Source organism: Amborella trichopoda, chromosome 5, assembly GCF_054954075.1.
Source record: "Amborella trichopoda isolate Santa Cruz 75 chromosome 5, AtrichopodaSantaCruz75HAP2 v2.0, whole genome shotgun sequence".
NCBI lineage: Eukaryota > Viridiplantae > Streptophyta > Magnoliopsida > Amborellales > Amborellaceae > Amborella > Amborella trichopoda.
The window spans coordinates 3,316,733-3,376,133 of NC_142340.1; the positions used below are offsets into that span (position 1 = coordinate 3,316,733).

General features: G+C 35.1%; 3 protein-coding genes and 1 pseudogene across 39 annotated transcripts; 2 read left to right on the forward strand and 2 right to left on the reverse strand.

Annotated features, from left to right (window-relative positions):
- Nucleotides 1-909: 909 nt before the first annotated feature.
- LOC18443384 (Leucine-rich repeat (LRR) family protein) lies at nt 910-12,110 on the reverse strand. 2 transcript variants are annotated; one of them, XM_006853574.4, is made up of 7 exons: nt 11,403-12,110; nt 5,834-6,064; nt 5,406-5,552; nt 1,991-2,133; nt 1,711-1,825; nt 1,242-1,439; nt 910-1,080 (listed from the first exon to the last, which is right to left on the reverse strand). In XM_006853574.4, the coding sequence occupies exons 1-6, from the start codon at nt 11,727-11,729 to the stop codon at nt 1,359-1,361; spliced, it is 1,044 nt and encodes a 347-aa protein (XP_006853636.1). In that variant the 5' UTR covers nt 11,730-12,110; the 3' UTR covers nt 910-1,080; nt 1,242-1,358. The 2 variants fall into 2 exon arrangements, with proteins under 2 accessions (XP_006853636.1, XP_088723032.1); XM_088866906.1 differs by having other exon boundaries at nt 1,991-2,302.
- A 1,567-nt stretch (nt 12,111-13,677) lies between these two features.
- LOC18443385 (mitotic phosphoprotein N' end (MPPN) family protein) lies at nt 13,678-20,445 on the reverse strand. The gene is made up of 3 exons (XM_006853575.4): nt 18,838-20,445; nt 16,666-16,777; nt 13,678-14,375 (listed from the first exon to the last, which is right to left on the reverse strand). Exons 1-3 carry the CDS (start codon nt 19,437-19,439, stop codon nt 14,070-14,072), a joined length of 1,020 nt encoding a protein of 339 aa, XP_006853637.1. The 5' UTR covers nt 19,440-20,445; the 3' UTR covers nt 13,678-14,069.
- A 3,293-nt stretch (nt 20,446-23,738) lies between these two features.
- On the forward strand, nt 23,739-29,794 carry LOC105421361 (pentatricopeptide repeat-containing protein At4g14850 pseudogene; annotated as a pseudogene). 10 transcript variants are annotated; one of them, XR_016055615.1, is made up of 4 exons: nt 23,739-27,224; nt 27,773-27,905; nt 28,895-28,960; nt 29,335-29,794. The product of XR_016055615.1 is annotated as a pentatricopeptide repeat-containing protein At4g14850 pseudogene, transcript variant X7 (transcript). The 10 variants fall into 10 exon arrangements; XR_016055616.1 differs by having other exon boundaries at nt 29,348-29,794; XR_016055617.1 differs by lacking the exon at nt 28,895-28,960 and having other exon boundaries at nt 29,335-29,456; nt 29,556-29,794.
- A 6,088-nt stretch (nt 29,795-35,882) lies between these two features.
- On the forward strand, nt 35,883-49,524 carry LOC18443386 (Peptidyl-tRNA hydrolase II (PTH2) family protein). Of its 26 annotated transcripts, none has more exons than XR_016055621.1 (11): nt 35,883-36,050; nt 36,187-36,384; nt 38,460-38,643; nt 41,010-41,070; nt 41,997-42,033; nt 43,354-43,431; nt 43,639-43,711; nt 46,132-46,171; nt 46,363-46,491; nt 48,897-49,015; nt 49,213-49,524. XR_016055621.1 is itself a non-coding variant. In XM_088866911.1 (11 exons), the coding sequence occupies exons 4-10, from the start codon at nt 41,037-41,039 to the stop codon at nt 48,944-48,946; spliced, it is 441 nt and encodes a 146-aa protein (XP_088723037.1). In that variant the 5' UTR covers nt 35,883-36,050; nt 36,187-36,384; nt 38,460-38,643; nt 41,010-41,036; the 3' UTR covers nt 48,947-48,950; nt 49,213-49,524. The 26 variants fall into 26 exon arrangements, 12 of the variants coding, with proteins under 12 accessions (XP_088723037.1, XP_088723039.1, XP_088723040.1 ...); XR_016055631.1 differs by lacking the exon at nt 46,363-46,491 and adding an exon at nt 38,087-38,145 and having other exon boundaries at nt 43,659-43,711; nt 48,897-48,979; nt 49,213-49,263; XR_016055632.1 differs by lacking the exon at nt 46,363-46,491 and adding an exon at nt 38,087-38,145 and having other exon boundaries at nt 43,659-43,711; nt 48,897-48,950; nt 49,213-49,263.
- The last annotated feature ends 9,877 nt before the right edge of the window (nt 49,525-59,401 follow it).

The following is a 59,401-nucleotide window of genomic DNA, read 5'->3' on the forward strand; positions in this document are numbered from 1 at the left end:
ACTTAATTTTTAGGGACATGTTATCTCTAACATGGAGATGAAAAAATAAAAAAACATTTTAAAAATTAGAAATAAAATTCTATTAATAAAACATTTGGACCATTAGTTTCAATTGTTTTTAGATGGACCACCTATTTGCATCTATCTTTAAAATAGATGCTTTATACCTCGGGATCGGGACCGCAAATGTAGAAATGCAGTCCCCGCAGCCTGAAACAATTTTCCAATAATGATTTATGTTTAAAACACATTGTACTTCCTCAAGTAAAGAGGTGCTAAAGAAATGGCCTACAATTTTGGCATCTATTTGATTAATCACCACATGAACATTTTTTAAATTGATAGACCTGAAGTTCCTAAACATTTACATCTAAATATCTAAAGAAAATTGAATGGTTCTCTGTTCAATCTTTTAGGACGTTATTTCTTCAAGCACATGTAATAACACATGTTTCTTTTTCTCTGTTCTTTTGTAAAAGTTGGTTGATAGGTTTGAGGATGTTACATCCTAGAAATGCTCCTAGGCATATTTGTACCCAAATGATGGACAATTTGCTCGGATCGGAGCATATAATCTTTTGGCAAAGAAAATTAACTCAGTTTCTAGATAAGGATCACATAAAACGCGCACCCTTAAGTTCCTAGAAGGCTTTAACATAGCTTCAGACGTCTGATATCTGCAGTGGACGACTGGGATGTCGTTCCAAATCTGCAGACTTTGAGAAGAGAAGCAATACACTTTTTCAGTTACTTATTGACATCCAACAGCTGGGTGAAGTTAAAGCACTACAGTAAATTTCAGTGTGCGTATAGAATACTTTTATCTAACAAATTAATCCTTAATCCTGTGTGTGTGTGTGTGAGAGAGAGAGAGAGAGAGAGAGATTCCTAAACTAACATCTCAACAAGTTAGAAGAAAAAATTCACTTTAAGAAAATATACATTATTTTTTGGGAACCAAATGAAAACTTATCAGAATCAGTTAAATTAACCAGTAAATCCTCTGAGACTCAAGAACAAGTTAACTGCACCACCATAGATTGGCCGGCAATCCAAACCTTTCACTGGCAAGCCTGAAATCTGACAATAAACAAAAAAACAAAGAAACACTTTCACTTTCATGTAAATAGAAGAGCTCTAATTAACACAACAAACAATGACAACATGAAAAAAATGAAACATATCAAATCTCATCCATCAAGAAAGAGAGAAGTGAAACAAAATTCAGAAAGCGATGTTACCATGAGCTATGGGGTGACCAAATGGCACTGATGTATCGTAAACTTTTATACATTCAATTGTGCGAAAAATTCAAGAACTTTCATCTTTGGGGTGAAGTGTTCAAGCAATGCCAAATTCTATGCGAACACTGTGGAGTCAATCTGTACAAGATTGGGAAAGATTTCTCGCAGATTAGCCATATAAGCTGGTGAGTCTGCCTGCATAATGCACAAAATGAAAGAACATAAGTAAAGACCAGAGAGTCCGAGCCTCGGACTTTGTTACAATGGGTTAAGTATAATCCCAAAAAGATCATGGACACCTCTCTCTCTCTCTCTCTCTCTCTCTCTCAGACACACACACACACACGAAAAGATCTTCGAGAGCTCTCCCTCCCTCCCTCCATGTTTGTGAGTGAGCTATTGTACTGAGCTCATTTGAAGTCTGAAACTTTCCAGATAAGAAAGTGAGAAAGGCAAAGAACCATACACATGGGTTGTGCTCAAGGTAAATTGTAGTCAGCGTCTCTGTGGAACCAGCAACTGCTTTACCAATCCCTTCTAATGAAGCTATTTTGTTGTCATTAAGCCATAGGTCCTCCAATCTGCAGAGCACAGTATTGCTATTACATGAACACAAAGGCATGCAAATCTTCAAAAAGGAATTAAAAGAAAATAAGAACACAACCCAATGTTTCATAGGGAAAAAAGAAAAAAAGCGATTCTCACTCCAACATTACATAGGGAAACAAGAAAAAAGTGATTCTCACTTTGTCAGGTTCTCGATATCATTCACAGCCGTAAGCTTATTTGATGAAACATCCAAAACCCTGAGATTTTCAAGGGTCGATAGGCCTTCCATTTTCTGAATACCATTATGGCTCAAATATAGTTCTTCCAAGGCAATACAGTGCTGAGAAATATGACAAAAACATCGTTACATTAAAGAAAAAGAAAAGCAACCATTACATACCTATAGAGGATTTCTATCTTGTACCACTCCCATAAGAAACATTTATGCTTGCTACACATTTTTCGCTAAATAATGCCCATAGACATCTGTAGTGAAACATCTTTTGCTCCTGTAACTTTCTGTAATTTAGTACGGCAGCAGTGAAAGAATCATACAAATAAATGGTAGACAATTAGCCATTGGAATGCACACCATATCTTTCAAAAAACCTACACCCATAGAAATAAAAAAAATGTTTCATAAAGTATTTTTATCATTGCATTTGGCAAATAATGGAAAATTCCCCAACCTAAAAATATTTTGGAACACAATGCTGGAGGGCATTCATTGTCAAAAAAATTTCAAACAAATTTGGCTAAGGAATTCCAATAATTTTACTCTGGGTCTAGCCTAGTTTACATCATGTGATACACATATATATTTCACTGGACACCATACTTAATATGCACTCATAAATATCCATATATTTACAGCAAACTACTGATAAAAAAATTTATTCTGTCAATTTTAGGTGTTATTTTTCATTATACTTCTTAAGTGTGATCTAGCTAACTGGGTCTACCCTAGTTTTCTTCATGTGATACACATATATATTTCGCTGGACACCATACTTAATATGCACTCATAAAATATCCATATATTTACAGCAAAATACTGATATAAAAATTTAATTTGTTCATTTTGGGTTTTATTTTTCATTATACTTCTAACTATAATCTAGCTAAATGTCAATATTAGGGAAATTGATAAGCTTCAGGAAATCCGATATGGTTAATCAAGCCTTAAATAGATTCTAGAACTGGAAATACACATGGAGCATCATGTAAGTTTAGAAGACACTCACAGCAATCTGCAGATCACATATATGAAACTTTAGTTATATCATATTCATTAAGTGGTCAGTCCGCTTGGGAATTCAGAACAAATATTTAAAAGTAGTCAATTAATTCAAGACATCTCATGAAGTTCTCGATTAATTAAGGATAATCAAATGAAGAGAGACAAAGAAGTATGGATAGATAATCGAAGAAAGCGAGGCATATATATATATATATATATATATATATATATATAGGAAAAATCTGGCACTAGCCCACTAGCTCATATAAACATATGAGCCCAACGGCCCAAATTCGATCTGAAGATCACGGATGTCCGGTAATGCTTGAATTTTATTTATTTTTTTACAAATCCAAATCACTTGAAATTTTAGATATGTGTTCTTCTCATCAAGGCGCACCTAATAAAAATATAAAAAAAACTTATTCGTGAAAAAAATGATCAAAATACCCCCAAAACTTTTTGGGGGTATTTTGGTCAATTTATTTATTGTAAAATATTTTTTTGATATTTTTCGAAGATTCCCCTATTTTTGATGAACACACGTCTAAAATTTCAAAGTGATTTGGATTTGTAGAAAATAAAATAAAATTCAAACACTACCGGACATCCTTGATCGTTAGATTGGCCTAGATTCAATCTGGGCCGTTGGGCTCATATGTTCATATGAGCTAGTAGGCTAATCCCAGCTTTTTCCATATATATATCCTGATCTTGATTAATTAAGGATAACCAAATGAAGAGAGACAAAGAAGTATGGATAGATAGATAATCGAAGAAAGAGAGGCATATATGTATATATATGTGTGCGTGTGTGTGTGTGTGTGTTGGCTCCTTTTTTTTTTTTAATTTAGTAGGTGTTGGAAAAGAAAGAAGTCACTAGAGATTAGATATGTACGAGGGAACATTAACTAGTGTGCGGATAATTAGTGGAGAGACAAATGAGTTCTCAGTGACAATGGGCCTATATCAGGGGTCAGCACTGAGCACATAGCTCTTTGTTTTGGTTATGAAAGAGTTAACTAAGCAAGATGATGTATTGTGGTGTATGTTGTTTGCGGATGATATAGTTTTAATCGATGAGATTAGAGGCGGTATCAACGCAATAAAACGTTGGAGGGATGCTATAAAATTTAAAGGTTTAAAACTAGCTTGACTAAAACTAAATATATTGGATGCAAATTTAATAATAATAGGAGTAGAAACGAGAAAATTAAGATTAATGGTTAAGAAATACCTAAAAGAGATTGTTTCCGATATCTAAGGACGATAATCTCGAAGAATGGAGAGATTGAAGACGATGTCGCACATAAAATTAGAACTAGGTGGGCAAAGTGGAGATGTGCATCTAGAGTTTTATGTGATTGCTGCATACGATTGATATTGAAGGGGAAGTTCTATAGGATGGTTATAAGACCAACTATGATTTATGGGATAGAATGTTGTGCGGTCAAGAAACGACATACCCATATGATGAGCATAGCTAAAATAAGGATGTTGAGAAAGATAAGTGGCAAAATAAGAAATGATATAATTCAGAATGAATACATATGAGGGAACTTAGATGTGGCTTCAATAGTCGATAAGATAAGGGAAAGTAGACTTACGTGGGCTGGCCATGTGCAGTATAGACCTGATACAACACCAGTTAGGAGGTGCGACTTGGTTCAAGTGGAAAGTTCTAAAAGAGTAAGGGGAAGGCCCAAAAGACACATAGATAGTAGTGAGAAAAGATATGGTCACTTTTGGTCTTAATGAGGGTATGGCTCTTAATAGAAAAGAATGGAGGAACAAGATTAATGTAGATGAACCCAAATAATAGGGATAAGGCTTGGATGATGTTGACGATATAGGGTTTTTCTATTGTTCACAACCCCTAATAATCATCATAGTCTTCTCCCATTAAACCCTACTAGGTTACATTTAAAAAGGGATGTGAATGGTAAACACTACTCAAAGTACCCTTTCTTTATTCCATGATTTATATAATAAGGGCATTTTTATCATTGGGAAGGGTGTTAGTAATATCTTTACTAAAAGGCAAAGTTGTTTGTCATCTCAAGAAGGGCATTCTTGAAATATTTACTAAAAGACAAGGGCAATTGTAATAATAAAGAACCTAGAGTATCACTCCATATTTACACTCGTCTTTTAATAAAACTATCAGCAATACCCTGTTTAATGACAAAAGTGCCTTTACTTGTTTTACAGTTTTGGAATAAAGAAATGAACTAAGGTAATTCCTAAATATAACCTATAGAATTTCATGGGGTGTGAATAATAGGAAAACCCATAAATATGTGTCTGTGTGCGTGTGCATGGGGGGAGAGATAGAGAGAGAGAGAGAGAAAGAGAGAGAGAGGTTTGCATACCTGAAATCCCAACATGGATGTTAAACGGTTGCTTTGCAAGCTAAATTTACGGATGCATTTCAGCCCACAAAGTTGCACTTCTCGGATACGGTTTCGTCCAAGCCAGAGTTCTTGCAAGTTTGTCAAATTCTGCAAGTTCTCCATGACCTGGAATTGGGAAGATTTTCCACAACAATTACCAAAAACAAGAAAGACAGTGAGCTCCAAGTTGCCCAAAAGAGGCACTATACATAGCTCAGTATAATAGGGCCTTTTCAAAAAGGAAAGCATATTAAGTCCAATGAATTATGGGAAGTCATAGTTCACTAGGATTATGAGCATTTGATGAATGATAAATGGTCAAGGAGAGAGAGGGGATCCACTAGAAAGGACACGACCCAATGGTGGGTCTTAGCATGCTTCCCTCATAAGAATAGTCAAGTGCTCACCCGCAATCTGTTTGAACCCAATTCAAGAATTCTTAGTTCATGTAAGTGATCAAGCTCCACCATCTTGGTCACTTCATTCTTGGAAACATAGAGCTCTTGAAGCATGCTTGAAACTTTGGATACACCCTCCAAGGACGAGATCTCATTGAATGATGCATCAAATACAAGAAGATTTCTGAAAATGCTCACATCTGGTATCTTGGTAAGCTTGTTATCTCTAAGCACAAGTTCCTATCAAGCACAAAAACAAGGGGAGAAAAGCCCATAAAAAAAATTGTCAATCAGAGTGAAGAAAAAAGGATAGAGCTTTATCAATAACATTAAAGATAAAACAATGAAAAACTACAAACAAAAATAGGTAGAAAATAAGAACAACTTAAGTGATAACTCAGGGTGGAGAAAAAAATATTAGGATGAGAAAGTAATTATGAACTATAAAAATAGTAATAAAGACTAACTTTGTCCAGAATTATAAGATATCCAGGGTAAAGCAAAGGTTACAAGATTAGTGATAAAGTTTACATGGTGTCTCTCAAACTCATCTTACGTGGTTATATGGCAGTGTAGAAGTGTCTCAAAAAGAACACATTTCAGCTCATTCAACATCGTCATCATTTCTTTCTTCAGCCCTCATCATTTTTATCGGGTTGTACGAATCACCACCCCCAAAACCAATAAAACATGAATAAGAGAAGAACTCCTCTAACATCCATTTTATTTCTTTCATTGGTTCTTTTCGTACTTAATATGATCACAAATAAACAAAACAAAGCTCTCAAAAGAAGATATTTATAGAGATGGGAAAGGTTTCTCTACTTCCCCTACAGCATAGAAGATCTATGCTTCCCCTAGCATCCAGCCGTCCAATTTTGATCAAGAGAGCCACTCACCGTTTGATCTTAGATCCGACGTCTCACAGTATTTTATTTTTAGTTTTTTTTATACGAATTGTATGAATATGAAATTCGTACGTGCCATCTTCTCATTGGGGTGCACCTATAAAAAGTATTAAAAATATTTTTTTGATAAAATATAATGACCAAAATACCCCTTGAAAATTTCAGGGGTATTTTGGTCATTTTATTTTATTGGAAATATTTTTTTAATATTTTTTGTTAGTGCGAGTTTAATAGACGATTGGACGTCCAAAATTTGATGTCAAAATAGATTATAGAAAAATTTAAAAATAAAATAGTGTAGAGACGTGACGTTGTGATTGGGGCAATCTTAGCCCTCCATTCAGAATGGACGGTTGGATAAGGGGAAGTATATAAGTTTTATGTTGTAGGGGAAGCATAGAAAGCTTGCCCCTCAATAGGCATCCACCATTCAATAAACGACTGCACCATAGTAATTAAAATAGATTATAGAAAAATTTAAAAATAAAATAGTGTAGAGACGTGACGTTGTGATTGGGGCAATCTTAGCCCTCCATTCAGAATGGACGGTTGGATAAGGGGAAGTATATAAGTTTTATGTTGTAGGGGAAGCATAGAAAGCTTGCCCCTCAATAGGCATCCGCCATTCAATAAACGACTGCACCATAGTAATTAAAATCCTAGATCAGTGAGCAGTATAACCATTTAAAGACTTAATTTCCTAAGACACCCAGTTAGACAAAATACCAACCCTTGATCGGGAGATGGTTTAACCATACGCAAAGCTTCAAAAGCAATGCGGGGAACAGTGATTGATAGGTTTCTAATAGAACTAGGCTTGTGGAAGCCTTCAATGGGAGGAAGGATTACCTTGATTAGGTCAGCATCTACCTGTTTATTGTATGTCAATCTTCTCAATTCAAGCCGCAGATGCAAATACAATTTAGAGGCTAAGGAAACAGTTTTTATGGATTGGGTCGATGAAAATTAAAGATTTCACCTAGTGAGTTGGCTTAGTGTATGCAAGCCAAAAGGTAAGGGTACGCTGATTCAGAAGTCTCAGGCTCTGTTAAAAAAGTGGTGGTGGAAACATGGGATGGAACCAGTCCACCTATGAAAGTGGGTAGTGTTGAGTAAACACAATGAGGATGATTATGGAAGGCTCGTAAAAGAACATCGTACAAAAGTCAAGCTATATAGGGCGTGGAATCGTATCAATAGCAGTTGGCCTACCTTCATAAGCAAATACAAACTTACAAAGAATGCAGGTGGCAATGGCAGGCTCAATCAGTTGGGTTAGAGAAATAGTTGGGGTCACATCCGCTTAGCAAAACGTACCCAGAGATGTATACTCTGGCCACAAGGCCGGAGTAACCAGACTTCAAAGATTTCCAAAATTGATGTACAAGAGACAAGTTCATGTACACCAGACGATATAAATATACTAAGACCGAAGAAGAAAAACAAGGTGAAAATTATAGTTTTGGAAACTCTCTCTCTAGATAAAGCGTCTGCTTCTTCGTCTATCTCTCTACATGACAAGTTACCTTCAACTTAGCCACACTCTCCAACATTTCTTCCATTATCTTTCATGGACAAGCCTCCTTGCCCCCCACTTGATGACATCGAGGCAGTCTCCCTCTACGAGGACTGCCTCCTGCCTTGTAGATACCATAATCCAATAAGAAGTGACCTTGCCTCCACCACATTTGAGCAACAGACATGCAGGGGCCCATAATAGGTCACTACATTCCTGCCTTGATGGTTCCTCAGCAAACCTCCTATCCCAGCTAGACATCGGTTGCCCTTCAAGCATCGATCAAAGTTTAGTTTAAGGTACCCCTTCGGTGGATGACTCCACCGCAATGACATTCCTGGCTTCTACAATTCTGCCCCACTGATTTCCTTCCAGTTTGTTTAGAAGTCCGTCAGACTATAACCCCAGGACCTCACCCATGAAAAGACTGCACATCTGACTTGTTCCCTATGATATCCACCCTCTATGTTTGTTACCGAAATGCCAAATGCCTATTGTTTCTTTCCAACCGAAGTTTCCACAGTGACTGCTAGTTATGTGAAGTCACCATAAAATGAGACCCACTTCCACTCTGAGCAAAGGAGCGGCAGACCAATGAGCTAAAAGAGCTTCAACAAAGACAGGTTGGACCCATGAGAATTCAAAAGGAATCAGAACAAAGGACCAAATATTTCCAGCGTAGTGGCAGTGCAAGAAGTGATTTACTCCTTCAACGCCACCCTTGCAGAAGATACAGGCATTGGGGATTCACAAGCCTCTTCTCATAAGATGACGAACAATAGTCCATACTCTGTCCAGAGCCACTAACCAGCCAAAAGCTTGGACTTTTGGATGTTCATGCATTGAAAATACTCTGGAAACAACTAAATTTTCCTCCGGACACCACTCTAAAATCCAGTGCTTAGATCTCATTGAGAAGACACCTTTGGGATCAGGGTCCAAATCAGCAGATTTTATTTGCTTGGCATGAAGAGCAAATTGGGGAGGTCCCTTTGCAGCTTGGTAAAGACCTCAGTGTCCTCCTCTTTGAGTGCTCTCCTAAGGCAGGGTGTCCAAGTCGTTTGATGCCCAGTTTCTTCAGATACTTCAGCTACTGTGATATCAGGTCTTGTAGCCAAAGTAAATAAGGCCAGGGATTCCATGCTAAGAGGGTTTGGAGTGAGCCAGTGATCGCGTGTTTGTCTGCCGTCTCCAAGCTCCCCTCTCACATAGAAGAGACTCTGGAAAGGCTCAGGTTTAGATGCCATATGGATTCCTGTCCTGCATCATGCTCTAAAGGACAATCAGATCACAGCTCATACAAAGAAAGACTAACAGTTGCAGAGTTTCTTTCACTTGCCAAGATGCAATGATGCTTTGATCAGGGAACCACAGAGTAAAGGAGTGCTTTAAGTGATGCCAATGTATAAAATCTTAAAAAGGTGTAGTGCTGGAAACTATGTGGTTCAAAGAGTTTGGTCAATCCTAGGCCCCCATAAGACTCAAGGTTTCTAATGGTTAGACGGGGTAGATAAGGTGCTGACAATCGATCATCTGGAAGAAAGATGCCTGCTCATCCCTACATATGCTTCCTGTTTAAAAAGAACAACAAAATTTAAGAAATTGTTATTATATTGGCCCTTTGCCGACTGCACGGTACATGGGTGACACTTGTCTCGATTAAGGATATGATGCCACAATGGTTTACACCACCATTGCCAAGGTTAGTCTGATTTTTGTGGCGACCAACCTTGCTGAAGGAGAACTTCTCCGCAGTTGGGAAATGCATCTCCCCACAAACATATTAAGGAAGTGATCATGGTCCAGTATCTATAATTGATTATTTTCTAATTGTTGTGCTTTCTCCCTGGAATTTCCTCCAATATACGTTCCTTGTATTCCATGCCCTTCCACCACATATCAATGACATTTTTCCAAGTTTCCCAAAGTGTTTCTAACAAGATTCCAAGCCACCATTTTCTTCTACTTTATGCTTTTTCCATATGATGCTCCAAACATTTTCATGCATGAGAATCCCCAATTTCTCATCCATGTCTCTGATGTTTCTATATTGTGTTCTTTCATACAATTTATTGTAGTCTTTCAAATGTTCCCATTTCCCTAATCTCTTTTTTGAATAATGAGTTCCATAGCGGCATAAAATGTCTCCAAGAGGCATCTACCATTCCGCCAATTGTGTACCCAAAACTAAACATCGGATTTGAGGTCATATGACAACGTCAAGTTCCAAAAAGTGAAGGAAAACCAAACAACAAAGCAAAAACCGTCACGCTTAGATATTCTTAGATATGGATAAAGGAAGTCCAACTATGTAGTAGATACCCAGAAACCTTTCAAGACAGAAGAGTATAAAGACAAAGAAAGATGAGAAACATTTATCAATATCATGTACCTAATATTATCACAAGGAAATGGAAAGATTCAAACAAACAAAGCAAATGAGATATGTTTCCTCAAACAATATCTTGACCATAACTATCCTGATTTGTATCAGTAGCAGCATTTTTATTCATAATACTACCACCAGACAATAACATCAAAATGACCATTAACATGAAAAATAATAGAAATAATTACAGCCCAATAGCTATTCTTGGCATCATTGGCAAGCTATAGTTGGCACTTTCTTTTCTTTTTTTTTGATATTTATAGCATTGAGGAAATACTGGACATATAGTAACCCGTTCAGATCAACTAAGAAACAGATGATGGAGAAAAAAAATGAATTAACAGAAATTAACAGAAGGAAACAAGTATTTTTTATCAAGATGGAACAGAATGGTGCTAGTTTTTTCTTTTCTCTTTTTCTTTCTTTTCTTCTTTTTTGAGAGAGAAAAGTTATAGTGATTAAAATGAACAAGTTACAAGCTAGTCAAACTAGTTATTCATCATAGATGAATTGATGAAATAATCAAATCAACTAAATTAATCGTTTTTCTTCAAAAAACAAACAAATTTAATCATAAGAATGTCAAGATAAAAAAGAAAAAATTTGGATTTTATGCTAGGAATCAAACCCAACAAACTGAATGAATCAATAAAAAAAAGTTCAAAATCAACAAAACAAAATGCGGGCTTTCATCAATAAATAAACTAACAGAGAAAGAAACCAAAATGAATCAATATGAGTTTGTGGGTTTTCATAAGAGCTCACCAGGAGGCCAGAAATTGCAGTCCAATGGCAAAGCGGCTCAACCCCTTCATCAGAGAAGAGATTTTGCCTGAGAAAAAGCTTCTTCAGCTGCCTTAGCTGCCCAATTCGGGGATCCAGTGAAGATAAACGATTTGCAGTCAAGTCAAGCTCTACAAGAGACGATGGGAGTTCGACTCCCTGTAAGTCATGGAGTTGAAAGCTTGTAAGATCAAGGTAGTTGGCCGAATCAATACTATCTTCGGGTGCTTCTTCCGTTTTTGCTCCATTGTTCAATACCTCCTCTGCTTTTGCCCCATTACTGGGAGCCTCTTCTGGGTTATCTGCCATTTGAAAGGAGACTAGAGAGATGGGAATTGGGGTTTGGATAGAAGAGAGAGAATGAAAGGAGAAGAGTGAAATATGGGGATTGAGAGAGAGAGGGAAAAAAGAATAGAGACTTCAGGAGTTGGAAAAGTATAAGTGCACAGAGAAAATCATCCAAAAAGGGCAATGAAAGAAAAGGGCGAGATTTGAAGAGAAGTTGGGTAAAAACCAACATGCGTTTGTGCTCTCTCCTTTGAGCAAGCTTTCTATGATTCCCCTAGAAAGTTATATCCTCCTTTATCCAACCGTCCATTTTGAATGGAGGGTTAAGATTGTTTCAATCACAATGACAATTCTCTACACTACTTTATTTTTAAATTTTTTTCTATAAACTATTTTGATACCAAATTTTGGACGTTCAATCTTCTATTAAACTCGAACTAGCCAAAAATATAAAAAAAAACATTTTCGATAGTCACTAAAATACCTTTAAAAGTTTTAAGTGGTATTTTGATCATTATATTTTATCAAAAAATTATTTTTAATAAGTGCATCCCAATGAAAAGATGGCACTTATCAAATTTCATATGCATACAATTTTTATAAAAAAAAACTAAAAAAAAAATACTTTGAGATATCGTATCTAATATCAAATGATAAGTGGCTCTCTTGATAAAAAATTGGACGGCTAGATGATAGGGGAAGGATAGAACTTCTATGATGTAGAAACCTTTCCCCTCTCCTTCTCTCCCTCCTTAGAGAAATTGGGCAAAAATTAAGAGAAGAGGTTTTTATAAAGCCTAGGCTTGAAAATCAAATAAAGTCTCACCTCAAATCCTTGTTTGGAAAGCACTTTTGGCCACATAAATATTCATAATGGTTCTAGAATCAATTTTTAACACCACAATAAAATTTGAAACTCAAAAAATTACTGATTTTGCGGATCTTTGAACACTTATTTTTAGGGAGAAATAAATAGTCTAGATAATTTGTTAAAATATACACTATTTTTTAAAGTTTGAAGTTCTAATTTTTTCATAGTCATAATGTTCAAGTCGAGATGATCCATGCAAAGATTTTCCAATGCTTGGGTTACAATTTTCAATAAGTTATTAGGTGAGGCTTTCCTTATTTTGATGGAACTACTGCCCTATCAAACCATTTTCCAAAATTACGATGCCTTTATGAAGCCCCTCTCTCTCCCTCTCTGTTTGGAAATAATGAAAGAACCAAGATAGTTTCTCTGTAAGATAATCTTTAATAAGAATTGAAAAAGAGAAAGTATAGAATGAGACCATTTACATTTGATACAAAGTTATCACATTAATTTTGACTATTGAATGGGAAATTGGGTGGCTACAATTATTCTATGGATTAAACATAAATTTCAAAAAAAAAAATTTCGAACTTTGTAATTATATAATTATAATAAATTATGACCACCTTGTAATTATAAAGAGTGGCATTCTCCATTAGACTCTGACCTCTCAAGCGAAACAGAGATGAGGCTTAAGTCAAGGAAAGACACCTCTCAACACAAAACCAATTGTAAAATAAGGCCTACAAATTTTAAAAACACCATTTTTCCCAACTAACTGGGGTTGCATAATATCATATTATTCTCTAATCCTACGACAAGGTCACATTCTTAGCCATCAAATTTCAAAGCAAGCAACTGAAGTTATATTACAAAAGTTCAAAAGAGAAATTCGACTTTTTAATGAAAAATTCTTATAGTGAGCTCTTTATACCAAAAGTAAATGGCCTTAGAGCATGCCTTTCCTTTCATTTCCTATTGAAATATCTGCTCCATTGCATGAGACCTTACCAAACACTAACCCATTGACCAATCTAGGAGCTTTATGAGGTAATGCACTTTAATGCATCAGCAGTGAAAAAGGTTTGACAAATTTCAACTAAGAAACATGATAAGAGAGAGAATAAGAATGTTCCCCAAAGAACTCCACCTAAGGAAACCAAGAAAGCTAATCACATGACAATTGCATTGAATCAAAATCTCTCTCACACAAATTAAATCATAACAACAAACCCTGGAGAGGATCTCACCTTCCGTTGGCGATTACAAATGCCATCTCTCTATCTCTCTCTCCTTATAACTGGAACATGAATTTGCACCTCCCGCCCCCACCACACACTCAATATCTAACATACATATACATTTTATATCTGCTTGCTTTAACCTCAAATTCCCCCACCCACCCCCCCCCCCCCCCCTTCCGTCTCCTTTTCTCACGAACATGCACACACACACACATCATCTGAAGGCAAAATTTAAGTTAACAGATCCAATCCAAAAAGATTAGGGAGAGGCCTCATCAATGGGTGCCCAGAAATTGCACTCATTCAGATGCCAAACATTAAATCCATAATTTTTGAGACGACCGACTTTGAAGGCGAAGCAATTGCCCCGGCATTACGCTGATTTCCATCTTGTGACTGTAAATAATAAGGTCGGGACGAGGCCCTCAAAAAGCTCAGAGTTGAGCTCCTACTTGAAGAGTGAGGGGGCACAACCATAAAGGCATGGTTTATGGGCTTCTGACTTAGAGCTTGCCTCTGAACGGGGTCCAATAGCTTCACCCCAACAATAAGCAATCCATTTATCTGCATTCCATTTTTCGCAAGAGCTTTCTGGGCATCAAATCGGTTCTGTGAGAGAGAAAGAGAGAGAACAGCATCAACACCAATATACAGCATGCAATTTCTGAATACAATTATATCTTAGAGATCAGGGGCAGTTCACATACAAAGAAATCTTGGAAGAAATCAACTAAGCTCAAATTAAAAGTAAGCAAGCAATTCTAACATACTGTATATGCCCCCCCCCACACATATATATATATACATGTACATACATGTAGATCTTATGCGAAGTACATGGACCCAACAAATGTTCTCCCATAAGGACAAATAATACTGGCTGAATTACTTGAGGTAGCCAATGTACGCTGCGTAACTTTCAACAAACTTAAGCAACATGATTGAAGAAACATATATCAAGTGAAACTGCTCAGTTATTTTAGGAGGAACTGTAGTTATCGTATCAAGAACCAGGCACTTATTCTTATCGAACCTATCTAACAACAAAACCACACCAATAATATTATTTTCTTCTTTTTTCTCTAATCAATTGTTTGTCAGAAGAAGCCCCAACATTGGATGGTATTGTAACTCAACATGAACATAGGGGATCACTTATAATGATTCAGCCATCCTCATCACAGGGCGTGCTAAACAACAACATGAACAGACCACTTTTGACAGAGGTCTCTTTTTTAGGCTATGAATAAATGTTAACATCATGGATCGGTGTTTTTCCATATCACAAATTAATAAGTGGGAAAAACAGTATCATGAATTAGGAATCAATAGCTTGTACTATCATTGGATTGCTATGCGTGTCTAAAATAACATGGCTAATCATGTAAAGATAATTATACTGCTCCTTTTCCATCATTACATGACATATTGTATAAGCATGTGCAGTGACGCAAGCAGAAAAGTTTAAACAAATATTATTTGATGATAAGCATATGGTGACAATAGTGGATCCCCTTTGTCTTTCTAGATTTAGCGCTTAATAAAGAGTATGATAAGCTATCTTGATAGACAACAAAAACTGCCATTGAATGGTCATATGAATTTCGCAGGTGTGCAACTTAGGTAGTCCTGGTAAATTACTAGAGAGCGAGAAAGAGTACAGTCCTGCTAAATTAGTAGAGAGATAGCACAGTCCTGCTAATTAGTAGAGAGAGTACATCTCTAGAGGAACAACATTGAAACATAATGAACGACGTCATTCAGCCTATTGCTAACAATGAAAATATGGTTGTTGTACATGTGAACTTATTATTGCACTAGTAGACAACAAACTACTTTCAAACACATCTCATTTCTTGATTTTTCACCAAAATAATGTGCAAGAAATGAAAAATGTTGGAATTTTATATTTTGAATGGCTTTCCTCTAAAGCCATGCATCAAACACATGCAGAAGTTTTCTTTCATAAGTTAAGTTTAACACATAAAAAGGCATAAGTAAAGGTTTAGATGAGACTAGGTATCCCCCCGAGTGCAAGTGAAGTTGTCGCACAAGCAAAGCTTACCACCATCGAAACAAGTTTAGAAATTATAGGGACGCCAATGGGACTCTGACAGCAGGGCACATAGGAATCTAAATCAAACAAAAGAATGATTCGAAACTTAGATAAGTGATAGATTCAGGGTTGCAGTTACTATTTGCCTTGAGTAACCATAGGTATATTTCTTGTTAGGGACAACAAAATGAATCAACCAACTCCATATTTTAGACCTAAATCTAATTAATGTTAGTGAACTACCTCCATACTCAATGGTAAAGCTCCAGAATATATTTAAGGAAAATGCATTACTCAAGGAAAAGGGCAAAGGAGGGTGCAATTGCAAGACTCTCTGAGTGTGAAATTTGAAAATAGATGAGGTTAGGGATTTGAACTCCATATGCATGGGATGTAGTATTGCAAGATTGGAAGCAAAAAAAATAAACAATTTCTAAGATCAGTGAATTTTTTCCAATAGTTGCAATAGTTTGAAAATGGAGGTAAACACTTTGAATGAAAAAGACAGGATCAACAGTTCATACTTTTCAATATTTTTAACTCATAAGGTCTGAGAACAACAAAACAGCAATTAGCATCCCATTAGAAGTATGTCAAACCATCACAATACTCTTAGCCATTAAACATAAGCGGAGACTGCAGATAAATTAAAGGAGTATCAGTGAAAAGAATATGGAGACAAGTATGGTATAAAAACAATGGTACCATTGGATGCTTATGAGTGAGAATATTCGATCACGATCATTTACGATGTTATCATTTTTGATAATATGCAATAATTACATCACGATTACCCTTGAGATCAAAGCAATAATCTACCTATATGGAGGACAAAATGATAACCTGATATAGGATGTGCATCCAATTAGCATCTCTTGGACCTGGTACATGCTTCAATATTATGCCACACTTTTCAAACTCCTGTAGAACTAAATTGGTATCTCCAGGGGAAAAACTGAAAAAAAACAAGAATGAATAGAGAACATGAATGAGGCATATCAGGTCCATAATAGTTTGTATTCAATTCAAATCTATTGAAATATTACTTCATCAAACTTTCCAAAGAGTAGGAAGTGACACAGTTAACAGGGGGGGAACTTAGCTCATAGAATTATCCAAGAACAAGAATGTAATAGATGGTGATAGGAAGGGAAATGAGTTAGGATACAAGGAAACGTCCAAATAACTAGCAAATAAATGCATGGCCAGCATCATTAAAAAAAAAATATTCATAGATGCATTTGAAGCACAATGGCCAACAAATGCCTAGAAACCAAATATCATTAAAGAGTGCATATTGCACCCTAATATCATAATATTCCAGAATAATATAGAATCTATTGTAATCTTAATTATGTTAGTTCACGTGCAATCTTTTTTTTTTTTTTTTTGGTAATTTAGTGGGGAAGACAGACCCCTACCCGTTTTTTATGTGCAACGTTTGATAGGGTAAAATCATATCTTGAAATATCCAAAATTCCAAATAGCCCCCTAAATATCTAATCCCAAAAAATTCCAACTTACAGTTGAATTTTGCGGGATTGAACCTCTCCATCATTTTTTTTTTATTTTTTTGCATCCTCCCTCCCTCCTGGAATTCTTAAAAACCCTTCTCCTGTCTCAGTGCCAACCTACTTTCTGTTGCATTCTTTGGATTGGAGTAAATGGTTATGGTTTGTTTCAGAATTTGTCTGGTTTGTGACTTTCTACTGGTTAGAAACCCAAATCTATGAATAAAGGGAACTCGAGATCATTCCGTAGTCTTTTGCAAGGCAGATTTTCGGGCCTATTATAAAATCTTCATCAGCTTCTGCACAACTAGTTTCTAAGGGTGAAGTCCTTGATACCGTCCCAAAACTTTGTTCATCTGCAATTTCTAAAGAAAAAGCAACAGTGTTCTCCTTGTCCTAAATAACATCAAAAAAGCCTTTCCCATGGGTTATGAGAGTTCGCCATGCCCTTAATGTGGGAACCCTCATAAACTATGGCTTTAATGGTATTTGTAGAGAGAGCAAAACTGTAATGGTTTTGAAGCTACATCGAGATGTGAAAGGAAGAGGGCTTTCTCTTACTACAATAAGCAAATGTTCTCTCTCCCCATTGTGTTGTGCTTCTATGAAATTGTTAATTATTGTGCATAATACAGACAGGCAGTCAAACATGTATAAAAATATAAAATTCATATATATATATGAAGCTAGGTAACATCTTTATTCAAATTTCTAAAAATTTGAATATTCAAATCTTGTTTTGGCAAACATGCCCTAAAGAAATGCTTGGAAAAGGAATGACACGGGGAACTTGAAGAAACAGGATGACAAAATACATGACAAACCTAGACAATTTGCCAAGTAAACAGATTTCTTACAAGCTGGGGAGAAAAGAAGATGATGATTCACAAAACGGCTCAATGGAAATAAATTTGCCACTCATTATCAATAATAAAGTTCCGGCCAATAATGGAATAACTAAAATGGATCTTGAATAAGAGCTAATAGCAAACATGCACTCATGCAAAGCAAAATCAATAATTAGTAGAAATGCTTTTTACTTGGCTTGGCCGCAGAACTCGGCCACCGCCCTGGCCGAGTTACTCAGAAGAGTCGGAGTTTACGTGCTCAAGTCCGCACCAAGCTCAAAAATGGAAAAGAGAAAGTTATAGAAAATAAGGAAAATTATTTAAAAACCAGTTAAAATAGGAAAAAAGTAAATTAATAAACAATAGAAATGCATGTAGAAGACAACAAGAAGTTCTCTGAAAGTAAAAAAATGAAAAACCATCTGAACATCATTTCTGTCGGAAAAATGACAAAATATAGAGAAACTAAGAAGAATATCTTTAGAAAAATATAAAACCCTAAAATAAACAGAAGTACATCTAAGTCATTTATACTTGATTCAATCAAACATTAAATCAATTATAAACTAACTCTACTCATATTACTATAAAACTATAAAATGATTTAAACATTTAATTGTGCTAAATTTCAAAGTGTAGTAGTGAACAAAGCATACCCAAAAACTGTAACCCATTCTTCCTCAGCCAAATCACCAACAGGCACAGTATTCCTCTGCAATTCAGGCCTCGCAACCTCTCTAGGGGGTGGAAGAGTAAGCAAAGCAACAGTTTGTTGTTGTACTTCAACAACACCAGTAACAGGTGAACCCCTCCCCTTCTCCACTCCATTAATGACCTCTTTTGGAGGTGACCACCAACCAGAACCAGGTGTCATGGCATATGAACTGGTGGCCTCGGGTGACCCATGTATCATTTTGCCCTTCATTGAAGAGAGGTTTGGGGTATGCTCCAGCGACCCATTTACCATTTTGCCCCTCATTGGAGAGGGAGAATCTCGACCAGAGGACCTGAATTCGGGTGAGGTTGGGTAATCGACGATGCTTGGTTCCGGTGAAAATTCAACTCGATCATCAAGGGTAAAAAGCGGCGGAGGGGGAGGGTCAGCACCCCCGAAATTTTCTTTCCATAGAGCTGAAACGGCAGCTGCTTGCCCAGGGGTGGAGAATCTCCCCCTTTGAGTGGATATGGGAGAAGCCAAGTCCTTGAACAACAAGGATTGCTTTCCAGTTTTTGTACTTCTTTGAGCTGAAGCACTCATTTTTTTCTCTCTAGGTTTTGCAGGGTTTAAGGTATATTTAGGGGAACGAATTCTGATTTCAGTGTGATTGCAATGGTGGGACTGTTTCTTAGGTTTTGGGAGTTTGCTTCTACGCTATTTGAGCAAAATAGAGACCATGGAAAGTGAAGCGAGTACGCTAGGGCAAAGATGACAACACCTTGGAGAGAATTCAGTATGGATATGTCTTGAAATGGGGAGGAAACTAGGGCAAAGCTGAGAAAGTAAATGACCTTTGAGATAATTGAGTATGACAATTTCTTGAAATGGCAAAGCTGATATGATGATTGAGAAACTTGGATATGACGATTCGTGTAAGTAAACAACGCCTTTAACTGAAACAGATGCAGAACAGAGATGGAGAAAATGAAGAATGTAATGTGAGAAAGTGGGGGATGAAGAGCTCAATACCTGACTGTTTATGTCCAACTAGTCCTTCAAAAAATGAAATAGACCCCGTAACTGAAAGTGATGAGATAGAGACCACAGAATACCTCTACACTCGTACAAAACTCAAGCTTGCAAGACGAATCAAAGCCAGAGAGAGCAATTCAGGTTGAAAAAACAAGATTACCAGAAACAAAACCCTGGGAGAGAGAGAGAGAGAGAGAGGGGGGTGGGGTAGGGGGGTATAATAGAATTTGATTACCGAAACTGTAAGCAAATGGTGGAAGCTGGTGTAAGGTTTTCATTGAAAGAGGAGAATAGCATTGGAATTTGAATTTGAAGTTGCAGAAGACTAGGGTTAGGGTTTTAGAAGTTGAAGAAGAAAAGGGAGGGATGGACGAAAATTTGAAAAAGGAATCTGAGCTCCTTTTTGTTTCCCCCCAAAGTTCTTCTCTCAAATTTGCGAGGGGAGCAAAACCCTAATTTCTATAAAGTAATGTAGGAAATTAGGAACTGAGCAACTACTACAAGGAGTGGGAAAACATCATTTGTGATTTGCGGGTTAGGCCCCCACAAAATAACTAACAAAGGGCGTTAAAACGTCTAAGTGAATCTACGAGGGTTTTATTATATACTTTTTCTATCTTAAAATATTTGTTATTATATACTTCTCTATCTTAAAATACCCCAAAATATTTGTTCAGACCCGTAAACAAGGATATGTTTTAGGACGCGGTTAGCTTGTGGGCCACGGACTCACATGTAAAAATACGGGCCCTTTAATAATTAATTTTTAAAATAATATTTGATCTTATTTTTTAATGAATATATGATCTTTAATATGATGATTATTAATATGTAAAAATAAATAAATTTAAAAAACTAAAAGTGATATTTTTTTAGAGAAACTATTTGAACAATTTATTTTACTTTTTTTTTTTTTTGGAGGAATGTTAAGGGACTTTGTTTTGGTGGATGGTGTAAATCTCTAGCCCGCATAGTAGCGGGTGCGGGTTTGGCCGCACTAAACAATTTTCCTGTTTTTTTTAAAGGGTATGGTTTGTATAAAGTTGAGGCTTTGAACAATCAAAATAAATAACACATTCAAATAGTGTCAATAAATGTGATTTCAATATTGGGAATCTTTGGGAGAACCTTAAGATACTTTCATCTTTAATTATGAAATTTAAAGCTTAAAAAATAGTGTTGATCGAGTAGTTCTATGAAAATCTTGAAAATTGACGGTCCAAAAATATTGTATTATTTCCAAAATTAGAAATCCATTTTTTTTTCATGTCCGTGCATATTGAGGTTGAGATGATCAATTTGAGGTCAGTTGAGCATCAAAGTAACTTCTTTTAGTGAAATTTTTGACGTTCATCATAATTTGATTGTTTAAAGCTTCACACTTATATAAACTTTTTCTTTTTAATTAAAAACCATGAGATATATATTTGTCATGGATCAAATTACTAAACTGACCCTTCTTATTCAGAGTTTACCCTAAATAAATACTATTTGAATATTTTTAATACTTTTGTTGATAATGTGCCTAAGTTAGCTGGAGTTTATAAAATAAATCCCCTTGTGTTGATTGGGATCATTTGATCCCTAGGGGTTTGACCACTTAAAATAATATTTTTCATGTAATTAGAGAAGATGAAGCATATCTTTATGAAAACTAATAATTGGTGATTTTCCATGTTCCCACCAAGACTATTATCATAATTATTGATAATACTAATCAAATATCAAGTAGTGCTTTCTACAGTTTAGGAAAAAATTTATATAAATATGCAACCTTATAATGTAGAACTACGAATGCACCTCAAAAATCCATCGGAAAAAGGCAGTTTTTAATGTTGAAAAACCATTTGATTGATCATCTCGACATCGAGATGTATGACCATGAAAAATAACAAAATTTTAAGTCTAAAAAATAATGCATTTTACAACATATTATCTATATCGTTCATTTTCAAGATTTTCATATGTTTATAGATCTACTTGATTTTAACCATTTTTTAAATTTAAATTTTTATAATTAGATATAAAAATAGATTTTGAGACATTCCTAATAACATTTTACATCAAAATTAAAAACCATGATAAAATTTGAAGGTGCACCTTACCTCTACAGCTACAGATGCACCTGTATGCCAACTGCACCCTTATAGTTATGATATGTTTATGTGATACGGTTTATTTTCTTAGTGGTAAACTCCATGTCCCAAATTTAAAAGGTTATTGGGTCAAATTGCAACTTGGGCCTATTTGAAATGTTTCACTAACGAATTGCAGTAATTTGAAATGTTTCACTAACGAATTGTAGTAATTTGACTCTCATGAGATGTTTGCTTCACAAATTTGAATTGATCTCCGATTGTAATTTAGCTCTTAAGTTGAGTTTTTAGTTTATGCTTCCGCTTCGGTCATTGGTCTGGTTATTCCAACAACTATTGCCACCACTAACATTGCACTCCAACACCACCGCCATGTAGCAAGCACTATCTTGATACCTCCACCTGTTTCGCCACAACCATTGCCATCTTCCCCACCACTACTACCGCTGCCTAGAGACCACCAACACTACCATCATTCCACCATCCGTGTTGTTTCCATCATTGCCATCACCACCACCATCACCATCACCACTTTGCCGCCGCTTTTGTCCAACTTTGCCACCACCACCACTCCACCACCTCCTAACAATGGCCACCTCCACCACCACTCTACCATTACCTACATTGCCGCAACCACGACCACCAGTATCAACACTCTACCAGCTCCACTACAACCAACAAAATTACTGTTGTACCACTACTAGGTTGTTGCTGTCACCACCACTACTACTACTGTGAGAACAAGCCATTTTGGTATTTAGCATTGATTTTAAGAGTTTGAAGGATTCGATCCCTTGGAAAATCAAATCAAAATGTCGGTTCCTCTTCGTTCTAGAGTAGGGTACCCTACACCTTGGCCTTGCTCTGAACCTACGGCAGGTGGAGCATTTTCTTCATTTAGCTTGGAGTCTTAGGATTGGTAATGCTCACTACAACAAAAATAATTATTGCCCAATGCTGTAGAGCATATACAATGCCATGTAGCTTGATTGGGTTGGGTTGAATTGGCCACTTGATCACTACTGCCTGTTTGGAATTATGAACCAGTATTTAATTAAAGAAATGTACATTGTGGGATTACTTATTTTCGGTGTAAGGAGGTCACAATTATTATTGATCATTAAATGTAAAATCAGGTGATTGGAGATGTATCATTGATTGCACACAAAGTCTAAAAAGAGTTTTTTGAAAGTTATAATACACTCAAATCTATCGCATTCACATTCAATGCTAAGAGTGATTATGACCTATTTGTACCGAAATAAAATTAACTTGTAGTATACAATCACGTTAGTCTATCCAAAAAAGCTAGTAGTTGGGTGGACCCCATCCAATAGTGTTAGGATTGATCCATCCTTGATCAATCTAAAACAATCCAATCCAAACTATGTCAAATCTACTCAATTGCACATGGACCGACATGACTTGAATTAGGGTTGACATACATGCACTATCTTGGATTGAACACACGCATACTTACCCAAGCCAGACCAAGATTAGGCCCAAGTCAAGTGGACCTAGATCGACCACTAGGTCCAAACCAACTACCTTCTCTCTAAAATTTTAGCCTATGAAAGATCTACCGTATTTAAATGCAATATGAACCTAAGTGTGGCTTTATCTATAAACGAAAAATAAATACAGCCATAATAGCACTTATGCACCAGATCACATCATAACTCTAAACTTAAACACAATTTATATAAGAAAAAAAGCTTGATTTTAAGTGGTAATTTATTGACACTAGCAACACTACATATTAATTTCCATGATAACATACAAGGAGCAATAGTGGATTTGAAAGCACTTAAACGGAATCAGAATATGTTTCAGGCAGTTCAATGAAAATTTTCCTCTCTCCTCTCTCTATAAGTTCGAACACAGTTTTCTACCCCCGCTGAGCTTCCAAGCTCCGGCACTTGCAGAGGAAACTCTCTCTCTCTAAAAATATATTTGTTATTGCACTCTCTTTCTAAAAATATATTTGTTATTGCACTCTACCCTCTCTTTAAAAATCTCTTTGTTGTTGCTCTCTCTCGAGAAATATTCGCGGTCCTCTTTCATGCTCAACAACATTTCACTCGGGGTTAGTCTGATCCCTCAGGGATATTGTTTCCGAGATGTGTTTCAGTTCATCTTCTTTACTATAAACCTCAGCGAGAAATTATCGAGCATTCGTCTTTATCTTTCTCTCTCTAGGAAATTTACAGTTAATGCAATCAACTTTGATGCTCAATACTTCACCCAGAGCCCAAGTTCTTCTCCGCCAAACTCTGTGTCTCCAAAACGGGTTACGCTTCATTTCTTCGACTCTGAGCTTTAGAGAGAGACCAAGAAGAGTTCTGAATTCTAGAGAGAGAAATAGAGAAATAACCATCCAGGACCTGCACAAATCATGTGAAGAAGGTCACATGAGAGTGGCTGTTAAAATACTAGGAATCCTTGGAAAGCAGGGAATAAGACCAGATTACGGAACCTACGCAAAACTTCTAAATAGGTGTATCAGTATGAAGGCTTTATCAGAAGGAAAGGCCATTCACCATCACATGCTGAGTAGTGCTATAAAACTGGATGTACATTTCAGAAACCTTTTAATCACTATGTACAGTAAATGTGGTTTCTTTAATGGTGCACAAAGAGTGTTTGAGAAAATGCCTGAAAAAAATGTGATTTCTTGGACCTCTGTGATTTCTGGTTTGGCTCAGAGTGGAAAGAGAAACCAAGCGTTGGATCATTTTTGTTTGATGAGGAGAGAAGGGGTTAGGCCAAATGAGACTACTTTCGCAACTGTAATGGGGTTGTGTTCGTTAATGGAGAGGCTTGACTTTGGGATGAGTTTGCATTGTCTTTCTGTCAAATATGGCCTCTTTCTTGATGTTTTCATAGGTAGTGGGATCATCGTTTTGTACACTAGATGTGGCTTCATTCAAAATGCTCAGAAAGTCTTTGACGAGATGCCAGTGAGAGATGTGGTATCTTGGAATGCTATGATTTCTGGGTATTCACAAAATGGGTTTCACAAAGAAGCAATTTCTATGCTTTCTCAGATGTTATTAAGCGATACCCAATTGAATAATTTTACAGTGGCTAGTGTTCTCAAGGCTTGTGGTGGTATCGGGTTTCACATAATCGGTGAGTCCATTCATGGCTGCATTGTGAAACTTGGGTTTGATTGGGATGTGTTTGTATGTGGGTCTCTTATCGATATGTATGCAAAGTGTAGCTTTTTGGAGGAAGCTCGAGTGGTTTTTGATACCATGGATTTTAGGGATCTTGTTTCTTGGAATACCATGATCACTGGATATGCTCAGAATGATCTTGGAGAAGAGGCTTTAGAGCTTTTCTCACGGTTACAAATTGAAGGATTTGTGCCTAACCAGTTCACATATGCCAGCATTTTCAAAGCTTTGGCTGGAATTGGTGATGGTCATGGCTATGGCAGGTGCTTCCATGCTCAAGTGATCAAGACTGGATGGTTATCATCGGATGTATTTGTAGGCACTGCCCTTGTGGACATGTATGCCAAAAGTTCTGACATGATAGATGCACATAGGGTTTTTGAAGAGATGAGGAAAAGGAACCTTGTATCATGCAACACTCTCATTACTGGTTATAGTTTAACCGGTTCTTACAAAGAGGCCATTGGAGTCTACTGCAAGTTGAGAAGAGAACCCATGAGGCCCGACCCATTTACTTTCACTGGCCTTCTCTCTTCTTGCTCTATGTCCAAGGCCATAGTTGATGGGGTTCAGATCCATGACCATGTTATCAAGTTTGGTTTTGATTCACATGTATCGGTAGGGAATTCTCTAGTCGACCTCTATTCTAAGTGTGGCCAAATGGAAAATGCTTCAAAGGCTTATCGCTCAATAGCCACTCCAAATGCCATTTCTTGGGCTGCGATCATTTCAGGTTTTAGTCAAAATGGTCAGGAAGAAAACGCCCTAAAATTATTTCGGGAAATGCATCAACTCTCACAAGACCCTGATGAGTTCATCTTTACCAGTGTTCTCAAAGCATCAGCTAGTTGTGCTGCAATGGAACAAGGGAAGCACATCCATGCTTATGTGATCAAATTAGGGTTAGAGTCTACTGTCTTTGTTGGAAGTGCACTGGTTGACATGTATTCTAAATGTGGGAAATTGGAATATTCATGCAAGGTTTTCGAGAGAATGCCCGAGAAGAATGTTGTCTCTTGGAATGCCATAATAATGGGTTATGCTCAGCATGGACTGGGTCAACATTCTCTTCGAATATTTGAAGAAATGCAACACCTTAATGTAAAACCCACCTCCATAACCTTCATTGGCATCCTCTTTGCTTGTAGTCATATAGGTCTTGTCGATAAAGGGTGGCAATATTTCAATCTTATGACCAACTACTATGGAATCACACCCACTATTGAGCATTACACATGTATGGTTGACCTTCTTGGACGAGCTGGGTATTTAGATGAATCTGAAGCCTTTTTAGAGAATTCCCCATATAAATCAGAAGCTGCTATTTGGAGGTCCCTTCTTGCTTCATGTCGAATCCATGGGAACATAGAGGTTGGGGTTAGAGCTGCCAATCATTGTATGGCATTAGAACCGGATGAGTCTTCAAATTATGTGCTTTTATCTAACATTTATGCTTCAAAAAAGATGTGGGGTGATGCCGCATTCATACGGAGCTTGATGGCAGAGAGGGGTGTTGAGAAGGAGCCAGGGTGTAGCTGGATTGAGGCTCAAGACAAGGTTCACGTGTTTGTTTCAGAAGATAGAGCACACCTATTAAAGGAGAAGATATTTGAGAAGTTGGATAACTTGGTGACGCAGATGAAATTGGCTGGTTATGTCCCAGATACAAGCTTTGTGCTTCATGATGTGGATGAAAAGCAAAAGGAATATCGGCTTCTTCATCACAGTGAGAAGATGGCTGTTGCTTTTGGACTGATGTCCACTCCATGTGGTACACCCATAAGGATAGTCAAGAATCTCAGAGTATGTGGAGATTGTCACAATGCTCTGAAGTATGCATCTTTGGTTACAGAAAGAGAAATCATAGTGAGAGATACAAATAGATTCCATCACTTCAAGAATGGTGTGTGCTCTTGTGGGGATTATTGGTGAATTGTATGTTCTTTTCCTTCATGAGATCAGTGACGGTTCAATCACCCGATCAACAGATGGCAACAAAGTTGTTTACTGGGCTTTCGTCCAGCAGCAATGGACCTATTGATGGTCACATGCAATTAACTGACGAAAATAATAATTTGGTAAGTGAATTTTTTAACGGATTTTAACAATTTCTGACCCTTTGATGGTCCATTTTTTGTAATTGTATTTAATTTTCCTTCTCCTCACCCCCTGCTTTTTTGGTACTCTTAGCACCTGTTTCTGGGATGCCTGTATACATTTTATGTAAATTCGCTTTTGACTAATATACAAAGTTAACAGTTCTCAAATGTTTTTTTTAAACGGATTTGTATACTTATTGATGAATTTAATTAGTCACTATTTTCGAATTTATTCTTTAGGTCACATGTTTTGGTTACATTAAATATGAATTTGGAAATTCATGGGTCTGGAAATAGGATATGTTTTAATGAAGATATTTAGTGACTATATTATTCTCTTGGGAACTTTAGGATCTCCAGAACAGTCAGTTGGGGAAGTCATTGCAGTTAAATGTAGCTGTATTCTTTTCTAGATACTTACTCTTGGGGACAAGTTGTGGAGGAAAAGTGGATGTTTTTTCCAAAATTTTATTTATCTTTGTTATAAAAAGTATGAGCATCATCTGAAAATTGGTGCATTCTTTTAGGATCATTGGCGATATGTTTCTCGCCCTCTCCTTATATCAGAGCAAAGAGAATACATATACATAGCTGATGAAGTGAACTTTCACCTTCTGTCAACCAGAATAACTGATGAAGAGGACTGAGCTTGGATACAAGGTGTGGACATATCTATTCTAGAAGTTCCTGCAAGATAAAGTATAATTTTTCCCAGGCATATCAAATCTTTTGCATTTAGTGGTTCTCTGCTTCCCTACATCCATTTAGATATTCTTGCATGCATATTACCTTTCAAAAGAAAAAGTAGTTCCTCTTTGCATATTATTAAATTTTCATGTATCATCATCATCATCATCAGTCTTTTCCCAATTATTTGGGGTCGACTATATGAATCCTGGTCTGCCATTCTAGTCAATCAATGGTCATTACCCTCAGTGAGGCCATACGTCCCCATATTGTTTCTCACTACTGCCAACTATATCTTTTTGGGCCTATCCCTTGTCCTTTTTGAGCTTTCTACTTGAACCAACTCACACATGCCTAGCCTACAAGTGTTGTATTGGGTTTGCGCTGCACATACCTAGCCCACCGAAGTCTACATTATCTCATCTTATTGCTTATTAGATCCGCATCTAAGTTATTTATTTTGAATTCTATCCCTTCTTGTCTTTTTATCATCTATCTCAACATCCTCATCTCAGCTCCACTCATCCTATGGGTATGTTGTTTCTTGAGTGCCCAACATTTTGCCCCATAAAGCAACACTGGTCTTAAGCTGTCCAATAGAACTTATTTTTCAGCTTCATTGGTATGCGGCGATCACATAAAACTCCAGTTGCACATCTCCATCTCGCCCACCCAACTCTAGTTCTATGTGCGACTTCTTCCTTAATCTTGCTATTTTTCTGGATTATCGACCAAGATATAGAAAATGCGGTTTTTTTGGTATTTCTTGGCTGTCAATGTTAAGTACTTTCTCATCTCTATTCCTATTATTACTAAACTTACATTTTCATATACACCCACATAACTTCACCAAATAGAGCACCTCACTAAGAACTGTGGAGCCACCACATCCCTAAAGCTTCACTATTCTTTAGCAAAGTACTAAATGAGGGGTGGCCCCATGCTTTTTCGTGGTGCTCTAGTTTATATGTAGGTGTTGGTGGGAGGGGCAAATTATTGAGTCTCCACAAGAAGTGCGAGGGGCGACGGTATGCGTTTTTAATTATATTGCCCCTTTTAATTTGCAAATATAAGAACTAGAGAATGCAACAATGAGATGCTTACTTGACCCATTTTGTCTCTTTTCAATTTGACCAGAAATTTTATATTTCTTTGCTATTTCTATATTGGCTTTCTAGCTCTCTTTTTGTTATCTAAATTTCTTTTTCTATATTATAATACCCAAATTTTGGGCGCGAACAATTTTCACTTGTTAATGACACATTTATACACATTCAATATTCTGATTGCCATTTTTAAAGCGGTTGCCGATTTAAATGGAATTTACTTAGTCAGGTTCTTTTGTAGACTAATTTTGTCTCATTTGTTTGATTATAACATTTTGGCTTTGAATTCTGGCCAGTGGGATGATGCAGGAGTATACATTTATGAAGGTTTGAGAAATTTTGATGCAGTGAAAAGCACACAAAACATAATGCTGTGAAATATAGAGGTTAAGTATTGTTGGCTTACCGACTGTAAAAGGTAGGTACAAACTAATTAATTCTGTCTAATTCATGCTATTTGTTTAATTATTGGCTGCAAAACAATAATTATATAAATTGACTAATCTATTCATTTCAGGAGTCAAAAACTACAAGTTCAATGGCCTTTTTTTTTTTTTTTTGACATGACGATTATTGTCTTTGTCATGGGGAAGTGAATTCTGGTGTTCGTACAAGTTGTCTTTAGAATGTTAAACTCTCATTCTATTTTATTACATTATTGTTTGAGTATTATATTTTGGTTTCCATCAGAGCATAATATATTGTAGTCTTCATGTTTCAGATGAAACAATGCATCTTTGTGTTTGAGGCATGCTATATGTTGGGCTTTCTTGGGTTACGTTTAATTGTGTTTGGAGGGTTTGAGAATATCTCTTGAGATATCCTTGGCTTTTAACTTTAATATCATAGTTCACCAGCTGTGGGGCGACTTTGCATGGTTAGATTTCTAATGACAAAAACTTGTGATTCCTATTGACAAAACCTTGTGACTCGGTTTCTACACCAACTTTTGCCTCCCCCTAGAGTGAGTCTCCACCTTTATTTATTTAATTATTTGATACTGAAAAGTTCCTGTATGTGTCATGAAATGATTGAATGTTTTCCTTCTTGAGTTGCTCATGTGCCAATTGGATTTGTTTTTGCGTTTCCAACCATTGAGCTGGCCATTTGAGTTTGAGTCCTGAGTTAGACACTCTAATTTTCCATGGTGACTCTACTTTATAGACACCAATAATGTATTATTCTAGATTGGAATTGGTAAAAGCTATATTACCAAAGGCTAATTGCGGCATTAATTGATTATAATGTGCATTTTGAATTCCATATATCCCCAGTAAAATTTTTGTTACTTAATTCCAGTTGGTTATCTAATCATCTTATGGGCTTTAATTTCATTGAAAGTCAGTGTGTGAAAATTTCTTAGCTTCAGAATCTAAGGTTTGTTCCTTAAATGAATTAAATTATTAAATCATTAAAGAGATAAAAGTTATCTTTCAGAATAGTAGTCTTCTTTGCGCATGGCATCAAACCAATGTCATCATCATCCGAGCCTTATTCCAACTATTTGCCTTATCCTAATGGCATCAAACCAATGCCATTCTCCTCAAATTGGAATGTAAGAAAATTCAAAAAATTGTGGATGAACCACACAGGGATACTGCATGCTGTGACTATATTTGTCTTGAAACTTCCTCTGGGTAGATAGGAATCGGGTTTGGGTCGAGACGGTAGCTGCTGGGTTTTCATAGCAGAATGTCTCAAGTTCCATTCCTATATAACCTTGTCAAAAAAAAAAAAAAAAAAAAAACTCCTTTGGGTATATAGTTTAGAAATTCAGCATTGGATATTGAGTAAATATTAATAAAGTAATGAATTTCTTTTGTGAAGCTAGACAGAGAAATAATGTGGTGTTTAAGAGGTTCCATGAGAAAAGCACTTGTTTGGATCATTGATAATGTTTCATCATTTATTCATGAAAGAGTTTGGCAGCTGATTCACAGAGGGAAAGTATATCATAATCCAATGATTTATGTTTATGGTATGGTGTGTGTATCCACTCTCTGCTCTATGATTGAATGGTGTAGATTAACCACAGTTCTGAGCAACTATTCTCCTTCTCTTTTTCTTTTTATTTTGCAACTGTCCTAAGCAACTATACCCAGGAGAAAATGACATATTGGTGAACCTGCTAGAAGGGGCAGAGTTTTGGGTATAATTAGAAGTTGTGTTCTAAATTGGCCAACTCAACTCACACTTGGCCTCGGCACCCTGCAGAGGTAAATATTGTGTATGAAAGGGGGACTTGTAGGAAACCTGTACAGTGCTCGTCCTGAGCACCGTTCTCTCAAAACAAAAAATAAAAAGGGGGCATAAATCTGCCACATTTTTTCATTTTCCTTACCCATACCTCCTCCACCCATGCTTTATGGAATTCTTAGGCTGGGGCCTGGAGTCAAGGAGTTGTGACCGAGGCTTGTTTGCCACCCTTGGAGGCTAGTACTAGCAGTTTCGTGGTTCCTGACAACCCAGAGGAAGCACGGAGAGAGATTTTCTGAATGGGTGCAGCAATTCAACAATACAAGGAACAGTGGGTTGATAAAGATGTTTCAATGAATCTAGACAAGGAGATTAGATGAGTCCTGATTAATGGCTCAGACCAGTGTTTTAAAATTTGCCAGTCTAGATTGGGAATCATCGATCTGGATCAGGAATCGGTGGGGATCGACCTAGTTCCGAATATTGGTTAGGGGAGCCAGGGTGAAGATTTTGGGACGTGAGAAAAAGGACAAGGGGGTTGGCTGTTTGAAGGGCAATATGTCTGATTGCTAAGGAATCTAGTCAGCATGTTTGGTGTGTTATGGGGGATGGGAGTAGAATTGTGTTTGGGGGGACTTGTGGTGTGGGATAGGTGTTGCGGGATGGGGAATGATATGTGACATTAACGAGAGTGGCAGTTAACCCCAGTGTGTGGGTGGAGGAGTCGTCTTGCATGGGGGAGAGGTCAGGTTCCTAGGTTTTCTGGGTATTTAAAAGAAGAGGAGATGAATGAATTGCTAAGATGTTGTTGGAACTTGAAAATATATCTGTGCCATTAGCAACAAAAGATAGATGCAGTTATGGCAGATATTGGAGGTAATTTGATGGCTAGGTAATATGATGGCTAAGCCATTTTACAGGTTCCTAATAAGGGAGGTGGGTATTGAGAGTCCTGCCATGGCTAGGATGGTGTGGGGTAAAGGCTTCATTCTGGGTGTGGTGTTTAGCTGGTTAGCTTTTAAAGATAGAATTCTTGCATCAGATAACCTTCAAAAGTGGGCCCTCTATTTTTGTAAGTGGGGGACCGAAATGGTGAGACATAGCAGTGGCGTTATGTCTTACATGTTAGGTTCTTTTGGGATGGAACGTGTTATGTCAGCATCAGTGGAGGAATTTCTGAGAGGATATTTTTTCTCTGCCTATAGGGGGAAGATGATGCGGAGACTTTGTAGTCTTGCTATGATGCAGGGTTTGTGGAAGGAAAGAACAATTTGACCTTTCAAGGATGGGGTGTATGGGTGGGTCTCTGCTCTCCAAGAAAGGATCCATGACAGTTCTTTTACTCGGGCACAGTCATCGCCTGAGTTTTGGGGCTATCAAGCAGTGGGTTTTGTGATAAGATGTTGGTGATACTTCAACCCCCACATCACTAAACCCACTGGTATATTGGTCAGGATAGTTATATGTTGAAGCTGAAATTTGATGGTGTAGAGGGGTAATCTGGGCTTGTATTGGAGGTGTATCTACAGATGCAGCAGTCTTAAATTAGGAGAAATTCGGGTCTCTAGTGTTATTGTGATTCAACTGAGGCTGAGGCACAGTCATTGCTGGTAGGATTGAGAACATGTCCTGCTTGTATACCCTAGCCACTAGAGATGGAAGGAGCCTCAATGTTATAAGATGAGTTTGGAAGAAGCAATCAATTCATTGATGTTTGTCGATGTTTTTTGTGGAGATTTTCAATGTTTGCTATTTGTGACAGTAAAACAATCTCATTCCTATATATCCTTCTGGAGGTGAATGAGGAGACGGATGCACTAGCCAATGTAGGGGTGGACAAGGAAGATCTAATTGTGCATACTTGGATTGTTTTTGTTGTTTTCTTTTTTATTTAATTTTCTTTTCTTTATACTTTTATTCTCTTTCTGTTCAGTCTTTTCCTGTCCTATTCCATTTGTAAGCCCTATTTAGGGGCATAAACTTGTATCATATAATTTACTCTGATAAAATTTCATTACCCATCAGATAAAAACTTTGGGACTTAAATCTTAATCGCCTGTCATCAAGGATTGACGGTGGATTCCCTCCTGCTGTATCATATGACCACCATTGGTGTATGGTATAGGCTCCAAAGCAATGCAACAATTTCAATTGATTAGACTAAGTGCAGATGACTAAGCCTTTGAAGCTCTGATATCTAATTATCCGAGTTTCAATATATCCTCATGTGAATATATGAACTCTGTGAATGGGAACATAATTGGATGTAAGTGCTTCACAATTATGTCGAGAAATATAAAGCGATTTGTTCTTCAGAATAACTAATATAAGAGAAATAAAAGTTTTTCTTTTGAGTATTTATAAACACTTCGAAATTTATGCTGAATGTTTTGAGTTCCATTCAGTTATGAAGGTTAATCTTGGAATCAAGTCATCATGCTATCAGCTAGAGACATTTTAGTGGTGTTTGTCTATTTATATTTCTATCCTCTAGAAAATCCAGAAATATTTGTAACACTTTACATACTAAGTTCCCAGAAAAACTAAGAGGTAGGGCTGGCAATGGGCCAGGCCCAGGTCTTGCCCTGCAGGCTAGAGCCTTACCTGTTGGAAGTCATGGGCCAGACATGAGCTCCAGCCATCCGTTTATATTTAGGGGATTAATGCTTTCCATTGTGATTATTTATTTGTGTGTGTGTGTGTGTGAGAGAGAGAGAGAGAGAGAGAGAGAGAGAGAGAGAGAGGAGCATAAACCCATCTTTTGTGTATTTGGTATTTGATAGACCTATAGCCCACATGGAGCATCCACCACTTTGTTCCCAGTGATGAATGGTGGAGACTAGCTGTGTTTGCACAAATACCCATTATATGTTATTTGGAGCTGTGGACTGCTCCTGTGGTGTACCATATACCATGCACCAGAGATGATATATTTTTATATGGGATTGTTTGCTATGGGGCCATGTATTTTTGTTACGAGGAAGTCACAATTATTTTTAGCCATTAGATGTCAAATTGGATGGCTTGGGGTGTGTCACGAAGTTTGATATTTTTTTTAACTTTAAGTTTAGTTAATGACACTCTTACAACCACCCGGTTTGAAATTTGACGGACAACAGTGATTGTGATCTTCTTATACCATGAGTAAATCGTCTCTTTGTATATTTTTCTTTTTTATATAGAATCATAGATGGCAAGTATGTCGAAAGGGATACAATTTAATATAAATAAAAGGAATCCCAAAATCATTGATTTGAAATGGAAGGAAATTAGTACATCTAACAAAACTTGCCACATGGAAAATTGGAAGACTGCGTCAGTTCTATTTAAAATTTTTTATGGAATAGATTCAAGATACAATGAGAAGTTGGTGGAGTGTCGCAACATGATGTCTTGAGTTTTATTATTATTACGGGTAGAAGATTTTTTCTTTGTTGATAAGAAAAAAAAAAAAAAATCAACTTTAAAAAATGTGTAATACACTTGACACATATTAGAAAGAGATACCAAAGGCAGGGGGATAAAAGGCAAGGTTCTTGGACACCAAAAATATGAGAGGCAGGGTTCTTGAACAAGACATGGAATGCTTTCAAGTGTTTGAAACATAAAGAGTGTTTGGAGTGCCGACTTTAAAATCAGTTTTAAGGCATTTTGTTAAGAAGAAAGAGGAATCAAGACAAAATAATGAAAGAGGAGTGAATGGAAACAGAAAAAAAAAAAAAAAGATCACTTCAACTTCAAAGAAACGTCGTATATTAGGATAACGTGGTATATTAGGTTAAGGAAGATATCGAAGTGCCTCTAGCGCATGGCTCAACTTTTGACATCTGCAGATTTCGTCATTTTTAATTAAAAAAAGAAAAGAAAAGGACAATTGTTGTGAAGAAAAAAAAGGAGGCAAAGTAACCCAGTATCGATAGTTTTTAGTAAAAGAAGAAAAACATTTTAGTAAAAGAAGAAAAACAAAAAGTATGAAAGTAAATCATAAGAGATTAAATTATTGGTCATAAATATTTAAAGGGTGTTGTTTGCATAAGGTTGCAAACTTAAACAATGACAATAAGGCTCATCTCCAAATTTTTTTCATAAATTAGAGTTTTGGTGAAAAAATTCTTAAGATGGGTTGAGAATCCATTTTCAAATTAAGTAGATTTATAATCACATGAAAATTTTGAAAATTGACCGTCCAAACAATGTATTGCAAGATGTATTATTTTTGAGACCTGAAATCTTTTTTTTCGTCAAATTCATACATCTCGGTGTTGAGATTATCAATTAAAAGATTTTTTGAATATTAAAATACGTTTTTTTTATATGAGGTTGCAATCTTATATAAATTTTTCTATTTTTAAATAGACCCAAATTATTATTTGGCTCCAAAATCGCCTTTCCCTTTACGAAGCATTTTCATTTGTTTCAATCGCCTTTCCCTTTTTTTTTTTTTTTTTTTTTAAGTTAAACATTTTAACCTCAATTCAAGTAGCGTGCCTTGATAGGTATTTAAAAAAAAAATAAAAAATAAAAAATAAAATATTAAATGGCTAAGGGCGAAACTGTCTTTAACTGAAAGCATGTGGGTAATTTCGACTGAACATAGTCTGCAGACTCTGCACCATAAGAGAGAGAGATTGGAAGCTACGAAAAATTCACATGAAAAGGTAATACAGAGAGAGAAAGAGAGTTTTGTGAAGAGAGATGAGAGAGAGAGGAAGAACAATTAAGAGAGAGAGATGCACAAACTGCGTTCATCCCTCACAGCTTCAGTAACCGAACAATGTTTGGGTTTTGGAGGAGTTCGTCTCCTCATGTTAAATCTGTACGCTGTGCTAAGTTTTGGTTTTTTGTGTAATCTTTTATTCGTCTTAAACATCATTTAGTTGATACTTGATTGATTGATTCTCTCTCTAACTCGCTTTCTCTTAGTTGATTGTTCATTCTCTTTCTCTCTCTAGGAAAAGAGACAAGAACCATGGCTTGCAAGCAGTTTGAAGCCTGAGAATTTTGTACCTGGATTACTCATAGGTTTTCTTCTTGGATTACTTTTGGAGTTGCCGAAAATTTCACGAACCAGTCCAGCTCTGAGGCTTCCATCTACTTTGAGCAAGAAAAAGAGATTGCTTTCTCCTTCCTGTGATGAAGAACTTAAAATGGTTAATGTTCTTTTTGTGTTATCTGAACAAAAAAAAAAAAGAAAAAAAAAAAGAAACCTGTACTCTCCTCTGTTTCTTTCTTAGAAAGATGGTTCTTTTCTGTGGTGCATTTTAGTTTGTGGCTTTTTTGAGCAATTGATTAAAAATATACTTTTTTCTTGCCAAATTTTTAGATAACTTTATTATCATTAGAGTAGCAACATTAAAAAACAAAAAAGTGATTTTAAATTTATAAAGGCCTAGATGTTGAAATTCGGTCAGTTTAGATTCATTGTTGGAGGGTACTCATTTTAACAATATATAGGGTGCAAATTGATTTTTTTTTTAGATTGATTATTGAGATGAAGAGAGTGTTGGATTTGTTGCTATCCATAATATTGATCTTTTTTTTAAAGGAAACAGAAATTCAAAAAATTAGAACTCTTGGATATGTCTCTTTTATATATATATATATATATATATATATATATATATATATATATATATATGGGATGAAAGTGTATAGAATTTGTGTGCCCTCACCATATAGGAAAGGTGAATTCTTCTAGAGAGGGAGAGAGATGCAGTATCTCTTCTTAAAGACTTGATGTGTACGAAAGCTCTAAACCCCATGGGTTGATTTTTGGCAAATGAAGTAGACTTAATATGTGCGGAAGTTCTAAACCCGATAGGTTTATTTTTGGCAAATAAAGTACGAAAAATAAAACATGAAACATATACCACAATAACACAAATATTTATATGGTTCACCTCAAAAGGGCTACATCTATGGGCACGATAAACTGAAATCTATTATACCAATGAAATTTACACCAAAGATTTTGGAACAAATCTAGACAAAAACTCAGTCAGCAAATCCTTGTAAACCACTCTCTCTTCATTCTTTTTACTTTTGACAACTATTGCGGACAACACCAGATAGAGACCCCTCTCCCTTCCGTCTGTTTATTTCTGACAACCATTGTCAACAATGGCAGATAGCAACCCGAGAGCAAAGAGAAACTGACTTTCTCTCTAACTAAAAGGGGAAACAACCCAAAATATCTATGAGAAACGCTTCTCTACAAGAAACAAACATCTTAATCTTTGGAGTCTACAAGAGGTTATCATAATGTTTCTCTCAATAAGAAGCTCTCTTCTCTTTAAGAGAAAATCTTGCACATGTTTCTTTCAATAAGAAACTCTCTTCTCTTTAAGAGGAAATCTTGCGTCTTATGCATATGAGGCTTTGCCCCTCTTTCTCTTGAGGAACTCACCTTTTCCATATGGTAACCCAAATTGGGCACACAAATTTTTTGCACTTTCATCCCATATATATATGGTTAGAAGGCCATACTAAATAGGAAACTTCCTATAGATCTTACGTATATCTAAAAAACTAAGAGATATAACAAAGAGTTCTAATCTTTTTAGATTTTTATTTCTTTTAGGAAAATGATCAATATTAATCTCAATCCCACATAATATGAGATTTCTTTATGTAGGTGATTTTGGATAGCATCAAATCCAACAATCTTCACATTGATATCAAAATGATGAGATCTTCCTCACTTCGTCCAACGCCTGCCCCGATAGCAAAAATGCATTAGCTTACGACCTTATCGTTTCTTCTTCTTGAACCAGGCATTTTTCAACTTGGACTTCGGGTTATGCTTAGTGTTGTGAAGTTTGAAGGCCTTCTTCGCCTTTTTCTTCTTTGTAGGAACAAGTGAGCGGCGATGCTTCTTCGACATCTCCGCTGCAGACAAACGACGACAACAGGTGAGAGAAGTGAGAGAAAGAGAGATGGTCGTAAGTTGATGCATTTTTGCTATTGGGGCAGGTGTTAGACGAAGTGAGGATGATCTCATCAAACATCAAAGCATCACATTTCATTTTTACTTTCTGATTTCTAAGATAATGACTTAGTAATTTTTGGATTTGATTCCTTTTTTTGTTTTAGTAAGTGATGCATTGTTGTTTGATGAGATCATCCTCACTTTGTCTAATGCCTGCCCCGATAGCGAAAATGCATTAGCTTACGACCATCTCTCCTTCTCTCACTTCTCTCACTTGTTGTCGCTGTCTGTCTGCAGAGGAGATGTCGAAGAAGCATCGCCACTCATTTTTTCATACGAAGAAGAAGAAGGCAAAGAAGGCCTTCGGACTTCGCTGCTCTAAGCATAACTCGAAGTCCAAGTTGAAGAATGCCTGGTTCAAGAAGCTTATCGGGGCAGGCGTTAGACGAAGTGAGGATGATCTCATCATTTTGATATCAAGGTGGAAATTGTTGCTATCCAAAATCACCCATATAAAGAAATCCCATTTCATGTGGGATTGAGATTAATATTGATCAGTTTCTTAAAGGAAATAGAAATCCAAAAAGATTAAAACTCTTAGATATATCTCTTAGTTTTTGAGATATATGTAAGATCTATAGGAAGTTTCCTATTTAGTATGGACTCTTAACCTTATATATATGGGATGAAAGTACAAAGAATTTGTGTGCCCTATTTAGGTCACCGTACGGAAAAGGTGAATTCCTCTAGAGAGAGAGAGAGGGACAGAGCCTCCTGTGCATAAGATGCAAGATTTCCTCTTAGAGAGAAGAAAGCTTCTTATAGAGAGAAACATTGTGATAGCCTCTTGTATACTTTAAAGATTGAGAGGCTTGTTTCTTGTAGAAAAATGGTTCTTATAGAGATTTTGGGTTGTTTTTTTTTTTAGTTAGAGAGAAAGTGAGTTTCTCATTGCTCTTGCGTCTCTATCTGGTATTGTCGATAATGGTTATCAGAAGTAAAGAGAAGAAAGGGGGAGTGGTTTAAAATGGTTTGCCTGACTTTGTTTTTGTCTAGGTTTGTTTCAAAATCTTTGATGTAACTTTCATTGGTATATTGGATTTCAGTTTGCCGTACCCGTGGATGTAGCCCTTTTGGGGTGACCACGTAAATATTTGTGTTATTGTGGTATGTGTTTTATATTTTATTTCTCGTACTTTATGTGCCAAAAATCAACCCAAAGGGTCTAGAGCTTCTGCACACATCAGAGAGTGTGTGAAAAATTTTGGGTCATACAAATACCACATACATGGTTTTCTAGAAGTGTGATTTTATTCTATTATAATGGCATAATGACATGATATCATTTTCCTATATATATATATATATAGGGAATTTGGTACTTTTTTGTTACTTTAATTATGGATTATCTGAACTATTAATGTTCAAATTCCTACTTGGTCAAATTTTTTCTTTTTCAAATTTTTAATACTCTTCAATGAGGTACTGAATTTTTCATCGGTGACATTCCTTTGCTTTGTCCTTTTTCTTTTGTGGCCATTTTCCTTATTCATTGATGTTGTGTTCTTCTCCTTTGTGCATAGGAACTGCTAATTTTATTTTGCATTATTCTGGCACAAATGGGTGTGGTATAACATGCTTTTTTTATCAGTGTTTTTCATTCTTTTCCCTTGGTGTTTATCTTGTTAAATGGAATCATTCCATGTTTCAAGGCTTTTCTTTTTTCTTATCAGAAAAGGCTTTTCTTTTGCTTTTCATTATTTTTCTCTTATCATCTGAGAATGAAATTACTGATGCTAGTCATAATGACACAAACATACACATGAACATACCCACACAGCAGCCTATCACACACAGTTTCTATGTTTCCGTGAATATGTTGTTTCGGAAAAGAAGGATGATGCATGAATTTTATTTTCTTTATCTTTTGTATGTTCTATAATTTTAAATGATTACTGAGATTACTGCATTGCACTCTGAAATTATCATTGCATATCATTCTCAAGAGTTTGGGAGATATAGTGTTCTTATCTTAATAAGTTTATTAGGAACAGAAAGAAAGACAGCGACCTGGTGGCCACCCTACCCTCTCTGCCAATCCCTCTATCTCCTAGGATTGATGATGTGCATCTTGTGGGCACTTGAAATTCCCAGCTTACCTACATGACTGATATCCAAATTCACGTTTTTTGGTCATAAAAGATATAATGGGTCTTTCCTCGATAGGTTTCCATTTTTTGGTCTAATTTTTATGTTTACTTTTTGCTTGTGAGTTAGGAATTACTGGCAATTCGTGTAATATTTATAATGTTCATAGATCTGAATAGGGTTGTCTCGTTCAATGACATATTTTTAATAGCTTTTCCTTTTGTCCCCTTTTCTTCTTTGAGTATCTTACGTGGTTCTTGCGGATAAGAATTGCTGATGTATTTATTTTTTATCGTAACAAAATAGTTTGGGTCTTCATTGCCAAGTCTTGAGTTCTCCTAGGAACTATGTTAACTTGAAATTGATTTTTAAGAACCCTTCCAATAATATCTAAGATTTTTATCTGCATGGATTTCATATGCTTCTGATCTGCATTTTACCCTTGAGTTTTGTACTCATATTTATTAGTTCAAAAAAATTCAAAACCTCAAATGCCCTTGGAATTGCATTCCTTAAAATGGTATTAATTCATGACATTGCTTTAGATGTTATCTATTTGTTTCCCCCCCTTACCCTATGGCTTGTAATTTCCAGGTAGCTTGTTTAACTTAGAATGGTTGGTTTTGTATGTCCTGAAATATGCCATATAACCATTTGAATGAAGTATGTCTTATTTCCCAAATTTGATGATGGTAGCAGGTTTTGGTTGTTAGGCAAGACCTGAAGATGGGAGCGGGAAAAATTGCCTCCCAATGTGCTCGTAAGATGTTGAGACCTTTTTTTTACTTTTCCTATGAAATATATTGCCCTTCTCATTTCTTTGCATGTATGCCGCTATGGTGGTTGACTCTTAAATTCTCGATGCGTATTTTTGTATATAATCTACAGATCTTGCAGTGTAAATGCCAATTTGATTGGTATGAATAATTGGATAATTTATTTTAATAAAGAGAACTTGGATTGTACTCCCCCCCCCCCCCCCTACCCCCTCCCCCCAAAAAAAAAAAAACGAACTTGGCTTCTTGGGTTGTTGCTGTTTGGATTGGTCAGTTTAATTTTTGAAGCAAAAAGAAAAAACAAGAAAATGTCATGTGTTGTTACGTGTCCTATTTGAGTGGACCAGATTTGGCACAGAGGTTGAAAATTTTGATAGTTGAACTCTTCATTTATAAAAAGTTAATAAGAAAAGTCATTTTTAATGCTGTAAATGGATTTATGGTTGTCAAATGGAACTTAATTCATGCTTGGGTAAATTTAAGGTACCTCGTAATTTTTTTTTTTCAAGGTACGTAGTAATGTCATTTAAGGCATAAATGTTTTTGAGATACCAGTCACAAAGGGAAAGTATGCTGTAGTGTAATGGACTGTGAAAAAAACCATAGTTGATTGGGTCATCATCTTTAGTTGGAATGATGCTCGATGATGGAGAGTGCGACTCGCCAGAACATGAAATGAACCCAATGATTCTCAGTGTATCGTTGTCTATATATCACCATTCATCATTTCAGTGGGTTGGCCTCTGGTTTTTTCATGCTCCATTGGGTTATAGTGTACTTCCCAGAGAAAGAAAATGAAAAATGTTGTCTTTCACATTTTTGAGCATTTTTCCATTATATGATGCTTTATTTGATGTTTTACCATGGAAATGGCTATTTATGGGTCTAATTTGCTTCTCTGAAATTGCAGATGCAGCAACTGGCTTGTATGCAGAACTAATGAGGAGGTAATTTCTTGATCTCCCCTGCATGTTGCCAATTGCACCGCTTTTCATTATACAAAAATATCCATTTCTCTGCAACTGCTATATTCCTGAGATTATTTTTCAAATTCATATGTAATTCTAAGTTATAATTTGTCCACTTTTTGTTTTTCTGGGCTGTCATCTTTCTTAATGTGTTCACACAAAATATTTATTTTTTGACTCTATATCTTTTATATATGTATGTTTAAGTGTATATACTTGTACTTGTCTGATCTGTATATGCAGAATGGTCTATTTGTACGTTTAGATGTTTGTGCTTTGTAGAGATGTTTTTGCATGAGCAGATAGCATGCATGCATTATGCTTTGCTCATCAGCACATATTCTTGGTGGCATCCTTCCTGGATGTGATTAAACTTATTTATTGTGCAAATTCATTTTATTGATTGTTTATGGTTCAATTGAGGGACTTCCTGGATTGAGAGGGCAACATTATTGATTCTGAATTTTCAAATGTTGTAATTTATTCAGTTGATAACCTATTTAAGGAAATTCCACCTTCTTTGATGCATTTCACATTATTTATTGATTATAATAATCAGACTTATTCTACTTCTTGTGGTTTGGACAATAAGTCAACTGCTCAATATTAAGGATATTACTTAATTAAAGGAAAAAATATCAAGGATTCTACTAGTTGAATTATGCTTATTTATTTTTTGCCTCAAATCAGGCCTGAGAAAATGCATCACTTGGTCTATTTTGTTGCTTTTGATGAGCTGTTTGAAATAGAGTTGTTTCATATCATTGTAGAATTTGTTTGATAGTTTGCTAATTTGTATGTTTATATCAGTCTGGATATACTTCTGGTTAATATGGTCTGCATTTAATATGAAATGAATGGAGTATGAATTTCCTGGATTAGTTCTGTTGGAGCTCTTGTTGCACCAGTTTTCTGGAACCAGCCTTATTTCTTTCTGCTAGTAATGTTAGGGAGATCTTGTTCTGTGTTAGATACAAAGAACATGCAATTTCCTACATAGTATTCCAAACATAGGGACCATAAATTAAGAGAGACATGAGGGGAATAAAGCTGATTTCCTAGCATTGGTGTACCTCATTCAATCTGTTCCCCATGTCTTTTATTTTGATTATTTCTTATATTACTATTTCTCTTTTGTATGGACTTTCTTATATATGCTAAGAACTTCAGTTTTGGCTGTAATAATAAGCCATTGATATGTACTTATTTTATCCTATTACATCCCTCTCTCTTTACTGGTAGTGACACCGATAAAATGTTATTTATTTGAAGAATCTAATAAGACCTTGTTTCTTGCAGTCATCGATCCCTTTTGAGTCAATGGGAGCAGTGTGGCCAACCCAAGATAGTTGTCACATGCAAGAACCAACAAGAAATGTAAGAAGATGGTTTTGTTAGAATGCTCCCTTTTATTCTTTACACAAATTCTCTTCACTGCTATGGAGAAATATTTATCATATCAAATTTGAATTTGTATATTTTTTAAACACAAGAAAGAAAAATAAGTTTAACTCCGAGAATTTGGTCTATACATGTTGCATCATTTTTCTTCATATTGGTGCGCACTCTTTACTCCTAACTCAGGAATAAATTGAGGGATGCAGCTGATAATATTGGACTTCCCACATTCATAGTAGCTGATGCAGGACGTACTCAGGTACTTGGGTTTCTCACCTCTAAAGATTTCTATGATGATTGCATGTTTTCATTGTTTTCCTGATAAATTGATTGCTTTGATGATTGATATGAATAATAAGGATAATAAAACTCATTTAAACTTCCACACACCAATTATGCCTTGCATATGTTGCTCATATAGCATTGTTTTTTAATGTGTTTCTTTCATTTTTCTCCGAGTGGGTGACTTTTAAGAATGTGTTTTGAACCCAGGAACAAACACCCTACTGACCGAGAGTTCTGTTTCTCTTGTAACACTCTTCTCTTCTCACTTGGTAGAGTTTTTCTGTAATTGCTGATAAAAAATGCATATAGATAGAATTTGATCATCCCTTGAATTTGACAAGGTAATTGTTTTAAAATTTTTTGAGTCTTGGACTGGGTTTTGCTCATTCAAAAGGTATCGACTTGTGAACAAATATGGTATATATATATATATATATATATATATATATATATATATATATGAAAAATGCTAGGGTGAGCCCACTAGCTCACATGAAAAAATGAGCCCAACGGCCTCGATTGAATTTGGGCCGATCTGACGATCACAGATGTCTAGTAGTGTTTGAATTTTATTTTATTTTTTACAAATCCAAATCACTTGAAATTTGGAGTGTGCGTATATAAAAAATAGGTGAATCTTCGAAAAATATCAAAAAAATATTTTACATGAAATAAATTGACCAAAATATCACCAAAACATTTCGGGGGTATTTTGGTCAATTTGTTTTCGTGAACTATTTGTTTTATATTTTTATTCGTTGTGGCTTGATGAGAAGAACACACACTTAAAATTTCTAGTGACTTGGATTCATAGAAAAAAAAATCAAAATTCAAATACTACCGGACATCTGTGATCGTTAGATTGGCCCAGATTTAATATTGGCCGTTGGGCTCATTTTTTCCTGAGAGCTAGTGGGCTCACCCAAGATTTTTCCTATATATATATATAGGAATAGTCTTCCCAACGCCTATAGGCGAAAATGAATAGTGATTTTGCCTATCTTCATCACCGTCCAAAGTTCATCTCACGGTCACGATTGCCCGTTAGACTTTCATTTTTCATTTTTTTTTACAAATCGAAATGATCTGAAAACTGGAGCGTGTGTATATATTAGTGAGGCGCACCTAATAAAAATATAAAAAAAATAATTCGTGAAAAACAAATTGATATTTTCGGTCAATTTATTTCATGTAAAATATTTTTTTGATATTTTTTATAGATTCCTCTATTTTTGATTAACACACGCTCCAAATTTCAGATCATTCTGATTTGTAGAAAAAAAATGAAAAATAAAACACTACCGGACAAACGTGACCGTGCGATGAACTTTGGACGGTAATGAGGGTAGGCGAAATCATTGTTCATTTTCGCCTATAGGCGTTTTGTAGTATCTTCCATATATCTATATATATATAAAACTTTCGAGCCCTATCCTTTCATCCGAGAGTTTCTGTACCTTGAGTGGCTTCATGCCTATCCTGTGTTTGTTGAGGATTGACACAACTCCGGAGGTGCTGCAGGCATCCTGATGTATGCTATGGCAAACACAACCTATTCAAGATTCAAAGACAAATGATCCTTGAAGCTGATTTTTGGAATGCTGAAGTAGGAAGGATAAAGTTCCTAATGGAAGAAATTGAAATTCTTCGAGAAGAAATAATTTATTTAGTTCTTTAATTGTAAATAATGTGTTTTTATTGCAAACAATCTATTGATGTTTTCAAACAAAAGTATTTGATGATTGAAATAACTAACTATGTTACACCACTGATGATCTGTTGATCAAGCCTTTGGCGTAGCGGTGAGACCCTTGGTTTCCAGTGAGATAGGTCTTGGGTTCGTTCAGGTCTCTCTCTTGTAGACAAGCTGACCTAACCACAACCGCCATCCCCCATCCCCCATCCCCCATCCCCCATCCCCCAACCCACACCCCCTACCCCCCAAAAAAAAATAAAAAAAAAGAGAAAAAAAAAACTTCATTTAAGATCTATTCTTTCTAAGAAGAAAAACTTTTAAACAAGTTATGCTGGATTTGACTAAGAAAATTTGATATTCAAAAGATGGAAACCAACATAAACATGCGCAGATGCATTTGATTTATCTTCATCATATATATGGTTTATCTGTACATGAAAGATCAAAAGTTACTCAACTGGATTTTATAAATTGGTTGTTTATCTTATGATGTTCTTTTTTCCTTTTTTTTAAACTGTGTTTATCTGATGATGTTTTTATTATTAAATTTCATATTTTGGTCCTTCCTTACTCTCATGTAGTTATTGAATTTAAGTAATTTATTACATTTCATACTTTGGTCCTTCCTTACTTTCATGTAGTTATTGAATTTAAGTAACCCATTTGCTAAGGGTTTTCATGAGGGATGTTGTGGACAGGTGTCAGTGGGGTCCAAAACAGTTCTTGCCATTGGTCCAGGTTTACTTCCTCCTCTCCATACTCTCTATAAATTTATGTTGTTTGAATTTTATCCTTTGTTACACAGCTATCAGTATTGCAGCTACTTGTGTACAAAGTTTTGTTTATTTTCCCCAGATAAAAAATTTGCATTATTACCTTACAAGGGAAAGTATATCAGAAACTTGTTGTTTATGGTATATGCTATACAGTTGGGGCATCCACTGTCCATTTGGAATTACAGATGGTGAGATCAACCTTAGTTCTTGATGGCAATCAGTCACCTTTATATGGTGGATTCCCTGGATGGTGTACCATATGCCTTTCACAGACCATGTCTGGTATATACTTCCCTACTCTACCAAAGGTTCAGAATGCTATCCCTACTCTACCAAAGGTTCAGAATGCTATCTGACTCTGTACACCTCCCAGGGATACTTTATTTATTCGTGTTGATATAGATAGATAGGTAGATAGAGAGATAGGTACTTTTTCAGAAAACCACTTAAATGGAGCTACTGATTGAAAAAAAAAAACGGGAAAAGAAATTAAAAAAGAAAGAATAGAAAGAAGAAAAATGCTTAATCAGAGTTGAGAGCTTACATTTGAGTTGGAAGAGGCATATAAGGTATTCTTTTAGGGAAACCTCAAATAAACTCGACGAGATAATGACTATGAATATTTTTACTTAAAAATATATCGATTTCTGTGCGAATTTTATATGTGACATACCACTGAAAATATTTTATTTAAGATAATGGAATTTCATTTACCTAGAAAAAGGATACTGAAAACCTTAAACCTTAGTTATTATGAGGGTAAGTTAGCAATAACTACTTAGGTTTTATAGTGTTCATATAGTTCTTTCCAATGTTTAAAAAATCAGTAGCCCAATTTGGAATCGGGCGATCTGGATTGAGTATCGCCTGGACCGTTGTGGATCCGCTAATAAAACGGGATCCGTCCGTGTTGCTATAGTAGACTCGTCTGTATGACATCACGGATTAGACACATCACCGATCCATACCGATTTCTGACATCATCGAATGTGTATTTGTTTTGAAACAAATTTTTATTGAGATTTGATGTTTGAAAAATCACGTGGGCATGTATACGTGGCCAGTATTTTAAAAATCTCGTGGGCATGAATCGTGGTGCCCACCCACTTGCTGGGCACCTCGCAATGGTGCTGCGCTCCCCACCACGTGAGCATCCTATGTTAACAGTAAAGTGGGTTCTAAGATTTATATTATTATTTCTTCCCACAATCTAGTGATGTGTGATATTTTTTGTTACCTCCACAACGTTGTTTCCATTAATCTTTCTCTTTTATACGTGAGATGGAAATCTCTCTCTTTTTTATACGAGAGATGGAAATGTCTCTTTCTTTGTACGAAAATGCAAAATCTCTTTCGTTTATACGAGAGATGGAAAAGTCTCTCTTTCTTTATATGAGAATATAAACTATAGTCTATAAAATGAAATGGTCTATAAGATACAATTTATTTATTTTTTAGATTAATTATATTGGTTTTTTTATATTTATAATTTACAGAAAATATAGTAGATATAATTAATTTTCTAATTACAAAAAAGGAATTGCATATAATAGATTCACAAAAATTAATATTATAACTTATAATTTATAAGGCATTTTAGATTATTTAATGCATTATTTTTTCTTAATAGTTGTAAATAAGATGATATTATAAGACATTTTAGATTTGTTCTTATTTGTATATACTTATAAAATATAAAATTTTCAGTATATATTATTATAGTTAGTTAGGTTGTGATAATTTTGGATGAATAAAATGAATTAATAAATATTTGATACTTTTATGTGATACAAATTTCACTTTATATAGAAAATTATTTGTTTTATTTATAATATGGAAGTGTTTTCTAATATTTTTAAATTATTTTGATGCAATATTATAATATTATATTGTAATTGATAATTATACAGACATCTATATAGGAAATCAGCGTCTCAGTATTCACCTATTTTTACAAACTAATGAAAGTACATAATGCACCACTCCTAATTCATTTAGAAACTAAAAGAACACTCTTTTTAGAGATTTATAGTGATTTTTTGAAAACTTTTTGAGACAAAATTTGCTGATTCGGCTAATTCTCTGATCCGATCCACCGATCCGACACAGGTATGGGTGTGAACGATTCGAGTCACCGACCCATTTTTTTAAACACTGCTTCTTTCCGTAGTATTTTTCTAGTTAGTAGTCTTAAAGCGGCTAATCAATGGCTATTTTGAAACAAAGGCTGCAATTACTATTTGTTTAGAGGTTTGTCAGTGACACTGGTAGTAGCTTTTGTGTTTGTTTCCCATTAAAATGGCTGAATAGGATGCAGAGGCATATTTATAGGGCATTTGGGTGCTTGTATGCTCATTTCCCTGTATGACAATGATCTTGCAGGAGATGATAATGTTCACATTGGCATACTTATGAATGAATGAATGTATTGGTCATGTGTTTGGTGCATGCATGCGTGTGTTTTATGTAAAGCATGGGTATATGCATGAGTAGGTGTAGAACATTTGAGATGTTCGTGTGGATGTATCTGTATGCAGTCCACCCTTTCTTTCAAATTTGGATTTTATCACACGCTTACAGATTACTGTGCAAATGAATGCAGATTTCTAGCTTTTTCTGGCATGCACATTTTTCGTCTACCCCAAAGGGAAAAAGTAAACAGTCTGTTGATGTATGTTTTTGAATAGGAAACAAGGCTGCTGTGGATTCAATCACTGGGAAGCTTCGTCTTCTTTGAATATGTAATCATCGTCTCAGTAATTTAGCTACTGTAAGCTCAAATTGCATTACCCTTCTGCTCGGAATGGTAATATTTCTTTGTATCAGAAATTTTGGAGCACTTATTATTTACTTGGTTTCAATGAAAGAACCATTGAGGCACGTTCCTACGCCTGAGTTCCATCTTTTGTTTCCTTTAGGTTTTCTTATAGAACTTCTTTTCATGTATAATCAGGATGTTTGTGTGAATCATGCTTTATCTTATAATGTTTTATTCTGTATCAGGTTATTTGGAGTTAGCAATTATTATACTTAATGACGTGGTGAAGAGAATTCCATGGATGGTTGAATTTTTGCCAACTAACATGTGTGTTATTATTGCTGAATCATATTAACCTCAATTGTAATTTTGTGGACATGATTTAATCCATTCTGTTGTGAACCAGTTTTGGGCAGGGTGCTTTTAGTCATTGTCAAGGGACTTTTTGGAAGCTTAGATACAGGTCCTGATCAGGGCTGATATCAAACTCCGTGAAAATGTGTAAAATCAACTCGTGACTAGTTTTTTATATTGATTACCAAAGATGAACTTCTGCATTTTTCCAATGTAAAGTACACCAATATCCATATGACCATAAAAAACATGTGGTTGCATGTGTTATTCCTGCTCAATCGATGAATGGATGGTGATGGAGAGTGGACCTTATTGGAACATGATGTAAACCAAGTGTAGCTCTAAGTCTCCCTCACATGTATCTATTGATTGGATGGTTATAGACACTGCTGATCATAAATTTGTAAGGGCTATGTGGATCATGCTATTTTTCTTTGTTTCATATTTGGAAACTTAAGTTTCCAAAGCATTCTAACACAACACATGCAAGTGGAACAGTATGTGGTACACAACCTGGAGATCTGCTATCTATCATCGTCGTCAATGAACGGAGGAGATCCACTGCCGTTCTGCTGACTTGTAGTGCACCAGCTCATCTTCCCAGTCCATTTATGATGATGGATGGTGGATGGGTCTGCGTATTGCTACCGTACACAAATGTGTACTCTCACCGCTGCTCTGCTGACTAGGAGTGCAGCAACTAAGCTTGCCCATCCATTTATGATGACAAATGGAGGAAGGGGGGGCCTGTGTATTGCTATGATAGCAGTGATTGCAAACTCGGCTGGCTCATTGCTGAGTGAATACTTAGGTGTGACTCCGGTCATTTAAATTTGTTTTTAAAAAAAAAACAGAAAAATATATAAAAATGTGGAGTCAATGTATATAAACTATATACGTAATTGGGTTATTTTCTACAATGATTTTTGAGTTTTTCATATCATTTGTCTTATTTTTATATGGGATTCTCTACAAAGAGACCATCTATTTTTTGTAAAAATGGAGGGCACAATCATTTTTGTCCTTTAAATTTCAAAATAGGTTGTTGTTCGAATGCTATTGAATTGACACAAAGTTCCAATTTTTTTTTTTCGGATTTCATGATTCATTCCAAACCATTCAATTTGACATCTAATGAGTGAGAATGATTGTGACTTTCATATACAAAAGATAAGTAAATTATATAAACGTGCTCTTAACATGCTATTTCGTAGTGATCTATAACTGCATGTTTTTTCTTTTCATGTGATATTGACAATGCAATTTGTTAGACCTACCTTACACGAGCCAGGAGTTTGAAATCTCATTCTCTAACAAACATCATCTAATCAATGGAAACTTCAATAAATGGTTAAAACTGAGTAGTTTTCACATCTACCGGTTTCTAGAGTTTCGGGTTATTTTAAACATGGGTTCCAAACTTTCCAGAATTCCAGATAGGTTATCGAACATGAATTGATTTCCATGGCTTTTAACACGCTTTTTGAGTTTACTGAGATCATTTAAGCCTACTTTTGAGAATTTCCGGGGCAAAGTTTGAGAATGAGTTTTTCAGGAAAAATGGGAGTCTGAAACGGTATTATGACAAAGATGATTTTCCATCAATTCACGTTTCCTATGGCGTATGGGCTCTTCTTCTGTTTTCACAAAAAGAAAATAAATTTTTAGAAATCTCCTTTCCTGGCAGAAATAACAATGGACTTTTTCATAAAATATCTTTTATGAAGAAATTTGACTATACTTTTCCAGGACGACTTTTTCAGGTGAGAAAATAAAAAAAGAAATCAGGCGAGTTTTTGGCCTGTTATTTATGCAAAATGACTAGCGAGCAATTTTATTTTCCGGCCTTCGAATAAAGAAGTCCGGCGATATTAGGATGAGATGAAGCAGAATATATTTATGAAATGGTATGAAACTCCAAAAATAAAAATTTTAGAAGTGCCTCATATCTTGAAGCTTTTACATCAAATTGGTTGATTTAATCTATGTTCATTGAAATTTGAAACAGAAAAATAATATCAGATTACTACATATGTTTATAAATTATATATTGAAATTAAATTTTTTTTATTATTGAGATGTATTTATTATTTTTTTTTTTTTTGAAAAAAATACTTTCCAAATTAATAAAATTGTCATTCTAAATTCATATAAATTTTAATTCATTTGTGTCTCACTTCCCAATTTTCATATTATCATAGCAAAAATTTCTTTCCAAACTAATAAAGATCTATTCTGAATTCACATAAACTTTAATTCAATGATGCCTCATTTCTCAACATCGGCCATAAAAACCAACCAACAACTTGCTGCATCAATTTGCAAAGCCACATCCACCATGGAATCAACTAAACAACTACCTCAGCCATAAAAACCAACCAACAACATGTTGCATCAATTAATGATTCGCAATCTGAACTTCTTATCAATCTCCTCCCATGTCAAATTAAAAGTAGATGTTTTGTGTTAGTATTTAATTTTCCACTTCAATATCATATATAATTGAAAGTCATAAAAATATATAATTGAAAGTCATAAAATGATCATAAAATGGATCACTTTCATGTGATAAAGAAGGGAAATAAAAGCTTACTGTTTGAATACATAAAATATCAAGATATCATTTGATTCGCACTGCCCCATCAGTATTTAATTTAGATTAATATATGAGCATACGCAGGTTCATGAACAAATATCCCAACCATCAGTATTTAATTTAGATTAATATATGAGCATACGCAGGTTCATGAACAAATGTCCCAAAGGCATGTGTTTTTCTCTTGTCGCGTTTGGCAAGCAGCAAAATGCATTTCCTTAGAGACATTTTTTCTATTGCTCCGCGACACCCAAAAGTGGGCATTTAAAGTATAGCTATCGAGATCGGACCGGATCGGACTGGATTATCTAGTTTGATTGGGTGAACTATTGATGAATGCCTTGGTCAGTCTTGTCTAAAATATAAACCTGGTTTACTCTAGAACTAGTGAAAGTTAGTAATTGATTGGTTTTGAAAGGTAAGATTGTCCAGTTTTGACCAAATTCACCGGCTAAACAAATTTGAGAAAATCTTTCAAATATATTTTATATTTTTAAATTATTATTTTTAAACAACATGTTGTATCAATTGACAATTCGCAATTTGAACTTCTTATCAAATCCTCCCATTGTCAAATTAAAAGTAGATGTTTTGTGCCAGTATTTAATTTTCCATTTCAATATCATATATAATTGAAAGTCATAAAAATATAGAATTGAAAGTCATAAAATGATCACTTTCATGTGATAAAGAATTGAAAGTCATAAAATGGAACACATTCATGTGATAAAGAAGGGAAAGAAAAGCTTACTGTTTGAATACATAAAATATCAAGATATCATTTGATTCACACCGCCCCATTAGTATTTAATTTAGATTGATATATGAGCACATTCACATAATACGCACGCTCATGAACAAATATCCCAAAGGTATGTGTTTTTCTGGTGTCGCGTTTGGCAAGCAGCAAAATGAATTTCCTTAGAGACACGTTTTTTCTAATGTTTCGTGACACCAAAAAGTAAGCCTTCAAAGCATAGCTATCGAGATCGAGATCGGACTGGACCGGACCCGATTATCTAGTTTGATTGGGTGAACTATTGATGAATGCCTTGATCAGTCTGGTCTAAAGTATAAATCTGGTTTGCTCGAGAACTGGTGAAAGTTAGTGATTGATTGGTTTTGAACAATAAGATTGTCTAGTTTTGACCAATTTCACCGGCTAAACAAATTTGAGAAAATCTTTCTAATATATTTTATATTTTTAAATTATTACTCATATTTTTTAAAATATACTTCAGTATAATCTATTAGTAGTTGATCTAGTTTTAACTGGACCAAGCCCTCGTCCCCCAACTATGTGGTCAATCCGATTCTTATCACTATGACCAGAAGTAAGAGGCTAGGGTAGCAAAATATTGCTTTGACTAGCTATAATTACAAATCAATTCTATGTGTCAGAAACAATTTTAAAAGGTGGAATCCAAACGAGAGGCCATGCTTATAATAAAAAGGATTATCTATAAAAATGCCATTTATTTTTTGTACATGAAGGTTACAATCATTCATGTCCCTTAAATTTCAAAATGGGTGGTTTTAAGAGTGTCATTGAATAGACATAAATTTTCAAAAAAAAAAAAAAAAAAATCTAGAACTTCGTGACTCACCCAAATTATCCAATTTGACATATAATGAGTGAAAATGATTGTGACCTCTATATACAAAAGATAAATAGTCTATTGGTAGACAATCCCATAATAAAATGCAAGTATACCATGTTGTCGTACAAAAGAAATTTACAAAAAAAGTTCATTTATTATCGACAAGTCAATAAATTTACATAAATATTTTATATTTATGTTCATGTCCTATTTTAAGATAATATATTGTATTTTATTTTATTTTCTAATTTAAATTTAGGAGGTCTATACTTCTCATCACCACACACATGAGAAAATTCAAAAAATAATTTGAAAGAAATAAAATAACTAAAATGCCCATGTAACTTTTACCAACATTTTGGTTGTTTTATTTTATTGAATTTTTTTTTTTTTTATTTATTTATTTAGTTTGTAGGTATTTGATGATGACAGTACGAACGCCTAAAATTAGACCCTAATCGGTGTATAGAAAAAAGTAAAATTAAAATAGGATTTGCAGTCCAAAAAGGTTACCCTTGAATGTAAAATATAAAGTACAAGAAATTATTTTTAAAATTTCTGTATTTTCATAAATTTCTTAGTACAAAATTATGAAGCGGTGAAAATACAATAGAGAGGTGTGAAGGGAATTTGCATATCGGGCAATGGATTTCATAATATGTCCCACCTTTATTAGTGAACGCAATTATCTTGCATACGAGTCCAAAATTTTCCACAGAATTGACTACTAAGTTTAGAATTTATTTGTTTGATTCAGTGTTTCAAAACCTGGATTGGTGTGGCAGATCATTCGCCTATATATTCTTATATCGCACGATTCAAATGGGGTATGGATCCATACAGATTAGTGATCCAAAAGATATTTTGAAAAAAAGAAGTTATCACAAATATATTTTAATTTTTGTCTATTTAGAAAAAATAATTTTCAATTTTCATAAACCTCGTCTACATTATTTTTCTTCAATTTTAGGCATTTTGTGACCAAAATAACTTTCACGGTAATTGTAATACCGTAAAGAATAATTACGATACTTTAAGTACCGTAATGAATACGAATGTTATACGGTACTTAAAATACCGTGAGAAAACCTTTCGGTATTACGGTACTCGAATTACTGTAGTACTAATTAGGCACTATAAACCCTACTTATGGTTCTATTTATACCATTTTAGGGTTCTCCTCATCCTCCGAGTTCTGAGCGCTCAATTTCTCACGGGTCTCCCTCATTTTCCTTATCTCATCAAATTCTCCTTATTTGGTAAGAAAGGTCTACCGATTTTTTTTGAGTACTTTGTAGTATTTCAACCAAATTAGGGTAAGTACATTGTAAATTGGGGTTTTTTGTTTTTTTCTCTTAATTGGGTGAGTTTTTCATTATTTTTTAGCTTGCTTTGGAGTGGGAGTTTGGTGTTGGCATTGTTGAAATGAGTACTCTGTATTGTTTTGGGTTGATATGGCTTTGATTCAGTTCAATTTAATTTCTATTGCTATGATGGTGGTTATCAACTTGGTTTTAGGTTGGATGTTTTGAATCTGGTTGACGATTGTTATGCAAAGGGGATTATGGGTTTAGGAACTTGATTTTAGTTTGGGTGATGATGATCATTTTCATTCTATTGCTACAAGAAGTAAAGGCCTGAAGATACCTCAAGATCATTATCAATTTTCTAGTAAACATGTATTTTGGTAGTTTTCTTTGATTGCATAGACCAAAGCTTTGTTTGTCATTTGATATTTCAATCCCTCAAATTTGTTCTTGTAAATATATTTTATGCATTGTTTTTTATTATTATATTGGATAAAATATAATATCTTCTTTCTCTATTTTGTCTTGCGCTCTTAGGCTTCATTTTTCTCTTCTCTGCATGAAGCATTTGTCATAGTTGTTTATGTAATTTCTCCATTTTCTAGGATACATGCATTTTGAGTATTCTAATGATCTGCTCATGCTTTTCTAGTGATATGTGCATGTTTTTTAGCTTCTTATCCATGGTCATTTCTTTCTCTATAAGACATGCAGCTCAACTTGTACGTAAAGGTTATAATTCAAAGAATTGGGACCTAAATAGGCAAGCATTAGAATTGTTGAAAATTTACGACCCAGAAGTTGTAGGGGAGGATGATACATATGAAAAATTGGAGTTAGATGATGTGATGGAATATAACGTACTACCAATATGGCTCCTTTCTCGACCAGATGAGGGGCCAAGTAATACATAACCCATCCCCACACTGATTCAACCAGATGAGCTTAGATGGTAGTTACATCATCGCGTGGAATAACGGGAGGAGAGCAGCTCACAGCAGGAAAACAGTTCAAATATACAATTGCAGTTGCCATAGTGAGGTAAGAAGTTCTCAATACGACGAAAGCGTTCATGATGATATTTTATATATTTTTGTTGTAAAGAGGCTAGTAGTGCTTATACTGTGTAAAGAAGCCAGTAGTGCCTATCTTGTTTTTTGTGAAAAGTGTGATATTTAAGAAAGTTGAAATATCAATATTTGGTAATATTTGCATATTTGTGTTTTTTTGGTTCAATGAATTTATAACACTGCTTTGCACCTTATATGCTTATTAGAATCATGTGCAATGAGACCCTTTACCTTTGATACATGGTGGTCACAATTCTTTACAACCATTTGATGTGAAATTTGATAGCTTTGATGTATCACAAAGTCCAAGAAGATGTAAAATTTTATATCTTGATGGGTCAAGATCAATGTGACCATTGGATGTGAAATTTTCTTGAACGATGTATATGTTGTTCAATCTTAACGTAGGTGTTATCAATATGTGTTGTTCAATCTGTGTGTTGTCAATTTTCAATGTTATTCAATCTTAAAAGTGTTGTTCAATTTTAAAAAAAAGTCACAAAGTCATTACAGTCTTTCTCTTACCATAGTGTTTGAACTAGATACCACGATAAAACAAATACCGTAATAGTCATTACGGCCTTTTTTATATCGTAATGTATAGTTCAAGCATTATGGTACTCTCAAGACGGTAATGCTCGAAAACTACTGCAAACCTTTTAGAGTTTTCATGCATTACGATCTTGAGAGTACCGTAATGCTTAAACTAGATATTACGGTAAAAACAATACCGTAATACTCATTACGGTCTTTTCAAACATTACAGTACTCTCAAGACCGTAATACTCGAAAACTACTGCAAACCTTATGGAGTTTTTCTAAATTATGGTATTGAGAGTACCATAATGCTTGAACTAGATATTATGGTATAAAAGATACTGTAATACCCATTACTGTCTTTTATCTACTGTAATGTATAGTTCAAGCATTATGGCGCTCTCAAGACCGTAATGCACGAAAACTACTGCAAACCTATTGAAATTTTCGTGCATTATGGTCTTGCAAGTACCCTAGTGCTTAAACTTATTTATGAATTACAATGGCCAACCCAATTGCATCAATTACTATAGAAAAAACAACATAATATTTATTAAAAAATGGTGCTCGTACATCCAAGGAAATATAATAAAAAGCTTGATAATTTTGATGACCTACCTATAAAATGGTGTTGGTGTGTATATTTGATGTGCATGGGTTGAGAAATAACTCTCAGAGACCTCGTTCAGAGATTGAGAAATACAAGGAGAGGATATAAAATAGATGAGAGATTAGAGAGGGAAGAGAGAGAGATGGAGGAGAGGTTTGAAAGAGTAGGATGGGTAGATAAGGTTTTTAAGATGAAATAAATTATTTTAGGATGAAAGAAATCATGAAAAAACGCTGGAAAGTTTAGAAACAATCACGGTTGCGTGTAAAATATCAATGTGGTCATGGTAGTTTAAGTATCGTAATATTTTTAAACATATTCATGGTACTTAAAGTACCGTAATACAACGCTGCTGCCTATGTAGTATTACGGTAACTCGAATACCATAATACCAAAAGGTTTTCTTACTGTATTTTAAGTACCGTATAACATTCGGTATTCATTACGGTACTTACAATACCGTAATTGTTTTTTACGGTAATATGACTACTGTGAAGGTTATTTGGTCACAAAACATCCAAAATTGAAGAAAAAAAGTGTGGACGAGGTTTATAAAAGTTGAGTTTTTTTTTTTTTTTCTTTCTAAATAGATGAAAATTAATGTATATTTGCGATAATTTCCCTTTAAAAAAATGAAAGAAATAAAAAAAAATAAAATAAGAATTTATGGTTAGGGATTTAGAGGGTACCTATGAAAAATTTAGGTATATATATATATATATATATATGGAAAATACTGAGATTAGCCCACTAGCTCATATGAACTTATGAGTCAAACGGCCCATATTGAATCTGGGATGATCTGATGGTCACGACCACATTTTGTATTTCAATTTTAATTATTTTTTACAAATTCAAATAACTTGAAATTTTAGGCGTGCATTTTTCTCATCAAGATACACCTAATAAAAATATTTAAAAAATAATTCATAAAAAATAAATTAATCAAAATACCCCCGAAACATTTAAGGGGTATTTTTGATCAATTTATATCTTGCAAATTATTTTTTTTACATTATCCTATTTTTGAAGAACACACACCTAAAATTTCAAATTATTTGAATTCGTAGAAAAAAAATTAAAATTAAAATACGAAATGAGGTCGTGACTGTCTGATTAGCCCATATTCAATCTGGGCTGTTGGGCTCATATGTTCATATGAGCTAGTGGGCTAATCTCAATATTTTCTAATACATATATATGTATATATATATATATATATATATATATATAAAATTTTAAAAATCGAATCGAATCTGGATTGGATCAACCTGTATTAATCAGATCTAAATTTTGGATCCAGATCCAAAACGATTTTGAAATTCGAGTTTCGGATCTTGATCGGGTAAATTCTCGGCCCTGATCATATCACATCATGGTCATAAGTGTCATCACCGTCCAACCAATAGGTTAAACAGTAATGGTGAGAGTGTGTAAATGGAATCTCACCAAATAAGATGGTATTACTTTTATGACGAACCTATAGGCCATATTATAGATTTCATTTATATATATACATGATGGATTATCTAACTTTAAAGCAGCCCTTTCAAAGCAATAGGTTGAGGTTTGAGGGCGGAATTAATTGTTTGATTACAAGAGATAGCCTTCATTAGTCTTGGTCATTATGTGGTCATTATTTAAGGGTATAACTGAAAATATCAGCTTATAAATATCTTTACTTTTAATTGAGAAAGGGAAAGTTGTCAAAATACACCAGAGATATTGACTATTTAACATTTTATCTATATGTTTTGATTTAATTTCAAAATGCTCATCAAAATGCACGTGATCTGGAGTTATAGTAGTAAAGAAAGGGTAGAATGTTAAATAGTTGAAACGGATAAATTTCTCATTTAGAAAATAACTAAGCCAGCTAAAGTATAGTCTATATGAACACACATGTACATGCTTCTAAGCTTGTGGACATTCCAAAGACACAATATTCATGCCTCATATTTAGAAACTAAGACACATTTTATTCTTCTTGAGATCTCATCATCATAGCACTCAATCTGACTTAAAATCCCACTTCCCTGGCTTTTTTAAATAGTCTATGGGCATGTTTTTGAAATTAATTTTGAGATTTGGCGTTTTAATACTTGTATTGTTGGGGTAATTATGGTGACTATGTTTACTATCTCAACAATTTGGGAACAATATTTTGCACGAAAAAGTTTATATAAAGTGTGAACCTTATACTATAGCAATAAGGCGCACCTCAAAAACTTACGGGAAAACCCTCTAGTTAATTATCTTAACCTGGAGATGTATGGCCGTAGAAAAAAAAGTATTTCAAGTCTTGAAAATAGTACATTTTGCAATGTGTTATTTGGACGGTCTAGTTCCAAGATTTTTA

Coding starts and splice junctions, on each gene's coding strand:
- LOC18443384 (XM_006853574.4), bottom strand. CDS start 11,729: ATGGCAGATAACCCAGAAGAGGCTCCCAGTAATGGGGCAAAAGCAGAG. Junction 6,065..11,402: donor CTGCAATTTCTGGCCTCCTG/GTGAGCTCTTAT, acceptor TGTGCTTGATAG/GAACTTGTGCTTAGAGATAA. Junction 1,826..1,990: donor GATATCGAGAACCTGACAAA/GTGAGAATCACT, acceptor TGTGCTCTGCAG/ATTGGAGGACCTATGGCTTA.
- LOC18443385 (XM_006853575.4), bottom strand. CDS start 19,439: ATGAGTGCTTCAGCTCAAAGAAGTACAAAAACTGGAAAGCAATCCTTG. Junction 16,778..18,837: donor GAATGGGTTACAGTTTTTGG/GTATGCTTTGTT, acceptor GTTTTTTTTCAG/TTTTTCCCCTGGAGATACCA. Junction 14,376..16,665: donor GGATGCACATCCTATATCAG/GTTATCATTTTG, acceptor TCTCTCTCACAG/AACCGATTTGATGCCCAGAA.
- LOC18443386 (XM_020673037.2), top strand. CDS start 36,009: ATGTTTGGGTTTTGGAGGAGTTCGTCTCCTCATGTTAAATCT. Junction 41,071..41,996: donor AATTGCCTCCCAATGTGCTC/GTAAGATGTTGA, acceptor CTGAAATTGCAG/ATGCAGCAACTGGCTTGTAT. Junction 42,034..43,353: donor TATGCAGAACTAATGAGGAG/GTAATTTCTTGA, acceptor TGTTTCTTGCAG/TCATCGATCCCTTTTGAGTC.